General features: G+C 44.9%; 5 protein-coding genes across 5 annotated transcripts; 3 read left to right on the top strand and 2 right to left on the bottom strand.

The window, feature by feature from the left end:
* The first annotated feature begins 19,402 nt into the window (after nt 1-19,402).
* Nucleotides 19,403-23,905, top strand: LOC128708455 (uncharacterized). The gene has a single exon (XM_053803433.1). It carries the CDS (start codon nt 19,403-19,405, stop codon nt 23,903-23,905), a length of 4,503 nt encoding a protein of 1,500 aa, XP_053659408.1.
* A 1,517-nt stretch (nt 23,906-25,422) lies between these two features.
* On the bottom strand, nt 25,423-26,123 carry LOC128707012 (coiled-coil domain-containing protein 124). Its single transcript, XM_053801955.1, has 2 exons — nt 25,968-26,123; nt 25,423-25,905 (listed from the first exon to the last, which is right to left on the bottom strand). Exons 1-2 carry the CDS (start codon nt 26,121-26,123, stop codon nt 25,423-25,425), a joined length of 639 nt encoding a protein of 212 aa, XP_053657930.1.
* A 993-nt stretch (nt 26,124-27,116) lies between these two features.
* LOC128706852 (xaa-Pro aminopeptidase 1) lies at nt 27,117-35,203 on the bottom strand. The gene is made up of 7 exons (XM_053801794.1): nt 35,155-35,203; nt 29,689-29,786; nt 28,543-29,604; nt 27,794-28,238; nt 27,653-27,721; nt 27,419-27,591; nt 27,117-27,347 (listed from the first exon to the last, which is right to left on the bottom strand). The coding sequence occupies exons 1-7, from the start codon at nt 35,201-35,203 to the stop codon at nt 27,117-27,119; spliced, it is 2,127 nt and encodes a 708-aa protein (XP_053657769.1).
* Nucleotides 35,204-41,464: 6,261 nt separating this feature from the next.
* On the top strand, nt 41,465-43,214 carry LOC128708901 (lachesin-like). The gene is made up of 4 exons (XM_053803881.1): nt 41,465-41,525; nt 41,713-41,969; nt 42,035-42,698; nt 43,087-43,214. The coding sequence occupies exons 1-4, from the start codon at nt 41,465-41,467 to the stop codon at nt 43,212-43,214; spliced, it is 1,110 nt and encodes a 369-aa protein (XP_053659856.1).
* Nucleotides 43,215-48,731: 5,517 nt separating this feature from the next.
* On the top strand, nt 48,732-49,532 carry LOC128709097 (uncharacterized). The gene has a single exon (XM_053804081.1). The coding sequence runs from the start codon at nt 48,732-48,734 to the stop codon at nt 49,530-49,532; it is 801 nt and encodes a 266-aa protein (XP_053660056.1).
* The last annotated feature ends 15,625 nt before the right edge of the window (nt 49,533-65,157 follow it).

Genomic DNA, 65,157 nt, shown 5'->3' with positions numbered 1-65,157 from the left:
GCGGCGTACGCGAACGGAAGTGAAGTGGGTCACGGGCAGGAAGCGTGTGTGCAAAAGGATAACGTCCCACCCGATTCGTGCCATTCTAGGCGTGCAGCCAGTGTGCGCGTCATGAATGTTTGAGAAAGTGGAAAACTCAACGCTATTCTTTCTCGATCCCGGGTGCGCAGTGGAGTGTGATCAGCAACGACCCTAGACGATTGTCCCGTGTTTTGGGATACGAGTGTAGCATAAGGAGCGGTACCATTCCGGCGGTTCCACTGTACCATCATCCATCGCGTTACAAGGTAGGTTCGTTTTCCTTCCGGCCGTTCCGGACAATGTGTGTGTGTGTGGACTGTCCACTGTCTCGCGCAAAGGTTGGAAAGCGGCCGACAAACGGCACGGCTGGTTGAATGTAGGTTAAAGCCGAAAATCGTCCAGCCGGCCGTATGTGTCGTGCCCTCTGCGCTCGTATGACCGATCGGCCGCGGTTCGTTGCGTACAGCGTGCCGTCTTGCCGTACTTCGCCGATACCCTTGCGCTGGCGCTGGTCACTTTCTCGGTCACCGGCTGGAGCCGAGCTTGAACAAGTGTGAGCACCTGCGAGCGGAGTGTGAGCCACGTTTGCCGATGTGAATGTTTGTGTGAGAAGGAGAGTCCGGTGTACGGTGGCACTTTCTCCCCATTCCAATCGGATGAATAACACAGGCACGGAATATGCATGCATGTGCAGTGACATTCAGTTCCAAGCTATCCTGAGTCCCAGAATATCGGGTGCCCCGAAGCCGAAGACACCCTTAATCGTGCATTAAAAAAGTGATCCCGTTCGTAGGAGGATAATGGTTACATAAATCGGACCAACCGTGGCCATTCGTGGTTGGTTTCCCCATTGGAAGCGTTGAGTCATAAGCCTCGCAGAGGTGTACGAATTTCCACCCGTCATTGCAAAACCACGCATTCGTTGACGGTTTGCTGGCCAAGCGTAAGCCGGACACGGATGTTTGTAACGGATATGCGTCACGGTTCGGTCGATGTGCAGAAAACAGGCGCAGGCTGCTCGCGCAAATGTGGGTCACACCTTCTGCGCAAGCGTCGATCGCACCGAAACGGGTTTGGCATGGTGCGGCATCGTCCACTGCGATACCGGGCACTACCCTGTGCGGTTGTACTACGCGCTCAAGCACGTGTGTGAGTGTACGCAGCCACACACACACGTTTGCCACAAATTCGACCAAAACCCGGGGCGGGATGCTGCTCTCCCGAACCTTGCGGTGAAGGTTTTTGATAACATAAACACATAATCTGCATCCCACTTCCATTTGGATGGGAGATGGGAAAGATAGCTTACAAAAATAAAAACTATGACCACGATGTGATCGCTGGTAGATTTAATTAACGCACAGTATCATCATATGCCACAGCTACCGACGCTGGTGTATCTAGTGGCAGAAAGGGGATGCTTGATGGTAGCACATCATATGTAATGTGCACCTTGGTGCGCATGTTAACCAATGGGTTTTGCGGTTCCAGAAAGCTGGATACCGATGGAAAGTCACACATACACACACACACACACGCGCACATACATACACAACTGATTAATGCTTATCTAGGCGGCTTTCTTTAGCGCTTGATGAAAGACGGTGGCAAATTGGCAAACCCCCTCCCAGGGAACGGTATATTTTGATATACGCCGATGGGATATGTGATTTTAGGCCTTATTTGTTAGTCTAATCATATGAAGCTATTTTGGACGTACGAGATAGTAATCCGGGGCAGTATCTTTTTGCGATAAAAAAAGGCAACTGCGACGTATGTGATATATGTGGATATAGCGAAAAAAATGCTTTAAAATGCACCTGTTCCTGTTAAGCAGCAGTTCAAGACAAGGATCATAAAGCATCGTTACGAAAAGATGGCCAACGGGCTTATAACCAAAAGATAACAAATGTCATTCACAGTGATTTAAGATCAGGTTCTATAAGGAGAAGGTATTAAATTGTGCCTAGTGCCTGATTATATTTATTTTATTGTTCTAAGTGAGCTAATTAAAGATATTAGCTTAACTTTGAACTCTTTTATTATACGATAAGAGCCTATTTAATATTTGGGATGCATGTTTTAAATACGTTTTTGTGTTTTTACATTGAAGACAATTTATTTTTAACATGAACTTTGAATATATCTGCCAATTAAGCTACATAAATAAACAACAAGAATACTACATTTATCTAAGCATTTATCTGAGATTAAACTGAAAACACCACAAGTTTTGCTAACATAATAGGAAAGGATCCGCTGAGCGTTAGAGGTTTAGCCGAGAAGGTGATGAAATCGGGTTTAGGATTCTGGTAGGGACTATAAAAGAATTCTCGAACGATGGATAAGATTGTCCATTTCCCGTAGGAGCGGTGCAACTTGCTTCTTATTCTTTATTGGCACAACCCCCGAAAGAGGTCTAGGCCTGCCATTTTTGGTTTTCTGTGTCTTTATTTACCCGTAGCTGAATAGTCCTGCGTATGGGGGATTGGTCCGGTTGGGATGTCATGTTCAAATGCTCGTGAAATAAAATCAATCGTAATATTATTAAAAACATCTTAAAATCAGTTTAAACATTGGAACAATTAGACCCTTATTTTAAGATATCGATTTACTGTAAACATACTTAATCATTATTTACTAAAATAACATTTGTTTGTTAAAATAGATGAACAAATTACAAATAAAACTGGAGGTATTAATCTTTTTCTTTAAAATTAAAGCCATTTATAAGCAGCTAGCTATTAATTGAGAATAAAACAATTCGAAGCATGCAACCCCTAATCAAATCTTAGTAATAATCAGTATCTTAGATAATTGAGCTTGGATCTTAAATCTGGCCGATCTACAGCTAGTGTATGAAACACAAGTAGTGATGTTAAATGGCTTGTCGACACAAATGTACGATCCTCAATTATAATAGATCATACGGAATCTCACCACACTTACCATTGCTAATCATACACAGCTTGACCCGATACATCCGGATTGTTCTTCGTCTTGACCACAGTACTCAACACCGTGCGTCATGGATTTGTCAATGCAGAAAGAAAGTAACGATAAGATAAGACGACTAGCAACAGACACACAAAAAACCCATACTTAATAACTTTCACCGGAAGAACAATAATACAGCGGTGGTAAAATAAATGACATCATCGAACGCTGCGGATACGAACGAATGCTTTGCGCGGCTTTCGTCCGCTTACGAGTGCAATGAATAATGACATCTCTTTGCGGGTCCTTGCAATGCAAACGCTACGCGGAAGTGATTGCGATGGGATAGAAGGGGTTTGCAATCGTGTGCGGATGGACACTTTATGATAGTGTTTAGGGTGGATAGGTGGAATTCCAAAACATTCGCTTCAGATAATGAGGTACTTCATTTATTTAAACAACTTCCTGGTTCCCGGCCGTAAACACGATACAAAACATTCACACTTGACAAAACGAGCATTGTTTATGGCTTGTTTTGGTTCTCAATTCCATCGGTTGTGAGTGAAGGAACGCCTGGAATTTACCAACAAGGGAATACAGATGCGATCGCTAGATCATCATTGATCGGTCCCATTTGCGATCCAGGGAGGATTGAGTGAGTCACTGAAAAATGGACAGTTTTGGGTAGGGGCGTACGAACGGCAACAATTGGTAAGGTGTGTTGAAAATGAATCAGCACCATTAACCCCAATTTCACCTCAACCACAGCTCGTTTTGGTTTGTGAAGGTGCGCGTCCGGTGTACCGTGCATTGGAGGGTACTGGGTACTGCCGAAGATCGAACAGCGTATCTGGCAACCGTACGCGTCCGATCGCTGTCCCCAACAGGGAAGCGGTATGTCCAACCCATGCGACACATGCCACGGCATTCCCCGGCACAGAAGCGTTTTCCATTCCGCACTGGCAAAACAAAATAAACCACCGAAATTGTCACTTTCGCTTCCGCTTCGAGGCGCTTCCTTTCGGTGTGGCGCTGGGGCCAACCAAGGCGCATAAGCGGTTGTACGACAACGGGCAGAAAGAAATGAACATTTTTGGACACGCGCGCCTCCGGGAGTGAGAGATGAATAATCAATTTTGCATTCCAATTCCCCCACCCCACCCCGTTCAACAGAGGAGACCGTCTTGGGGTGGTGGTGCTTTTGCAAATCCGTTTCGAATTTCGAAACCCATAAACGACCGGGCACCATGGTACAGGGTGGAAGTTACGCTCGCACAAAAGGGGGATGGGTAGGCCCACACGAAAGTACCACTTTCACGCCCGGAACGAGGGCCAACTGTCAAACTTTCGCCAAGGTGTCCGCACCCCCTTGGCACTCCACCGAGCCCCCAGTGAACCGTGGACGGAAAATTGTCTTCCAAAGCTCGGGAAGTTTGTTTCCCGCGGAAGCTGCCGTCCGTGTTGGTGTCGTTTCTCAGCTTCGACCTTTTGCCTTGGCGTGGGTTGAAACAAAAGGTGCATTTTTTTTCTTCTCCACGAACCACACACCAGCCCCCGAACGCGACTAACCTTTTGTTTTCATCTAGCCGTGTTCTGCAGCATCATCGTTGACGCGATCGTTCGCGTACCCTTGGCAGCCAAAAAATGGCAGCCCGCCTTGTCGGTGACGGGCATGCGGAAAAACGGCTTCCTTTGCATCACCCGCCGCTCATCGTTGCGCCGTCCCGGAACCCATGCTGCCCGTCCATGTTGTCACGTTGGAGGGAAAACTTTCATTTATTTTAATCAGTGTTCACCATTGTCTTGACAGTGGTGGTATTTATCTCTCTCTCACTCTCTTACTCGGTGTCTTACATGCTCGGCTTCTAATAGAGACACGATCATCTTCTATGCCGATCTTGAAAGATCATACTGCGGGACCCTGGGAACAGTTTCCCTTTCCGTTGCAGAGATCGCGTTTTTTCCTTCTTCTCCATCATCTCTCTTGCGGTACAATTTTTCTCATACACTAGCAGATGGTGGTACTCCTCCGTTGCTTTCATCTCGCCTCATGGCGCACCACCAGAACGGAAGGTGAAGGTCGGTGCAATTTAATCGATTTTCCGTCTCCGCTGTGCAAATCCGGGTGAGAGTGATGAGCGTGAAGGCGGGAAAAGCTCAATTAGTGGCTTTCAACGGCGGAGCGATAACGACATGGCCACAGAGAATGGGATGAAACGAGCTGTATTGGGCTGCATGGGTTTTGGCAATGAGTGAATTCCCAGCTGTCGGTCCGGTATAGTTGGCAGGCAGATTTGTTTTCCTCATTGGAAGTAATCATTAGTGGTGATAAATAATAGCCTTGAAGTTTTCTTCGGATAAATAAAAATAATCGTTTAGTTAGCGTAATGATTAATTGGTTCTTTCTACTTTTTTTTATTGTTTTTATGACCTTCTATGGTATTCTTTTTTGGGGATTTTTTATATATGTTTATATTTTCGAACAATATTTATCCAAAAAATTTATTTTAAAATTATTTTTAATATTCTAATTTGATTATCTGCCGACATAGATTTTATTTCACGAGGTTAAACTTGCAATAATAACATTTTGGAATATTGAACATTGCTCATTATATTTTTATACATTATACTTTATTTATTTACAATCTACTACACCATAATCTAATCAAGTAACCCAATTAAATTATTCTGATTTTGTTTGAAAATGTTATTGAAATATACCTAATTCTTAATAACATCATGTGTTAAAATGATTTAAATAAATTTAATTTTAATTTGATTGGTTTTTACTATGACAAATTAACCATAAGAAGAAATACTCCACAAGTATGTCTTAATATAACTTGGAACCATTTATCCATCATATGCAATTGTCACTGGTTGAACACATTGTTCGTCTGATTAGTGCTGATGGAATCCGTTCTGCTCTCATAATTTCGGCGCCTTACGCTTCACAGTCCACATCGGTACAGTGTCACATACTTTTGACACAAATCTTCCTCCACACACACGCACACCATCCAACCTCACCCATCGGCACACCACATACACGTGCTTTCCTTTCCGAAAAGCAATTAAAGTTCCCCGTCTGCCGGCGCATCGATGTCACCTGGGACGCGGTGGAATTGATTGTTCGCATAAGTGGCCAGTGCGCGATGTTTACCGTTAATGCGAAATGAATAATCAATGAGAGTGGGCCGCTGAATGGTTATGAATAAGCGAAATCGGTTAGGTCGCTCGATACCGCACCACAGCGATCGCAGACGATAGTGGTTCGTCAACCTGCCTGCGGTAGTAGTGCGGTGCCAGTGTCCGGGTCATCATCTTCAGTCCTGGTCCTGGTTTTCCAGCGTTCAAAAACAACAAATAACAGCAAGAGAAAAAAAAAACACAAACCCAGAAGAATGGTGCAGTGAGGGACGGAGAATAGGGTAGAGGTGTTCCGGGGAAATCAAACGATAAAACATCATGGCCACATCAATCAGCTTCGGGGAAGGAAGATTTGCTTTGCGTGCGGTCATCGCTCAGTCGCGTGCTTTCGACTGGTATTAGAAAGTTAAATGTGAGGAATGTGATTCAAAACTGAACGTCCCTTTCATAGTGCAGCGCCTGGGAGGCATCCTAGCGAGGATAATCCCGTCCAGTATTGGATGCGCATAGTTTTGGCAGCTTGCGAGATGAAAGCATTTTATTGTCCTTTTCAACGTACCGCACACTTTTACTTGCAGTTTGGTATTATATTGCATTGTATTGGATTGTTACCACTCATACAAACGGATGTCATTGAGATTGCAATTTGTACGAAAAGCATGCAAAAGATGATGCACCATGATGCGATTAATTCTTCAACCCAACTGCTCCGTCCCGTTCGGTGCAACGGATTAAAAGGTGAAAATGAAAGCTGGCCAGTGTGATGTTTTTTTTTTGTTTTGTTCACCCACTCTAGATGGATTATTAATTGGCCGCTTCTAATTGGCAAACACCTTGACCACCAGCCTGCGTGTATACACCGGCTCCGTTGATGGGGTGTGAAAAATAGCTCTCACTATCATCCCACAATCGCCATGGAAAAACCAACGTCAACCTGGCGGAGACAACGCAAAATGGTCCGGCGGAAGGTCTTGCGCGGTGCCCCCGTTTTGGGGGCCGGACTCGGTTGATTGATTAATGGCTTGACTGATTTTGCCAACAATAGACGACACCGATCCGATCGTATCGGGAATGATCGGGATGGAGTGACGGTTTTATTTTTCCCACGCGGCCACCGATTCCGGCATCCCGGGAAAGCCGCGTGTGCCGGGTGTGAGATTTGGGTCGCCACTGTCGCTTCCGGGGGCGGCAAACCATTAATCATCCAGGTTGGTTAGGTGATTCGGTTATTTATACTCGGGCAATAAGGAAATCGGTAGTTTGGGGGAAATAAACTGGCTTTGGGCAACTAGGCGGCCGGTGAAATCGTTCCGCTAAACGTCCGAATGCCACTGGATCGATTTCAACAAAACCGTGTAGAATGAAGAAACATGATCTTTAACATGGGAGTCTTACATTCCGAATCGCATTTCAATGGCATGTAAATGGCATGTCATAAAATAAAATTCCAAGACTATTGCACCGTTTTGTTAAAACTCAGAAAGCCCATGTTACAGAACGCTGTCAAAACTGTCTGTTGGATCCTTTACGAAGCTATGACATTTTCTAGCATGAGAAATCAACTCTGATTTACTCTCTCAAAGAATTACTCAGTAATGTCTAATTACTTAATACTGGGGGTTTGAGATGACAGAACAACGCATGCGCCTATCACAACAAACACAACACATAACATTTCAACGGCCTTGGAAGACACCACAACCAAATTAGTCATAGTTCAATGCAAGCACATGATATCACAATGGCAGCGTAGCTTACCACAAAACGTGCGTCGATATCAGTCACGTTCGATCCGACCAGTATAAACGCGCTCTGAGAAGGATTTTGACTACCAAACGATGTTTGCTTTAATCCAAAACATTATTTACTGCATTTATCAAACTAAAGATGCATTATTTGATGAAAAATACAAAATGTTACTAACAATCACTTCTACTTCACTTGTACCATCGTACTGCCATTGTGATATCATTTGCTTACATTGAACTATGCCTGCTGGGATTATGGTATTTTCTAAGGCCGTTGAAATGTCATGTACTGCGCTTGTTGTGACACTTGCGTTGTTCTGTCATCCAAAAAACCCTGTATTAAGAACACAAAGAATGTAGTTTTTAAGTGGATAACAGCACTGATGTACTAATAGTTAATAGCTAGAAAGAATATATTCACACGGTACAAGCACGAGATAACGGGTATTGCTAAACAACAGTGTAGTTCATCTTAGAACACAAAATCCGGATCATATTTCTACTGGGAAAGAACGGATTTGTTGATCTTAATGATCATTTATAATTTACTAACGATTGGTAGAAAAGATTTGTGATGCATTAAATTAATTTAGCGATGAGTATCTTAGACTAAATCTTTAGACAAATAAACAACTTTCATTAACTTCCTATCGCTGTTTGCGAAATATTTATGAGCCCAGTCTTCCACCTGATTATGACATAAATCACTCTATCATTTTCCGGCAAATAAAGCAACAAAACTAATTTGACAGCTGCCGCTAAGCATTGGCTCATCATGTCGCACAAAAATTTCAACCCGGTAAAAGCTTTATTGCTAGTGTCGTTTCACCAATGTTCGCAAAGGAAGGGGATCATTTTCATGTTTCTGTGATTGTGTGTCGTTATAAAATTGTACGCCCCCAAACGCTCACTCATTAACCCGGTGCGGTGTGTCGCATCCTCCCACAGAGCCAACGACTTAAAGAAAAATGCAAAAGAAAAACCCACCCCAAAAAAAAACTACACTTTAATTATGCCATTATTATGCACCGCAAACGACATCTTGGCGGAACATCATAAACGTGCGGAAAAGCAACACCCCCTCCTGATCCCCCCACGAAAAGTGGTCCGGACACTGGACAGATGGGGAAAGAAAGGGGAGAGTAGGGTTGATGGGGGAGTGGGATATACATCTTTTCCACTCTCATCTTTCGCCACGATCTGTGTCGCTTTCCGCCTTCGGGGTATCATCTCCGCCAGCTCCGGTGTGCGAACGATCCCGGTACGATCGGTCGGTATAATTTACGTACTTTCAATTCCACTGCACAGGTTCGCTCTGTGTGTTGTAGTGGCAAATCGTAAAAGAAAAACCACACACAATTTAATTGCCCACGGGTACGGACTGGCATTAAGCACACAAAATAGAGCTATCGAGTGTTGGGGACGATGGTTGGTAAACACGTCATTTTGTCTCATCGTTTGACCGGGGACATCATCGTTCCCGTCCAATGACCTTCCACGACTGCGGCCAGTCAGTGAAGAATGCGCGGTAAGGTTAAGCTTACTTTCCTTTATGTAAAGGGAAATGCAATAAGCATCACAATTGCTTGCCAAACCCGGAGGACTCGAACCACCAAAAAAATAAGGCAGCTCAACAAGTTTGTCACTGTTTTCACCGGCTGGTCGGTTTATTTTTTGACAGAATGACGAATGGTGCAACGTTCATGTTTGTTGGGGCTTTCGAAATGGCCGATTGTTTTGAACGAAAGCGTGCACTTTACCGTTTTTCTTTTCTTCTGCACGTGGCCGCTCGGTGTGTGTGTGTTTTTTTTTGTCAAGAGCAGTAATGTACCTTTGGATGAACTCCGATGTAAGAACGGGTGCATATTTTTTGAGTATTTATCCATTCAATGTTTCTATTGGGGCTGGCTTTTGCTGTACTACGGTATCGATCGATACCGAATCCCATCTGGGTAGATTCTCCAAACCAAAGATGCAACCATATTTGGATTCCATTCAAATTGAAGTGGGATGAAGATAGAAATAGAATCCTTATTTAAAATGTGATAGATTTTACATTTTGACAAACCCATCTGTCATGTCGGAAAGCTTTCCAAGTGCGCGAATGAGGAAAGCTGTGAAGAGTATGAAGAGTAAGAGTAGTAAAATGTTGGAAAATAATAATAAAATAAAAATTTGGAGTAAATATTCTTCGTCTACATCCGCATATTTCTATTCGACAAAAACGACCAGGCCGTATTGCTTACAACTAAAGGTAGCTTAATTTAAGATACAATTCATTTTCGTTTGAAGACATTTCCTTCTCCAAACATTGAAAAGTCACCATATCCCGGGTGTACTCGGCCGGTCTACATCCATATATTCTACATCAACTTGATAATAAAAACCCAGAAATGAAGGAAGGAAGGTAAAGGAAAGTTAGATATGTAAGACCTTAAAAGCAGCAGTTGTAGTCACATTAAAATGAGAGAATGTGTGGCTAATGATTCCAGTTATTTCCCTGGGTCTGTAAATATAACTACAATAAAAACCCTTATCTACATTTCCTTGCTTTGTTCCTTAAAATTCCTTATTTAGTACTACACTTAGTACTACATCTCCCTAGTGCGAAAGGCCATGAGATTTAGCTATCTGTCAATTTGACGTTTGGTTTAGGTCAATAATAAATTTGTTAACACATAAAACATACCTTCGTGTTCTTAATCAGTTGGCATCTTCCCATAATGGGCAGCATGATAATTCATTGGTATTCATATTCATGGCCCAACTAATGTCTCCTTTTAAGCATTCCGAGTATTGCTTTAATGGCGTGACAATCAAACCACACCATCCAACACCCCGATGACGCACAGTTTCGCTTTCACAGCAATATCTCGCTTGAGCGAGGAATGTTTCGGCCAAAAATGAAGTTCTCGTTCCGGTGTTTGACTTCCCCGCGAAGGGAGTTACTAATTTTTTGGGGTCGATTGTCACATTTTCACCCATCCGGATGATTTCCGCGACATTGTCAGTTCCGCTGTTCCCGATTACAGGAAGCAACGAGGTATGACCGTAAACCATCGGGCCTATGCGCACCCGTAGATGGTCTTCCGGTACGGGTTATTGTATTTGGTGATGGGCCAGATGGACAGATTTGGTGACGGGACGTTGAAAGTTCAAACCACCGGTCCATTCTTTCCCTTCCCGGAGCTTGTGGATAAGTCGAGCTCGACGAGGAAAGGATTTTTCCCCGAAGTGGCTCACCTGATGCTGGCAAAATTCGCAACAAGGTTTAGTATGCAGACCAAAGCACCGAGTCTGAAGCTTTACAGTGGATAGCACCGTTCCAGAACACCGTTTATTGTTGCGTACCTACCCGATCCCGTGGGCTCAGTCGTCCGTAAGTCTCACGCGCGAGTTACAACGAACCGTCCAGAAAACGGTACTTGACCGGTTAGCTGGTGAGCATAGTGCTTTATGTGTGTTTGGTTGTTTTTTTTCTTCCACGTTTGCCACCATGTTTCCCTTTCATTCCATTCCGCTTCGGCCCGTCCCGTTCATTTGAGAACCGTTCCTTATCGTTTGGCATCACACAACCACTTGCTGAGCGGACATCGCGCTCAAACTTTACGGACGGACAGTGTCCCACCGGTCGAGCAAAATGAGATCATTTTTTTTTTGAGTGGGAATAAACTAAAGCTGCACTAATGCACGCTGGTGCAGTTTCATCATGATGCAATTGCTTGCTGCCTAACAAGGAGGAAGGGCCGATTGTTTTGATAAGCTGTGAAGCAGTATCATTTCTTCATTACCGTGGCATGTTTTTGGTTGCAGCCACTTAGGGCAAAAGAATGGGGAAAAAATGGCAACACAATCGCCGGTAACATGAGGAAGAATTGTGAGAAAAACCGACAGGTAGCTGACACTACAATCGCAAAAATTGCATTAAAAACAGTTGGACGGCGGACGAAATTGGGCACACATTACACAGCGCAAAACTGTGCTGCACGGTGAGACAGATATTGAGCGGTTGCCTGTGTGACGCGAACAAAAATGTGTGTTGGTTTATAAATATGTATGTATAAATCTTGGCCCCGAAGCTGTAGTACCGTGTGGCATAATACGTAGACCGATCAATGCAAAGCGCAACGCTTTGTTTTGCATTATTAATTAATTAACGGGTTTCGGCAACCATTTGCAATGGTTTGGCATCCAAGGGAGAGTGGGGGGGAAAAGATGGATTTCTTTAAACGAAAACTTAACTGTAGCCCTAATTGTTGAGTACCGGGCGCGTACCCACCGGCTCAGCTCTCCATATACCGTAAAAGGAAGAATTCCGTCATGCACAAAGTGCGCGAGCACCCGGAACCGATCGCATGACCCAATTTTCGCCTGCACCCAACTCATCTCCCGAGAACGTGCACATCAACCGAAACCCAACCGAAAAGGGATTATGATCGATCGATCGAGCTTTGAGCGGGGAACCAGCGTGTAGCGCTGGGTGGGGCGTGTTGAATTTGATACACTTTTTTAACGAATTTCTCATGCTCGTTTTATGTATAGATTGGTGATGCTACTTCACGGTGCCATCAGAAAGAAAACCAAACCGAAACACTACACCGGAACGTTCTTAGCTTGAAGCACCGTCGGCTGAAAAGTCGACAAGATTCGAAACGGTTTCCGCGCGGAAATTATAACCATCACAGCTGAACAACGCTTCTACAGGACGCTTCCAGCGTGAACGTGAAATTATGAACTAGTTTACCTAGTTGCCCACCAAGTAGGCATTGCAAAACGAAAGGCAAACAACAACCGATCATCTCGGGGGCGATTTCGTTCCGTTGCTTTAGATTCGCTATTGCACAGCGCCGCCCTGCACTGCACCGCAACTGCAAACGGTGCTGATTTGATTTGCTCGTGCGCGAGAGACAGAGAGCACTGAGCGGAGTCACTGAAAATTGTTTTCCGCCAGGAAATCTCTAGCAAAACCTTTTCGGAAAAAGTGTTCTCAGCGCATAGCGCACTTGTGTGATACCATATTTGGGCGCACCGGCAAACTCCAGTTGCAAGCGCTTTCGGTTCCGGGTTCGTCGCTTGAACCATTGAAGTCTTTCGTTTTCATTCAACGATTCTGTGCCGGGGGATGGTTGCTTTTACAGACATTTCATCTCGCAAAGCCTATCCACGCACGTGGGATGATCGGTCAGAGGCAGGCATGAGCGGTGCGGGAAGGAGTTTGCCTTCTTTTAACCAGCGCGGCTCGATAAAACAGTGCCACATTCCGCGATAGAAAACGAAACGGAATCTCTCCCCGGAGATGGTGTGCAGAATGTGCAGTACTAGTGAATGCGCACGGTGGCGCATCATGTGTTTGCAGTCGTTGCAGTCTGTTGGTGAAGGATTTCTGTGACGGAAGAAGAAAGTACCTTTTGAACCGGTTTGATTCGTTTGCTTCTATACGTGCAGTGAGCAAGCTGGCTATTCTTGTAGGATGTTTGTTTTGTGCTCCGCTCCGGTGAATGCGAAACAGGAAAAGAGAGTCACCTATAAATAGCTTGAGATGCATACAATAAGGTTTTTATTTTAAGGAAACCAATATGATCGTTTGGATATCTTTGGAAATAGTTGTTTTAAAAATGACGAGACTAAAAAAGACGAGTTAAAAAACAAGATTTAAAAGTATTCTATCCCTGTTTTCTAGACACATTTACGGAGAAATTATACAGTAAATTCCAATGTCCAATTGATAAAAATAACGAGCGATAATCAGATGTAGCATACAAGGAAATTGCATACTAAATCAACGAAACAGCCCACAGTTTCCAAATCAGACGATGAGCTTTTCACACTCATCAGCATGATGACCGTGAGTGAGCTCGATCTTCATCCTGTGTCATTGAACCGTCGACAAAACCCCGAATTTTGAACGATTGATGATCGGAGATGGAACTGAAGCGCTGAAAGCAAACAACAAACAACAGCACCACAACAAACAATGCGAACCACCACCTCCCAATGGGTAACGAGACGAACACGGTGGAATGAACAAGCGTAGCCAAGAAATGCGCCCCGATGCGAGATAACGAAAAATGGGCTCCTCCAAAATGGCTTACAAACGAATGCGGAAATTGCTTCCACTCACGCACCATGACCGTACTTGAAAGCGATTCCCATCATCTCGGTGCCGGGCACTCGAGTGCGCGAACGAAAACTTTCACCCAAGCGAGAAGAAACCCGAGAAGCGCATGCGAGTGTGTGCGGGTGATGGTTTTCTTGTGCTGTTGGGGCTGTAGTTGCCCACAACTAACAGTGTGTTCGCCATACAACACCCAACCGAGAGGAACGACCTCGAACGCCGAGAAGGGGTTAAAAGTGAAAACCGTTCTGAGTGGATGGAACTGGCCGGTACGGCAACAGAACACAATGGTTGCGTTCTTTTGCCAGCCGTATCCTACATAATTAGGCCACCTTCGGGAGAATGAAGAAACAAGAAAAAAAAACTACTTTCTCTTTGGGATCTTTCATGTTCCAGAGGGTTTTTTCCTTCCAAGGTGCTAGAACGATTTAGAGAACCGGTTCTTGAGAAGGAAGGGAATGAAAAGTATTATATTTGGAACATTGATGTGATCAGGATGGGCCACAACCTTGTGTTGAATGTCATTGTTGAATTGGGAGTACATTCGTGGTAAGATACAGACATTCAAAAATATTCGATTATCTTCATTTTGATGAACCAATCTAAAATTCAGTATAAAAAATTAAACCTCAACCTATTCTTAAGTACAAGTAAATAGCGTCAAGAAAAACACATATTCAAACAATTCAAAGACAAATGGTCCTCAAGTTCTCGAGGAGTTCTGGGTTCTTTGAAATACTTTACTTCCAGAAATATAAGTTTGAAGGTTAAAAAATGATTCTCGATTCAAACGATTATTATTGAGGATATAATCACGTTATTTGTCAGTGGCATATCGACTTGTAATTTTATCGGATATTCTAGATATCTTGAGATGACGATTTTGAGATTCTTGATATTGCGAGAATATAAAACCGATAGCTAGTGTTGGGTTAATCTGATTCAGATTCATGAAGCTGAATGAATCTTTAGATAGAAAGAATAAATCTGAATCTTTATTTCAAAGATTACTGAACGCTTGAGGATTCATGAATCATCCAAGATTTCTAAAAGTTAAAATTAGGCCTTTATAACCAGCCACTGCTCTGAGAGTTCATGAATCTTTTGAGAGTCGATTTCCTTATTTGAATGGCTCCTCTCGAGAGATTTATTAAGTACAACACCGATACAAACTGTACATTTCGCCAAATTCTTGTTGATTTTATAGTTACAAAAACTGATCTTAACTATGAATCTTTTTAGATTTCTCTTTATGATCTGTATCGCTTCATTTACATTTCATGATCCAAGAAAACCTTAAATGTGGCTTGTTTTCAAAGACTGCCAATGAGAAAAAAAACTATACAAGCTGATTGAATGGTAAACTTGATTTCATCGTCTTACAATAAAACCCCTCGAAATGCGTTGCTCACTAATCATTGCTTTGTGCGTTGAACGCACACCAGCACGATCGGTTTGGATCAACCGCTCAAATTTGTATCTTTCGCTTCTCTCTTCCGTCACGACCGCTGCCGATTGGAATATGATCAGGTTTTGAAGCGCTTGAGCGATTGAAGAAGCTAGACCCGGGGCCGAGGCTCACCTTGACCCATTTCATGCTTTCACGCAGCACTGGCTGTGCCGGGAAAGCGCGGTGCGTGTGCCCGCCCGCCCCAGCGGAAACCCTACAAAACCCTCCACGAATCGAAAGTCGACTCCGGTTGGGCTGATCACCGATCCGGTTCACAGTGGAACGCGATGCCACGGCGGATGTTGACAACTGATCACCATCATCATCGTCATCATCATGATCATGATCACGATCCCCGGTTCCGTCGCCTTACGTGTTCACCAGTGCCAAGTGCCCCGTGCCGACGCGGAACGACGACGATGATGATGGTCAGTCAACTTTCGATTCTGCGCATCCGCAAAACTCGATCCAAACCCGCCGCGCGTCGATCGGCAAAACGCACAACAGCAGGTTCTTTCGTACACCTTGTCTTCTAATCATCTCGTCAGCGCAAGATAGTAACCCTAAGCATTCACGTTAAGCACGGCGGAAACCGGGCGTAGAAAGAGCATTAAAGATCACCCCTTCCCAGGGGCAAATGGGAGCCCTTGTGCGGTGGACAGCCGGCGTGTTGAGCGTTTTGTACGGAGGGCTATCGTTCCGATACCAAGTTTTGACCCAGTTGACGTGCTGGGCTGAGGTTTTCGAGGAAGTGACCGATGAAATCGAGACGGAAGCAACAAACAAACAGCTCCGACACGCAGCATCGGCATCGGAATGTGAAACGGGTCTGGGATGCGATCGTCGAACGATCGTTCGGGCTCTTTGCGAGAGGAAATCTCATTCATGTCTAGATATTCTGGTGACGAAACAGATAGTGGGCTTCCGGTTTTTTTTTTTTGTTTTGTTTTGGGAGAAGTTAATACGTTAATTTGCTTTTCTAATTAGGCGTTTCTTTTATGAACCAAAACGGTGCTGACGGTTCGATTTCCGCTGCATGGCAGTGATCGCTTTTGTTATACTGTGAGTAGAAACTCACCGGCTTACGAATGGTGTAATCTAGGATGAAAGTCCCAATCTTAACCGGTAGAAAATTCCAAATCTGCTTCATCCGCTTTTGTGATACACCCGGGTCCAGAAAACCGGGCACTCGAATGATCGAAAACTCGCCGAATTAGAAAACGATCAGCCTGCGGTCGAAATTATCTTATCGCGCAGCCGTACGAAAACACAGCCACCGTGTTTATAATGATAATTAATGCTCAATTCACCGCTTTTACCGTACGCGACAAATGGTCCATTCTGATTCCGCCGGCAGCACGGCAAATCAGGCCACTTTAATTTGCACCCCACTTTCAAACAAACCGTCGACAAATGGAAAGTGAATCGAAGTGCTGCACGACATCTGCTGCCCGTTCTCGATCGTCGAACCGTCGATTGGCGTGGGCAGGCAGGGATTTTTTTTTTTCGGGTGGCGAGAGCTTTCACTCACGGCATAGCTCACGCGGAAGACAATTTTTATTACAATTTTGCTGGGGGTTTGAACTAGTGTAAGCCCTGCCCTATACACGGTGGGGGAGAGTCATACACAACGGAAAAGATACTTCCATTACCACCTAAAATCTCCGCGAAACCTCCATTCGTAGAAAAAGGGGTCAACTTCTAGACATTGCGTAGGGTGTATGTGTGCGCTTGTGCGCTGTCTGTAGGCAAATATTGAGTAGGAGAAATTGACAAAAGCACAATCGAGCACAAGCAGAAAGATCGATTTCATATTTACCGCTAGTGCCCTCCAATGTTCCAATGCTAACCGCAAGCTTGAGCTCGGAAAGTCCCAATTTGTACCTACGGTGCGCATTCGAGAGTGTCCGAAAGTCTTCAAAGGCACAACAACGTTCTCTCCGACCAGGTTGGATAATGGGCGGGGGTGGACACCCCCAAACGAAAGCAATCCGTTGGAAGTTGGTTGTCAAGGTGCTAATTTACATTTTTATCATGTTTAGAATTCCTTTCGGCGTACGCAGCAGACGCACGATCGGGTAACAGGGTGACACCTGGACACCTTGATACTGACGAAGAATCTTTAAACATCGCCTGAATTAAGTGACTTGTTCTTATGCACCGTTGCATAACGCAGGGCGTTCCAGGAGGGACATGGGAGGGAAATCTGTCGACCAGCGTACAAATCCGGTCACCTGTCGAATTGGCCTGGAATTGGATATTCCTTCAACGATTAATATGCCCACCTCGTACAGCAGCCGGACTGTTCCGCCCGGTTCGGTTTTGAGCCTCGAATTTCGGTTAGCAGGTCGCTGGTGGTGGCAATGGGTTGACATGCCTAACGGGAAACTTTCAACCCTTTTTGCTGTCAGATTTTTGACCAATTCAATCGATCGAGAAATAGCTACGCTGGAATGTTGGATGTCTAAATAGGCAGTCCAACCTACCTTGAATGGCGGAAAACTGGAAGTTTGCTGGGTGTTCCCGCCAAACAAGGATTTCCTGTTTCTTCAGGCTATAAACAAAAGCAATCATCCCGAAGTGGAAAGGAAAACACAACGAATAGAAAACAAAACAATCCTCATGCGCAGATACACTTCCACTTTAGTGTGGGAGCACATGGCCCACAGCCCTGGGTTTAAGACAAAAGCCTTGCGTTTGGCGGGAGTGTCTTTCACTTTTTATTTCCTCCGCCACGCGCTGCCTTCCCAGTTGCGCAGAAGCAGCAGCCAATCTAATTTGTACTGACAGTGGTACGAAAAGATAAAACTAAAAAAATCAACAACAATGCTGTGTGCACCGCGAAGCAGACCAGAAGACACGGGGTTTGGTGAAAAAAAACCATGCAAACCAAAACATTAAATAAAATAATAGCACCCGGGTGCGCGCGCTTCTCTGTGGCACTTTCTGTATGGGTGGGTGCGAAAATACCGGCACGAAACACCGATGGAAGAGAAATCCGGTCCGGGTTCAACGGAACGCGGCAGTACACCGGAAACATCACGACACGCGTATGGGCCACGGTACGGGTCACCGTTTCCTACCTCACCACCAGCACCAGCAGCCAGCAAAAGCGCTTTGATTAAGGCCTCCATTATGATCGGCCACGATCGCGGGAAAACGTCGATATTGATCCGGTCGATCATTCCTTCCGAGATGGCCCGACACGCCCGATTCGATGTGCAGCTTATGCATTTGATTTCGCTTTCGATTGGTCGAAATTTTCCGCTGCCAGACTTTAGTATACTTAACTTCCTATGCTACGGTCGCTGATGGTGGAAATTTTTGGGGGGTATTTTTTGGTGGTGTTTTTCTCTGGTTGGTATTGTTGCTGCTGCCGCTACTAATTTTCTATCCATTGGCTGGTAGAAAGTGAAATCGCATAACGTAATGTGTGCTGTGTTGCTGATTGGATGTAAATTTGTCTGATTTGTGGCTGATGAGATCGGATTTTAGTCAGAAGAGAAGGACAAAAAAGGCGTGAGTAACAAAGAGAGTGAGGGAGGCCGAGCAAGAAAGAATTATAAGCGTGAAAATGCGCAAAGTTGACGGAAGCCAGGAGGCTACGATTTCCCGATATCTCTTATTCGCTAAACTATGGCGTTAGCTTTGCTGAACATGTGAAAACATTAAATGTTAGGTTTTTCTTCGATTTTCTTAGTTATGCAGAGAAAATGGGAAAATACGTACAAATGGAATGATCAGAAAAACAGCCATGGAAGAAGCTTTCACAACGATATGATTATAATAACCAATGTGATTTAGATATGGATCGCAAGAGTTGATTGGATATCAGCTCTACGCGATCATTTTAGAAACACTATAGTAATGACTAAGCTTTAAAGCTTTTGATTTGTAACAATTTACGATTAGTTAGTGTATAATGATTTTTTTTCTTCTCTCCATTTTACTCTCGTTTTCAGTCCGCAAACCTGAAGGATGGGAAAACGAACCCAAATGCTCCCGCTGGGAGTGACACTGGTTACGGCATTGCTGCTACTGTCCACCACCATCGGTTACGCCCGCGCGTATACCTTCGACGATGACTTCGAGGATCTGATCGCCGAGGAATCAAATGTGGACGAGGACCTACTGCCCGGATCGGTGCTGTTACCATCGGACGTGTTTAACGATGGCAAACCGTTCCTGGTCGATCGTGACCCGTCGACGGGAGCGATTGACTTTCTGCACAAGAAAACGGGCAACCAGATCGATCTCGGTGACAGCAAACCGTACGAACCGAACAAGGATAGCTACGTGAGCGACAAGAAGGATGTGGTCATACACCAGTCGACGCCAAACTTTCACGACTTTCTTAACCTGCCCAAGATGTACTCGCCGGAGAACTTTGTCTCGATATCGAGCTCGTACGCGAACCTGAAGTATCAGGGCATTAACAAGGGTTCGAACCATCGTGAACATGGTAATACACACATTGTGGCTGCGACTTCGGCAACCACTGCACCCACCACGACAAGCACGACAACGACAGTGAGTCCAGCGACGTCGACCAAGTATTTCTACAATCGACCACAGTACACGGTGGGCAACTACAACCGACCGGGGGCCAGCTCGAACACATACTATAGCTTCCCGGCAACGTCGGGACGGCCGATCACGACACCGACTACAACGACGACCACGACTACCACAACTACACCGACACCGACTACGACTACGACGGAGGCACCAAAAACTACAGTCAATTCCCAAAAACAGCTTTTCACACGCTACCCATACAAGAGCACGATCAAGAACAAGTATCTCGAGACATCCGAACAGACGCGCAAGAAATTCTTCCTGCCATCGACACTCGCTCTACCCGGTCCGACAACTACAACGACCGAACGTGCTCCTTCCACGCCGATGCGATCCTCTACTTACTACTCTCCTTCCGTAAGACCACACTGGCCCTCGACCTACCATACCACGACGACAACTCAAAGCACCGTTCCCGTGTCGGCTTCGACGGCTCCGGCCAACCCAGTTCGCTTTGTAGACGATGCGGTGGAACCATCCAAGATCAAATTTACGATGCCGGCCCTCAAGTATGAAGGCTCCAGACCAGCACCATTCCGACCAATGCCATCACAGTCGGAAGGTGCAGTGCCGGACCGGGAACCGTCGTCTAGCACCTCCAACACGAAGATCGATCTACCTAAGAACCCAGCCGTCATGTCACTTTCGGATATCTTTAGCACACTCGAACAGAAAAAGCGTCTCGAATCGCAACAGGCCGAAAGCAACCGCGTGGAGGAGGTGGAAGCACCGGAACTGGAACAAGATTTGCCAACGACACCTCCCGCGATTGTGTTGCTAAACGATGGTTCGGCTGGATCGGTGACCATCGGGTCTAGTGGTCCCCGTATCGAACAGTCGATCGATCTGTCGGATCAGTACGTGCGATACGAAGTGCATCCACAGGCTCAAGCCCCACCGAGTAGACCACCCTTGGTGCAAACGCAACACCAACAGCAACAACAGTACCAACAGCAGCAATACAACCAGTACCAAGTGCATCAATCAAATGGACATCGGCCCCAACCACCAGCGATGGACGTGATGGGGGGACAGTACGTGAAGTACGAGGTGCAGCAACCGCAACTGAACGTGGTAAAGTACGGAGCCGTCCCGAGCATGAATAATGTCGTCATCAGTCCTAACCAAAACTCGGCTACCTTTGTCCTGGGATCGCAACAGTCCGTAGGCAGCAGCATTGGATCGTCGAGCCGTCCCGATGGTACGGGCCATTTTGTGGGATCTGTGTCACAAGATTCCGTCACGGCAGCGGCCCTAAGCGCGGGTCGTCCCTCCTACCAGATGGGCCAGGTGCTAGATGAGCCACACGATCAAACCAACGTTGGTGCGTCAGTGCAGGTCCAGGTAAAACCGCAAGATATCATCAAGACAACCAGCGTTCGGTTCCCTAGCGAGTCGGACGACAAGTACGATAACGCACCCATCATCAGTGGCACACACAAGTCGGAAGTGTTGCCCCCGAACGGTCACTCGGCACCGGTACGCAACGATCAGATGGTTGTGTTTCCTCCAAATCAAGATATCGCAAGCACGTTGCACGAGGTTTCGAACCGTATCGTGTTTGACTCGCCTGCGCCACCGAGCGAAACGCTCAATCGGAATGAACTATCGATCGCACCTAATCCAAACTATCCGGCGGACTTACCTGAGCAATTGACGCCTCCTACAGCGCCTGAGCGACCTGATCTGATTAAACAACGACCACGGCCACCGATCCCCGCACAAGGACCACCATTCCGGTACAGTGAAATACAGCGACGTCCCTCCACCTTCCCAAGCGATCGCCCATCGCGGCCAACACTTACCCTACCCAACATTCTGCCCCAGTTCCGGCCGAACGCGAAGATCTCTCAAGGTCATCCGCCGTACATGAAGGAACCGGGCACCTATCGTGTTCCACCTTCAGCGTTGCTCGTTAAGGCAGGTCCTCCACTACGCAAACCAGCCGGCTATAACGTCCCCAACAATCTGCCACCGACGACAGCAGTCCGACGGACGCCTCTTCCGACACGCCTAATGACACGGCTTAGTCCTGCTCCTAGCCGTCCACAGCTACATCCAGCATCGGCTGAGTTGGAGAATCGCCGCTACTATCGACTACCACCACCACCACCGCCGGTAATGATTAAGGATCGCGTTTACAACATTCAACCGCCACGTCTACAGCCACCACCGCTTCCGCCCCAACCGTCCGGCAGTCCGACCAACATCATACCACCCGCAGTTACTTCGTCGGAGAAACCAAACGAACCGTTGGAGGATAGCGAGTTCCATCGTAACCCGCCACAGATTCTGCGCAACATACTGAAGGACGATCAACAGCAGCGACCCAAGCTCGAACCCGTCGTAACACTTCAGATGCTGCAGTCGAAGAAGCAGGCATCGTCCAACAATTCGCCAGTCGCACAGGATTCGCTGGGTGAAGAGAGCAATAACGTTGTGGCTGGATCTTCACAGTCCCAGCAGCCGGATGTCGTCAGCAAAGATCGGCCAGTTTATGTCGTATATCCGGTTAAGAGTACCCCCGTACGATTGGACAACAAACCACCACACGGTGATGGAATAGTGGTTGGACACCGTGGCGAGCAACTGCCATCGAAACCGATCAGTCCTGGTACGGAGTATCAGAACACACCCTTCTCGATTGCGTCGCACTTTGAGCAGGAACCAATTCTAACTGCCAAACACAGGAAACCCAACCTCAACGGCAAACCCAACTTCCCCTACAGTCTTGAGAAGCCGGACCCGCTTGCATTGGTCCATCAGTTGGACAAAGAGCAATCTGCTGGACAACCAGTGCAGGACCTGTCGGAATCGGACTCCGAGTATAATCTCGGTGAAGAACCAACGAATGTGCGTGATCAGGATCAGGATCTGATCTCGAGCAAATTGCAACGTTTCCAGACGGACAGCACACCAATAGCGATCGCTTACACACCGACGGAATCCAGTCCGCTGGGGTCGAACAATATGCGATACAGCAAGCCGGTGGGTGGATATGGATCGGCAGCCAACAATTACTACTACTCGCCCTACGGTGAAACACAGACGGAGGTGTCCTATTTGAAGATTGACGATGTAGACGAGTTCGGGAATCCATCGCGACGCTACGAACAAAGCTTCCAGGCACCGTTCCAAGCAAGCATGAGCCTCGATCCGGTCAAGGTGACCAATCCCTACGAAGGATGGGCCGTAGTAACGTCTTCCCCGCAGGCGCTCAAGCTCCAACAGCAGCAAACGGTGAGCAAACCCGAACCTGCTCCTGTCCGTCAGTACAACAGTCCAAACACGATCGATCGTTCGGATGTTGGTGACACTACCTCGACCGGTACTGGCGATGATAGTGCCGATCGTACCGCATCCGCACCGGTAACTGCTTCATCCGCATCTACCACCACCTTCGATCCGAACAGCTTCCAGCCGGAACTGCAGGGCGGCTTCCGACCGATTTACGGAGCGGACGTGAAGTTGAGCGAACAGCTCAACCCTGATCCGCAGCGATCGAGCGTAGCCGATCTGTTTGCTGAGGAGAACGAAGCCGAAAAAGTCAAAGCTCCGCAGATGAATGTTACAACGAAACTTCAACCGGTAGAATCGAAGCCGAAAATAGTGAAAAAGGAGGAACCGGATAGTGGAATGGATCTCGATCTGGAGGCATTCTTTGATCAGTTCACGAAAGACTATGACGATGGCGAGAACGGTCTGGACGACGTGACCATGAGCGAAGAAACAACGAACGAAGCATTGCCGAGCAGTGACGAAAGCCAGTACCGTAGCGCTAGCGAAGGACGCAGCAGTAAGGGTACGGTAGGGGAGTCTAGTGTGAGTGCCTCGCCGGAAAGTGCCGCTGTTGCCACTACTGCAGCTGAAACGGTGGAAGAACCAGTCACGAAAGCAACGTGAGCACCGCAAAAGAGCAGATCTTTGATGACTCGTATCCTTAGGGTGAACCCTTTTGTGCCGCGAATGAACGAGACAATGTTTGTGTGGTAAAGTTAGAGCGTACGCGATGCATGGATGAATGCGATGTCCTGGGAATGTAGAAATGGTACGCAATCAGGTAGGGTTGCGGGAGTTGGGTACGAAGAACAGGATCGAAGAGAGCCAAACAGCAGGAGAGCATAACCGTTGACAAACCTTAACTCCTCCAAAACCAATAGGATCGCACAGATGATGATGATGATGATGATGATGTGGGGCAAACAGTGTGCCGACAGGCCACAACTCGTCCGGACGGTACCGAATTCTTGAGTATCTAATGTTAAGCAACACCGGCCACCATCTTACAAGGCTGCCATCGCAAACAAAAAAACCGGAAAAATAGGCCAATGCCGTTGTACGATGGTGCAAACGCTAGTCAATAAAACGGCTGCCACAATCCAAAACCCTGCACCAGAAAGCAACGAAACAACGAAATTCATACGCTAAAAAAAACATGGCCATCAATGCGTGTTGGTGGCTGCTATTTGTCTGTAGTGTAAGAAAGAAGGAACACAAAGCTAGCTCGATGAATCGATGGTACGAGCTTAATATTGGATACTTGATACTAGAGAGACAGGCCAATTCCTAACCGATCGTGGTGGTACATACCGCGGCGCGTTGGAATTGGGATATTCTTTAACAACTCGAGCGTCAATGTAGTAAAATTTGATTGATTCCCAACAAAACAAAACAAAAAATCTTCCCTTTGTCCAAAACCACAGGTTGATAGACATGTAAGATACAAATTCCATTCCGACCGATATGCTAACGATGAACTGTTACACCGGGTCATAGCAGCTCCTGGAAGAGCAAGCGAAAATATTCATTTACATTAAATTATTTATTTATTTATTAAACAAAACAAACAAACCGAACGACTTCAATCGAGCTCTGTAAAAGATGTAACGCGGTGGATGCAACTGAATTTGTCCCTTTGTGCAAATTATTCAAATTAGAAGCATGTCTTCGCGAACTGCGTCATGTTGAGCGGAAGCTAGATTAAAATACAGCTTAAATAACACTTCTGCAAATGCTTGAGATCCTTAAGGTGGACCGCAAGTGGGAAGCAGGCAAGTGTAAGGAGGTAGAAAATGCGATGCGAGTACAGTAAAACCTTCACTAGCCAGTAAGTTACTGATCGGTAACCGCGTAGAGAGAACGGTTCTGTACTGTGTAAGAAGTAAAATAATGAGACAATAAAGCGAATTACGAAACTAAAATCCCGCACTAGGTCAATCGACATCACAGGTTATAAAGCGTATTGCAACGTGTCATCACCGATTAATTGAAAATGTCTAACACGAGATTCCGTTTGTAATCGATTGCTCTAACTTAACACAAGGACACACCTGCATTTCATCAGCATTTTAAACGCTCTCACAGGGCGTTTCATCACCACCGCACCATCTCGGCCGGCATATGGTTCTACAGGCTCAGACTCAAATTTGGTTCATTGGATTCTCCGGGGCCTTTTGCCAGTTTTTGAAAATCATCTGTTTCAATTGCGACAGTTTCAGCGATGGATGCTCTTGCTTTAGACGTTTCAGTTCTTCCTCTTCGTACGCTCTGTAGGCTGCCTTCATACGCTTTTCCGGATGTCGATCGGCGGCCGACGCATCACCCACACTGAGCACCGCAATGGCCTGATCGATCGTTTGTGCTACTTCCGTGTCCGCCATCACACGGTTCAGATTCTCTTCGAGCGGGATTTCCTTCGGAACGAGTTTCGGTTTGACCGTGCCCGCTGTCGACGCTTCCACGGCACGATTACGCTTTTCTATTTCGGACTCAATTTGTGATCGTGTTACCTTTGCGGCCGGTACCTTTGCCGTCGTCTTGATGGAGTTCATTTCTTCCTCGAGCAGAGCTTTGGTTTCAGCCTTCTTGCGTGCCGCTTCCGCTTTGCGTCGTTCCTCTTCCTCCTGAAATGGATGTGGCGGAAAATGATATTAAAACTACCCCGGGAACGGGCCGAATTGCATACCTTTTGCTTCTTTTTCTTCGCCAACTGCTTGTCGTCGTCTACCCATAGTGCATCCTCTGCCGCTTTCGCCGCCTTATCATTGGCGACCTTTTTGGCTTCCGCTTTGCGTTCCCGAGCCTCGACGGCTTTCGAGTTGGTTCCCATCTTTTTCGGCATTGTGGAAAGAGTGAATTTTTATTCCCGGCGATTTGTTGCTCACGGTGAAGTCTCCCCTTCCGCTGTGTTACTACACCACATGCAAAATATCAGTCACAACTGCATGTAATTCACTTAAGTGTGCACGCGAACAGCGTTTGATTAATGATCACTCATAGTAGAAAACTAGTTTATAGATCTTTCTTCAAAATACACGCTATAGCAAAGCGGAATTTTACTAAGTACAATCATTTGCTGAATAACCTCGGTGGCAATATTTTGGTAAACAAATGCCGTATTGAGTTTGACAGGACGGTTGGCCGGTAAGTTTATAATAGGGTGCTGAATACTGTATGAAGTTAGTACGGTACAGGGTGGCTCCATCGATAGCATCACGCATTCGGTGTCCATTCACACACGCGATCATTCATTACAAACCCATTTGATTTTATGTAAGTAATAACTTAACTTTACTTAACTCAGTGAAAAGTAGACAATAACACTGTTTGTGTAGACTAGTTTATTGTTGTATTACTTCGTTAAACATACAATTCTTAGTGCTTATTTCGTTCGCGATGAAACAGAATAAATAAAAAATATCACTCTTTTTCGCTAGAAGCTTCATACCTCCCTTCAGCCATTCATCGTTCGTTATGATCAACAGCGATGAGGTATAAATAATTTGCTTACTTTTGTTTAAACACTTCCGTAACCTTTTGCCGCATTACATCGCGTGGCGTAAGTGCGAATGTGAGCAGTGTGCTTATGAATTCGGCAGCTAATTGTTTGTACGGAATCAACACGAGGCAGTAAAAAAAAAAGGGAAACAAACTTTAACAAATCAATTCCACACGATGCCGATGTCGAGTAGATTCTGATTTGCGATGGATTAGAATGGGTTTCAATTTTGATCTTGCTGAACGCAATTGAACTTACAATTACAGCCGACATACACGAAACATCGAATTGTGCCTTGTTTTACGGAATTGGGAGGCTCTTTATGCCAAAACAGTATCAGTAGAAAACGAATCGTCCGAGTAGAAATATGATTGTTAAAGCAACCGTGATCGACAAATGATCTCGATGAATGTTCGCAGCTCCATTATACTCCGCTTCGGTCACATATTCTGGCACATGGCGTGTTTTGTTCATCATCCAGTAGAATGCATCCATTTTATGCTTCCGTTTCAGTTCACTTCCAACGTGCTGACGGATGCGAGAGTTATAGTCGTTTAACCATTTTTTCTGCAAGAGGAAATCGAGGATCACTGGTTAAGATTTTCTACTAATGAGGGAATTATCGCAATCGTTCTAACCTCTGGCACACTCAGTAAAGTACGATCGATAAGCTTCCATTCGAATGGCACCAGTGTCACGTCCTGGAAGGAGAGAAATTTGTGTCCCGTTGGATGCATCTTGCCAGTATCCATCACTTCTAGCACGTTCTCCAGTCGTATACCAAAAGCACCATTTTTATAATAACCCGGTTCTGGAAGAATAATTTGGCGATGAAGTCATTCTTTCTTTTAACTGTTTAGCAATATACATACCATTAGAGAAAAAGTATCCCTCTTTGAAGGTGAACCGCTGCTTCGCCGTATATGAAATACTGATAGGAGCTAGAAGAAAAGTACAAACTTCTGGTAAAGTCGCAGTCCATTTTAAGTAAGCCGCACAGGACCGTTACTTACATTCACGAACAGACGAGTAAGACCCAATACCATGACCAGTGCCGTGCGGATAGTCGTTCATCGAACCCCAGACAGGACCACGGGCCAGCGCATCGAGTTCGGCGGGTTTGAGATTCTCCGGGAACGTCAGCATCGACAATCGGATCATACCGATCAGCACGTTCGTATAGGCACGGATCTGATCCGCCGTAGGTTCACCGAGATGTAGCGTACGGGATACCTCCGTCGTGCCGTCCTCATACTGGCCACCGGAATCGATCAGTACCATTCCCTCGGAGAGCTCAACGTTGGTACGGTTGGAAGGCGTATAGTTGGGCCGACTGGAGTGTACTCCGTAGGCGACACTTGTCGGGAAAGCGACTCCTTCCGAGTTGTTTTGCGTCTTTCGGGCTTGGTCGATTTCACGCGCCAGTGACAACTCGGTGATGTGATCACCGGCAATAAACTAAGATGAATAGTAAATGTAAAGGGGTTGTCAAGATATTTATCAAGATCTGCATCACATTCTCAGAATTAAAATCACTTTAAAAATTGTTCACATTGCTACTATTTACATCTTGTTCATCAGGTGTAATCAACAGACATAATAGAAAATTTTAGCTGGACAACAGCATGCAATAGATGAGGCCACTCGTTAAGAACTGAGGCTACTGAGGTTTACTTTTGAAAGTTGTGCTGATCTTTAGATCTAATATTTTGCCCTCACAATGTCTCTTTAGTCATCCAAATAGAAACATTCGCTCACTTACCCGCTCCTCCAACCGACTGAGCACCTCGCACATGGCCACTCCATCTCGTATGTGGGCTTGCCGCATTCCCTGTCGTTCCACCTGGTTCTTCTGCGCCCGCAGGAATATGATAGGAGACGGTCGCTCGAACACGATGTTTCGCGGCAGCGTAACGTGTACGGCTTCCGATGCGCCGGTATCGAAGACCACAGCTGACGGCACCAGCAAACGGTGCCAGTGCTGTGCTAAGGTGCGCAGATCGCGCCACACATCACCGTAATCCCGCAGCTGCACGCAGTGCTCGTTGTGGCAGGAGTGTGCCTTCAGGTGGTTCTTCAGCCCGAGCGTTTCGCGGCTTGTGTTGGTGTACAGTATCAGCTCCCGGTGCGTCACCAACAGGTACGCCTTGAACACGGGCACATGCGGGATATCGCTGCCGCGCAAGTTCAACAAGTACGCCACCTCCGTTAGCGAGGTCACGATCATACCGTCACACCGAAGGGCCGTAAGATTGGCCCGTAGTCTGGCCACCTTACTGTCCCAGCGTTCACCAGCGAAGCGCACCGGATGCACTTTAATCGCTCCGGACCGTGGGGCAGGCCTACGACCACCCCAAACCATATCGACCAGGTTACGATTGATGTGGACCAATCGGATGTAGTCGGCAGTTAGGTCCGTCTCGAGCGCTTTCCACAGCGGATGCGGTACGAGCTGTGGGTCGGCACCAACACGCGCTTCCGGTGTTAGCTCCGACAGCAGATACTCGGCAACGGACGGACGCTCACCGGTACGAAACAGTCGCCAGGCACAGTTAAGCTCCTGGTCCGCCTGCTCCAGAAAGCGTTCATCGGTCCAGAAGGCGGCCGATCGCATTAGCACAACTGCCTCGCCGCTCGTACCACTAAACCCGGTCAGAAAGCGTATGCGCTGGTCCGATTCCATCAGATACTGTGACTGATGCTCGTCGTACATCGGTACTAGATACGCGTCCAGTTCGGCACTCTGCGTTGAGGTTCTGGTGCGCATCTCCGTACGCAGCGCTTGCAGACGTTTCATCAGCACATTGTCGACTCCTTCATAGATCTGAAAGAAAGCGACACCACGTGGTATGTGAGAGACTGAGCAGCTCTAGACATGATTGACTCAGCAGCGCCTGAGATGACTCACCTGTGTACGATCACGGCTCTGCTGGCATTTTGATCGTCGTATCCCTTGAAATTCGTTGGCAATCGTTTGACCAACCACTGCCAAGAGGATGCCCAGCGCTGCAGAATGGTAAACAGAAACGTACAAAGGATGAGGTTTACTTTAACTACTGGGGAGTCCGGTCACTCCGGACGTCGATCGAACGGTGCCGAGCATTATGCAACCGTTCGCCAACTACAAACACACACACACACAAAAACCCTCCCAAATGGCGCTTGTTCTAAGCCGCGAACGAGTTTGTTTGGTTTATAGCCGGTACGGTAACGGCAGCGAAAGTGGTAAGTCCCAAACGGATATGCTGCGGAACGTGGTTTCGCTTTTCCTTACAACCATTGCCAGGAACAAAACAAAGACCGTGCAACGAGTTGATGTGCTGGGAAAATTGATATGGGATCGCGGAAATGTTTCCATCTTGCCTGCATCGGGGAAAAGCGTGTTTAGACGAAGGCGGAACAGCCGTTATTGCACCATCACCGATGGCTGATGGATTTGGTTGAGCAGTCGGTATCGAATAACATGACCGCGGTGTGCCGAAGAACGAACGCCTTGCCTTTTATCGATATCTGGGAGTGTTCGGGATAGCGTCATATACGGGGCCCAGGAAAACCCCAAAACAACCACACGGAATTGCAACGTACGGGCGATGATTTACGCCAAAGATGACGGTGGCGGAATGGTTTATGTTTCTTGCGGTCGCCTTGCTGGTAATGGTCGCGAGCGCGCGCTTTCCGTGCACTTTTGCGCTGCTGCTCGTATGGTCATGATGGATGGATGGATTGCCGGGGGGAGGAAGGAAAGTTGGATTGTAAACTAATTTCGTTATTAACGACCCTAATGATAGCTTACGAGCTGCACGCGTTTAGCACATTCGTCATGTTTTGCGATGGATGGCCGAAAGAAAGGTGCTGACTGTAGCGCCAATATGCTTAGCATAACACACGATTTGTATGCTGCTCATGTGTGTGAGCGTGTGTGTGGTGTTTCTGATTCGTGAGACGTGAGGTGTTCAATAAATTTTATCCGCACCCAGTTCCGATCGATAGTGAGTTGTTTTGAGTCTATGATGATCGTTGTAGTGACGAGTAAAAAGATTCAGAATGAATGATTTATATATTTCTAGGGTGTGAGTTAAATCAAATCTCCAAGAATAGTATTTATAACTCCTTGCGATTTAACTCATTCAAGAATTACATGCTTCAAAATAATAAAGATTTAACTCTTCACGGTGACCTTTAACTCACGATTTAGATCATCACGGCGACCTGTAACTCACGCGAGTTAACGATTGAACTCACGATTTAATTAGTGAGATGAAGGCCGCAACACCCCTCGCTTTTCCTTTTAAGAGGTAAACTTTTATTCTAACTAACTTCGATTTAAATCCTTGAAAAGAGTTAAATTTCACCATCTCCTGATCTAGATCGTTGCATACCCAAGCTCGTTGCAAACATGACCATGTGCTTTAAGAGTAAAAGAAAACAGTCTCGGAAATATGAATCTCAGCATAAAAGTCTAAACATCTAAGACTTTGAGAAGCGATGACTAATGTGAAATGACTCCAAACAAAGGCAATACTTCAATCACCAGTGTATGGGATTAGTTTTAATTGCAGCTCGGCGAGAAGAAAACGTCGTCGCCAGCTTAAACAACTTATCTATTCTCAACGATACTAACACCGCATTAACATGTGCGTTGAATTAAAGATGATTCACTGACAGTCGTCCGGGGTCGGGTGGCATATTTGCTGCAACCTTCGGCCTGTTTCTGCCTCAGCTGCGAGTTACTCACTGCAAAACAATTTGATTCGCATTCGCATGCAAAGCTATTAAACATCGACCCCGTCACTTGTTGCCGCAATGCAGCGCACACTGTGCCACGCTTGGTAATTGGTTTAAGATGTAATTCATCATAAAGGTTCCTCCTTTTTCGTAATGCAATATTAATCAAACCACCACGGGTCCGGGAATGGGTTTGCCCCGTCGACGAACGCTGTTGGAGCACATCTCATCCATCTGCATTCGGACCTCGGTCGATCGTTTGACCCTGTTGCGGATACAGCTCGCTGACCGGAACTGGGTGTACCGTGCCGACGAGGGATGAAAGATTTGACATTTAATTGAATTTGCGCCCTTAATAGCGTTGATGATGTGCCCGTCGTATAGCTGTGTGTGTTCATCGCTAACGGGCGCGAAATGGGTGTTTTTTGTTGGTGTTGTGGTTGCAAATGGTCCCCGAAACTATCGGAAGACAACCGCGTCGTTTTCATCTGTGGCGTCTTGTGCTCCAACAACCGTCAGATACACCGACGCGCGGACGCTGGCATGGCGCCAGTTATTCTACCCGGTATAAAGAACATCCTCCCGGGTGGGTGGGTGCGAGGGAATAGCGACAGTGGCAACAGTGGCCGAGGACAAAAAGAAAACTCGTCACACAGAAAACATGAAGGAAGAAAAATGCTCCCAAACTTCGAATGAAAAACGGATACAGATTTTTTTTTTTGGTGAGTGGGAGCGTTCCGCCATTCGGGTTTTCCATTTTCCATCTGCCATTTATCTCTCGCTCTATCTCATTCCATTACTCTCGCGGATAAGCGACTAGCTCCTGGTTCTTATCACACACACACACACCCTGTACATCTTCCCATCCCACAACGGGACAGAATGCACATGTTGGATGTTCGTAACATTTTGTTTGTTGTCGGAACCGCACGGCGCGACAGCCGTCGTGTCGTGAATGTTTGTCTGTGTGCTTTTCCCGGGTTTAATTTATTGATCTTGGAAACGAGCGAACGGTGTACGCGGGAATGTGGAGGAACTTTTTTGCGTGGCTTGCTTGCTACAGCGTGGACATGTGAACTTACAGCATCTTGTGTTACAGGGTGAAGATGTCCGAGCAACATAACCCCCGCCCTCCGAGTCTTGTTACTAGGGTCTTACGCAATGCCTGTGTCCTTCACAATCGTTCTTCACCTCGCTATCAAGGACAAATGCAGTAAAGTCAGATGGTCGTTACGTTGGACGGGATGCTGTAACGCCCAATCCCAATCCGAGTGCCGAAAGGCGTGGGCATGAAGTTGTTCTAATGCACCAGCTTGACTTACTATCCATTGCAGCACATTGATCACTTCCGTTCGTGGAGATCGATTGGGCCGGAAGATTTGATGCTGATTGCGTGGACCTCGAACAGTGGTGCGGAGGATTGATGCTCGTTTGTTTGTCTCCATTCTTGGCCGGTCTGGGTCATAAGTAGGTAGCCCTTTCAATAACACTAGCGAGCTCACTAGCGCTAGTCTGGAGGTGTTGCTACCCCTTGAGGTATGTTGATGCCGCCGCACCGATGCCGCTGTGTGGCAGTATAGGAATTCAAGTTCAAGATCTAACGATCGCTTGCTGTGAAGGGTGGGTTTTTTTGCTGCCACTGCTTACGTCGGCTTCAAGTGATACAACACTTAGCGCTTCCAGAGTGGAGAAGTAAACACAGACCGTAGTGGTTCTGGTATGTGCTTTGCGAGTATTTTTAAACGTTAAAATTGGTCGAGTTCCGTTCACCAGCAGAGAAGATCCCGTAGCGTACCGCTTTGTGTGCGCGCTAATCTAGCAGCTAAGTGTCGGTAATCTACACTAAAACGAAACCGAATTTGGTGTTTTCTAATGCGATATTCGAAGCAAGCGTCCACTCGAATTGGTATCGTGAGGGCACTTAAGCAACCAGCTCGGTTTCCTTTGGCATTAAGGCGACTAAGATCGCAAACGTGATACAAATATATTACTGGAGAAGCGAAAACAAAAATCGCCACGAAATACAACAGATTAACCCCGCGCGGTAGTAGGAGACCAATTAATGATCGATGATGAACGAATGCTTTAGACATCCGCTCCATATCTAATGGGCGAATGTTTGAACATTCCGGCTAACATTGTTCTCAAGACACCTACGCCAACCTGAACGATCTGTTTAATCTTGCCCACTAAGTATCGGCGCTCCGTAGCCCTAGCCTACACGCCATGTGTGCCAGCGCAACTGTCAATCGTTTCCGCAGTCCGGATATGGTAACGTGCTTCAAACTGTTTGCCGCGTACGCGTGCTTCCCATCCGGGGTTTGGAACCCGAAACATGCGTTAAGCATCGAGCCGATCAAATCGTTCCAATTTGTTTTCCATTAGAATGCAGGGGTTTTCGATTTGAATAAAGTAAATAAATAATCAAACCTCTTAGGGAACATATTTGGGTGAAGCGTTGTTTGCATGAGTTATGTTTTAAGTTGCTTCGTCTAGCATGGGCTAGGCACGTAACAACACAACAGCAGTATGCTAATGTTATACATTTCTGCGATATTGTCAATACGGTTTGGTTTACCGTACATGAAATAAGGTCAGCCCCGATTGCGCGAAAACGCGTTTTGTCTTGTAATGGAATTCGCTGTTTTGCTCCGTAATCGAACCCGCTTTTTGTTGTAACCTTAAACGAACGGAAGAGTATGTTAAACCAAAATGGGGAAAAATGTACCAAAAGCCAATAAATTTTCATCATTAAATTTGTACACATGTGTTGCCAGCAGCAAAACACGACACGATCGCAAACGTTCACTTCCGATCCGTGTTCCGATTTCGTCAATAGCAGCCTTGAAGATAATGTTGGAATTTCTAAATTTATCTTCCAAACAGTTGTGAAGATGTACGGCTATGATTCATGCACGATGAGTACGATCCCCGTTTTTTCTTATTACCAGTTTTCGGACGCACTTGAACCCTTCCATGGACGCGAAAAAAGGGCATATGGCCCATCAAGTTACAGGGGGCTGGAGTCCGCCTGGTCACTTGGCCCCGGGAGTGGAAATCAGCGCCAACAAACTGGTCCATCAAGCAATCGCTGTGAGGAACAGAGCGCGAGAAAAAAAACGAACACTCCCCAGCATTTTTCCCCCCATCTCGGGCACTCAGATTTGGAATCAAAAGCCATAAAACATATACGCATAGGCCGGATAGACGGAACACACATAAGCTGAATGAAAATACATTAAACGCTACGTAAATGTGATCCGAAAATAGCTCCTAATCGTGTGACTGTTCTGGATCGGCACTGGAAAATTTATGTTCTCTACCAAAAAAACACACACACACACAGTCGATCCTCACATGAAGCTGATGGAGACGCGCAATTTATCGCGCTTCATCGACGGCGTGATTCGATCACCAGTCCGTGATCGATTCGTGTGGCACCAAAGGGTGCGGATGGTGCCAAGTGTGGAATGTGATCTTAATCGCAAACCCTTAAAAAAGGAAGATATAGCGCACTCGAAAAAGCGGCAGGAAATGGCGTCCAAAATATTTGGATTTGCGAAAAAAAAAACTGCACCACGGTTGTCGGCCTGGTTGTTATAGAGAAGCGAGTTTTAATTAAACAGCGAATCACCGCACTGATGCTTACCTAGCAGCGATCCTAATCCCGCCTGCAAGCCAACCTTTCGTCGTTGCATTTTTGCAATCGACCGTGAAGCTTCCGAGAGTGATGAATGATATTTCGGAAGAATTCGTCTAACTTTAGCGCTTTACACAACAATTTTCCCTTCACACACACACGCACACCTCACATTCAGACTATAAATTTTGCACGTAAAACCGATTAAACACATGACATCGTAAATTGTTCCGGCAAAAATTCAGCGATGTTTAGAAATAGCAAAGCAGCGGACGCGTTGCTGCACTTAACTGCACACGATCGCTCCCAAGCGCAAGTGTGCGAATGAGTAGGCGCGCCAACGTCCTGAATGCAACGGCACGAAAACAACGCACAATGTCAATGTCAGCTGCAATCTTCGCACGTCCACTATCTCTCAGGCGATCATGATCGACGACGCCCGCTGGGGTGGGGGATCTTTTTTGCACTCTCGGTTTTGCAAACGAAACGAAAAAAAAGAACTCTCTACAGAAACACCTCAGCAGCGGCAGTTGACCGAGCAACCGAGTGGCAGCGGCGGACACTCGAAACGGATCGTCCGTACGGGTTGAGTTCTGGATGTAGACTGAATTGCGCCAAAGTTCCCGATTCAAATTGACGCCGCGCCGTTCGACTGCCTTTGGACGTTCGGTTGTTCCGAGCGCGGCACGGCTAAACGCTGAATAAACGCATTACTGTTTTGTGCGATTGCTGACGTTCGATAGTTTCGTGGGCGGGTTTCGGTGGTGGTGGCGCTGGTGGGATAAAAGACGATGACGGTGGGTGTTGTGGGATGGGCGGTAGTGATATTACACTCGAAGGTGGCGAAGAGCATGAGCCCGGAATGGTTCGGATCGATTGTGTAACATCGGCGGCAGGGTACAGTGATGGTCATAAACATTGCACCCGTTAAAAGGTGAACATCAATATAAATGTTAATTGTTTTGTTACTCAGTTCAACCCGTGCGACATTAAGCTAAATGGAATTGTTGCTGCTTATTGGAGCTTGAAAAAGCTTTTTTTAATAAAGACAAAAAAAAACACGTTTCACTTTTAGTTGTTTGTCATTTTATCATTAGTTAAAAATTTGTATTTTTTTCTCAGCAAGTGCTAGTATCTTCTTACTATTTGTGTTATTTTTCATTGAGTTTCTGATAATATATTACGAAACGACAGTGGGTACCACAATTTCAGATGTACATCAATTGCAAGAAAATTTTGTACCATCTATTTTGAATTTCTCCTTTTATTTTAATTTAATCAATCAATTTAAATTAATTTTTCTGTGATTTTTTTACTTAAAAACATTACATTTTGCATATTAAATTTACGTATTGCATATGACAAACATTAAACTATTTTTTTCCATTTGGATAAAATTGCATTTAAATACTAAATAATCATTGCTCCTAAGCGTTTCTAACGAAGGATTCCAATTTTACAGAAACGCTTCAATTTCTATATTAAAATGTTTTGTTTATATTACACAATTGATTTCATTGTTTCATAAATAACACATTAATTGTTTAAAATAATGTAAAATATATATTACAAAAATGTGTTTCAATTTTACATTAAAAAAGGATGAATGATAACTCGCACCACAATCAAGACGAACCACTCATTCACAACCTTTCGATTCGAACAAGATATCATTAAGCACTAATTTTTATTGCATACTACAAAGTCCAGAACGTATTTACAACATTGTTTTACAACATGTTTTGCTGTGACACCGTTTTGACAACGACTGTAAATACACCCCCAAGAACGGAACGAGGCGAGAGAGTCAGCAGCGCGGCATCATCGTTGTGCTTTGCTGACTGTTGACCTGCTCGCTTTTCCCACCCAACTTGATGCTCTGCCGATGGTTATTGGGGTCTGGCAATGACGTCACGAATCACCCAAGCGACGCCGCTGAGCCGCGACCAGCTGCGGGGTTAGCGCGGCCTAGAACGCGGAAGTTAACCCAGAAACGAACGGTGCGGGAAGATGCGTTCTACCGGGTTTCGGTTTCCCGAACGCTGAAGAAAAGCGAAAACGGCCAGATGTGATGCGAGTGAAATGGGTTTCGTTCAGGGTGGGGAAAAAAAACGATGTGCCCTAGCATCGAACAGAACGGCTAACCAGGCGGACCGTCGTGTGGGTGACCACGATCTTCGGGAGATGATGGGCAGGGGTCTGCTGGATGAAAATGTTATTTTTGCGCCACCAAACGTCATCCATCAAACGATTGAATCGGGGGCCCGAGAGCACGCCCACACCTCCGCTATCTTGTGCCGGGTGTGCGAAAATGCGTTCTGGTGCTATTACCACCGATTAGATGGTGGGATAGTCTCGTCGGTCCATCTTGCCGAACGCGGAGGAAGGCCCAAGGTCGCACAGTGGGAAGGGACCGCCGTCGGAAAACGGAAAACCGTACTCGAGGCCTGCCGATGTGTATTAGCCGGCTAGTGTTAGCCAACACGGCTACAAGGCGATGATGCGGCAACAGGATTGAAATGTGAGTAAAAATGGAAAACACGACATAACTGCTGACAGCATGACGGGGTGGCAAAAAACTGGGACGACTGTTTAAGAGTGAATTATCTTTTTTAAACGCGCCTTGAATATCTCCACATCCCATGGGTGGCATCGTTAGGAGTATGTCAAGCTAATTGTTGTGAAAATGATACAACGCGTGTTTGAAAGGGGAAATGTATCACTACTTATAACAAGTGCTGCCACGGTTTTGTAAATTATGGTTGAGGAAAATAGCTTCATTAGTGTAATATAAACAGCAGCGCTATAATTTATTATCTTCGATTCCGAGACGGGTAGATCGAACACTAACCATTCCTCAACATCGTACAACAAATAGTTCGTTATCCATTCGTGTTGTATTTTCTGCAAATTACGCCTGTGGTAGCCACTAGTGACCTATTTCTTCCACTTTATTCCTCGAGTGTACTCAAAGCTCCATTGTAGGATGAGCCAGCGTGGAACATATTTTATTTTATACCATCCTTTAGTTTATTGCTTTTCCACACTAAACGCCCATCAATCGACACTACACAGACTGCACAAGGACAAACAGTTGCGGTGTGGTGGATTCGGTTGATAACATTTAGCGATGGTTATAAACACTTGTACGCTGCTTGGAAACATACGGAACGAGCTGCGGAAAATCAGCTGCCGTACAAAGCGCAACTCGCTGGCGCCAGTGAAACTGGAACGGTGGAATTGCACTAAGAATCCTTTTTATTATGTTCCACTCTTATCAATGGAATGAGCGCATGGGGGTGCGAAAATTCTAAGCTGAACTCTTCGTTTGCCGCCGATGATAGTGATAGTTTTGATGGTGTTATGAGCACCACGTACAGTGCGTAGCGTAACTATATGATTGTTCGTTTTTGTTGGGGAGGATAAAGTTAATGAAAAAATTAAAGTGGGGTATAATAACAAATCTCTCTCTCTCTCTCTCTCTCTCTCTCTCTCTCGTTTTCTTTCTGTTTGGCACGACTGATCATGGTCATCATGATCGATACTTGGTATATTTAAGTATTTTTTTATGTATCATGTTATGAATTTATAAACTTACTATTTTATTTTCTTTTTCATCAAATTTTACTCACACCTTATGCTTTCTAGAGTACCTTCGCTCAGTTCTACTTCATTACAGATTGTGTAAACTACACTTCTCCTTTCGAGATTGTAGTACTAACAAGAATAAGTTTTTTTTAACCTTGATTTAACACTCGTTATGCTCATGTCACTAATTTGCATTCCACAATTACTTTTGCCACGTAGTAGGAGAATCGTGATTCACTCCTATGGGGCTGTTCTATATGAGATTTGTATTAAAAGTTTATAAAAAAATTACAAACAAAAGATAATTAATTGCCTACTCATTATTCACATTTAAACCTTCTTACAAGACTCATACTAAAGCAAATTAAGAAAAAGAGGGTTTTTTCAATTAACGAAATCCCTCACTTCGCTCATTGATGTTGCTTCAACACTTGCAAAAAATAGTTTAGAACTGTTTACCATACCACTTTCGAACTTTAAAATTGATGTAAAGAGATGATATTTATATTTTTAAATAAATTATAAAATGTTTGTATCTTTTGTACGTTAGATTTTATGTTAAACCTAAAACAAATATACTTATAATTATTCTACGCACTGTAGTGGTGAGCAATTGCCTTAAATATGTATTAAATTACACATACTCAACAAATTTGAGCGTAATTTATAACTATTTTAAAAAATAAAAAAGTGACATATTTCAACCCCTCCAAAATATTCAGTTTGGTTGTGAATTGAATTCAGTTCTATTTTATCGACTTTAACTCATTTAGAACTATTATGTAAATAATTAGTAATAAATATTAGTAATCTAAATACAGAAGAGAGATTATTACAAACCCACCAGTTATAAACTTGTAAACAGTAAGATTATCAATTATATGATTATACCTTTTATAAGGGCAGAATATTACATCAATAGACGCAAAATGGCAAAGTGAGAAATGTTAAACAGGAATTTCCCTGTTATCAGTTTGACGGGTGTAGTCAGTATAATTATCCTTACTATTTATCTCAATTCATTAACAAAAATGTTTGCTATTAAAACACATACGCGTGATACCAACTGAACCGATTAACTCGCGCATTGCATGTCTGCATTTGAATTAAGGGGAAACATTATGCCACAAAGCACGTTCCGCACCATTCTGAGTGTTAGTAAAGAATTGTTCTTTCACTTCTGGACAAGCTACGTACGCTAGACTAGACTTTGTATTCTTGGCCGCTCGGCATAAGTCACAACAAATCATTTTGAGTCTCGTTTGGAGTGGTGGACGAGATGACACGGGGAGTTCCCATTTCACAAGCGCCGTATCTGCTTCCATGCACCCCTTTCTAACTGAAGCGTAGAATCTCTGGCGGCGTCACCGTAAAGGGAGAGAATGAGAGATCGTTTAGGTTTGGCCTTTCGTTTGTATGGCTTCGCCGAAGCATGGTCGAGCCTTCGAAGCGGGCGAAATCTACCTGTCTGTCCGTATGATGTACCCGCTAGTTCGGTAGATTAAAAGGACGAGCGGGTGTGCACTTATATCACCAGTACGGCCAGTAATGGCGTCAACACCAAATCCCACCACCTCTAGGGCAGTGGAGGGAAAGGGTGTGAGTACAATGCATCGAGAAGAGAATAGCGGGTGACATTCTAAAGTAGGATAAGCTGCATCGTTTCATGCATCGTTTGGAACCCCGTTTGCCGCCTGAAGAGTGTACGTGTGTGCTAGTGTGAGTGTATGGAAAACAGGTTTTTCACTTTCCTTCAGCACACCACCGTACAACCGAGACGTTAGGGCTACAGAGAAGCACGAAAAGAGAAGAAGGGTTGTAACTGGTCCAGCAGGTACGGCCAATACCAAGCGTTACTGCACGTGTGTATGTGAGTGGAATTTAAAAATCGAAAGCAACGACTACAACAAAAAAGCCATTTAAAAACCAAGCTTGAAGAGTTAGAACTACACGCGCTAACGGTGTCGGTTTGGAATTCCTCCCGCAGGAAAAACAGGTACCGTTTCCATAGCAACCGGTACCATCGTTCACATTCTTTACCCACACGGTGTAGCAGTGTGCGTACAATCGTTACCACGCACAGCATCCTTCGAGCAAGTGTGTGTGTGGGTTGGTTTGGTAGCTGGCTTTCATCTCAAAAAGCGACCACCCTTCTCACTCATGCTGTACAATCAGAAATCAGATATGTGACGCACTCTCTCACTCTTTCTCTCTCCGTCGGCCGGTTTATGCGCTATTGGTATTGGTGAGGATGCCGTGCGTTTTTTCGTGGAATTGTTTGTACCTCTCTTGGCGAAGAATTTCATTTTCTATTGTGCCGTTTGCGTGTACAGGTGCCCCGTTTGCTCCGTGGTTGCGAGATTGTGAACTGTGAAATTAAACAGTGTGAACGAGCCAAGATTCACTACGCATTAGTGTAAACAGAAGTTTGCCGTGAACTTTCGTTCCTGTTTGTGAGATTTTTTCGGTACAGTTTTACAACCTTTCACAAACAGCATTGGTGCGTAAAGATGACCTTATCTCTAATCTCTGGTTCTTCTCTTGTAGTGAGCACTTTTTGAAGTACGTTAAAAACAATCGTGCAGAATCGTCGCCTCAAGCATCCGTTTCCTGCAACCGAGGTAGTTAATAAAGCCCGAGCCAAGAGAAGGATAACGCACGCATAAATTACACACTTTTCCCCCGTGTGCGCAGTGTATCTGCAGTTCTGCTGCACTCTTCCCTACGCAGGATGTGGCTGTTACGGGTGAATTTGCTTCTCATTACGCTTCTTAGCGTAGGATTGTCGCTGTGTAAGTGTTTCCCTTTGTTTCTTCCCTTCTGAATCAGTGGTCTATCAGCACGGAAGACACCACAGCGTGTGCTTATCAATTGTGTGCCGAAATAATACTTGGCGATTGAGCAGGGGCCGTTGAATGAATTTTGTTTTCTTCTATCACTTCTTGCTCTCTCTCACTCGCTCGTCCATACAACCTCCAGCAAGCGCACAACAGGCGTCGTCCAGCCCGAGCATCGTTTTTATCAGCCCGGAGCAGATCAAAGACATTGGCGAGCAAGTGACGCTTAACTGTTCGATCGCGAACGTGAAGAACTACATCGTCGGCTGGCAGAAGAGCAACCGGGATCGGACGAAGGAAAGTAACATCATCTCGCTCGGTGTACAGCTGGCCGTTACGGAGGATCGGTTCCGGCTGAACTTTACCAAGGAAAACAATGCCGCCAACTATGTGCTGGAGGTAAGAACGGAGCATCTCTTCCATTCCTTGGATCGCACAAGTAGTAATGTTCCGTTTCGCCGTAGATTCACGATATCGTCAACACCGATGCCGGTTTGTACGAGTGCCAGATTCAGGTGAACAGTACGAGCAAGATCACGAAGACGGTCGAGCTGCAGGTACGGCATCCACCGATGCTGCTCGAGAACCAGCACACGAACACGCTCACCAAGGCGGAAGGTGAAGACGCACAGCTGGTGTGCCGTGCCGAAGGATACCCACGCCCTTCCATTACCTGGCGCCGCGAGTACAATGCTATCCTGCCGATCGGTGGACAAACATACACCGGCAATGAGCTACGCCTGAACGGGCTTCGTCGGGAGGACCGTGGTACGTACCACTGCACGGCAGATAACGGTGTCGGTCGGACCGATACGAAGACAATCACACTCGAGGTCGAGTTTGCACCGGTCATTCGTGTGCCCCGGCCAAAGGTAGCTCAAGCAATCGATTACGACATAGACGTGGAGTGTGTGGTACAGGCATTTCCGGCTCCGGCCATCGCCTGGTACCGCGATGGCAAACAAATCCACAACGGTGGTTCGTACAGTATCTCGCAGATCGGATCACCGGATGATGTAACGACGTCGGTGGTGAAGATATATTCCGTTGCGTCCGAACATTATGGCGATTACGTGTGCAAGGCCACCAATAAGGTCGGACAAGCTGAAGCTCGGTTGAATCTGTTCGGTAGGTGACACAGGAGAACGATGCATTCCATACGATACGCTTAACTTTTGATTTCATTTTATTGCTTACTTTATCCTGTTTTTATCCCATTTTAGAATCTGTAATTCCCGTTACCCTTTGAGTCGTTTTATTTTGGGTAGGATATATGCATCGCGGAAAGAAAGAAAGAAACCATCTCCTTAATCATCTCCCTTAATCAACTCATGTTCCAGTTTTGTGTGTTTTTCCTGCTTCAACTACATGCGTTAGATGTTCTTTTTTTGCGTGTTTTTTGTGTGAGTAGTCGTATTAGTTACAAGACGTAAGATTCTTATTGAAATGCTTGTGAGATTACGTTTTATATTAAATTGTACTTAAATAATCATGCATGTTTTTTCTTCTCTTGTAGAGCAAAACGTTCCCAACATTAATTATTCCGGTTTGAAATGGGCTAACGGAGGCACCTCGATGCGGAAAGTAGTGCTCGGACATATTCTTATTGTTGTAACAACGTTACTGTTAGCAACGCTGTTGTGAATAGGTCGCTGGAAAACGGATGGCCCACAGGGTAACACTTGGTGCCATGCGTGCTTTATTCGCTTCCTGGCAAGAACTGGACGATGATTCAATTTTCCTAGCGGAAATCAACAATTCATCAGCAAAACGGACAGTGAAAAGCATCTCATAATTCTTCAAAGATAATCAGGAACAACTGCTATCTCTATCCTTCCTTCTCTCTACTCTGGAGACTGACAGTTCAAAATACATTACAGCATTTTCTTTTAAAAAGCCCATCATATCCTTCCTCATTGGGCTCCTTCTGGTGAAAGGGGCTGTAGTTTTAACCTAGAGTGCAAAAGCGAAGTACATTCCCAAACCGGCGGCTGTAGGCTGTTTGAAGCGATGGTACAATTTTACTCAGACAAAAACAAAACAAACAAAAGCGACCAAACGAGTAGAACGTAGGTAGTATTGCGGTATAGAATGGCGATATATTTTGTGTGAGCCTATTCGTACATTGGCGTATCTTAGAGACGGGCAGCAATTTCGAGCTAGAAAACAATTTTAATATAACGTCTTCACCTTTCGTCACTAGGTAAATGGTAGAACAAAATGCGACAAAACAAAACAAAAGATAATAGACTGCAGGGACGATTCGATGGCTTGAACTATGAAGCCATTCCTTTCATTTCTGATTAATCTCTTACTGTCTCTGATTAGGCTAAGAATTTATGCAATAGTTAAACGAACAACACCGAAGAAAGCGTACATTTGGAATAAAATCGAAACATTGCTGTGCAGCGCAAAATGGACTCTTGTGTTTTGTTATGAACTGTGGTACAAAACTGACGTGCTAATTCGGATATGTTTCATGAATGTTGTAAGAACTTATCGACAACAAACCATGCACACGGTACAAAACTAACACCCGTTGACCATTGTTTGGATTGAGTGAAACAACTGGAGCAATCAGAGTTTTTGAGCAACCGTTGGTGATATATTAAAGTACAAAACACATATGAACAATACTTTAGTCGAAGATTAAAACTGGTCGATGTCATGGAATTGAATAACAGACCCATAAACAGAACCAGATAATTCCGAGATTAAACAAAACATAATATACATCCGACGGCTGAAGGTGACTTTAGTTCCTTGGTGCATCGTATTTAAGCAGCTTCATGCAACACCAACAATGATAATTCAAAGCATAATCAGCTACTTACACCATCTCATTAAAAACGGTTTCCAAGGCAACAAGTGAGAAAATTAAACATTTAACGGTTCAAATGCTTAGAACCTTGGAATTTCTTGATGGTTAATGTCTAATCGAATGAATAACTTCTTCGTGTTTTCAACCTAAGACAAGTTATGAAAGAATTATCATGGTTCGTTATTTTTGTTGTTGATCGCACCATAGTTGGCAAAAAAGAAATGTTGAAAAGGTAATATAAATTTTCATGATTCTTCAAGGAATTTTGATGAATCTTCAAAGACATCAGAAAACACACATTCTCTTTTTTTCTCTCTGTTCCTCTCTCTCTCTCTCTCTCTCTCTCTTTCTTTCTCTCTCTCTCTCTCTCTCTCTCTCTCTCTCTCTTTCAATTCAATTTTTGTTTCGGGACGTAATATCCTATTGGTCGATCAAACCACCGGGCGCCCCCATATAACTAAATAAAACACCCATTAACTTAAGGACATAACTCCATATGAAATGCCTTTAGTTGCCTTTTCTCGAACTATAAATTATTTTCAAACAAACAGTTCAGTTAACGCAACAGTTTTTAATCAAATTTCTCTGCATTTACATTAAATTCCAATGGTTTGGGTAAAATATTTCAGTTGTATTGCAACTTCAATACCAATAATTAGTCGTATAACATTCAATTAATGCCTTTCCACGTGCTTGTATTGCTCTTGGGAGTATTAATTACAGTAGGGTCCACATTTTTCTAATCAAGTTAAATAATTTAGCTCGGTAATTAACAAAACTTTATCTCCAATCGTGTTTAATTTATGCCGATAATTGAACCACCAATCAAAATGTACAGATTTGGTTTCGCTATTGAATAGGACCGAAACATCATCGGTGACATTTATGGCTCCAATAGGATGGATGAGTGGTTGAGCAATTGATAGACGGTACATGAAAAAGTGCTTCCATACACTACATACGGAGTTTTTTTTTCAAATAAAAATATCCATCACCAACAACAACAAGCAGTGAATTGATGCTGTAGCAGTGCAAATGCAAAACACTCCCCCAATACATGGCTGCAAAAAAAGGGTGAAAAGACACACAATCATTCGGCGTTGCGTCTTCCGGGCAACATGTTTTGGATGGCACATTTCGACAACCGTTTTTTTTTTCGTTCACATTCATTTCCAGAAACAGGAACAAAAGCGACGCTTGACACCGGTAAACGAATTATGCTGCACACCGAGCTTACGTTTCACCGCGAAAAAGATGGCACGAGAATGGTGGAGAGTGTCTTTTTTGCGCATAAAACATTCCTTTTCATCACCTGTGTACCAGCGGCCATCGAAGTTACGCGGGGCATAGCAGTGTGTAATGAGTATTGAGTGATTAAAAAACGGATGTATTAAAACCCTGCTTCTGTGCCGGGTCTCTTAATGTTCGCGTGACCTCGCCGCCCATGTGCGATCGGGTTGAAAATGATGATGAGAGATTAATTACCGCTTGGCCGCACGAACTGGCCGGCTAGTTATAGCCATCATTATACCTTATTATCGACATGATAACTATTTTTATTTGAAATTTGTTACCGACCGGCACTTCCACGCGTGGATGGGCCATCGTCCCGACGTGGCCGTGAAGTTATGCAACGCAGAAAAGTTGCAGTGACCGTTTTTCATCTATTTATTTTTAATTAAATTAATACCCCCCACTTTTTGTTGTGTGTTTTTTTTTTGCATTTTGTTCTCTCTTTAGCATGTTTTCGATTCATGCTTGTATTTCTTCCTGCCCGGTTCGCTCTCAATTATTTTTAAGCCGTCCCGATCGGTTATCGATATGGTGTATCCTTTCGTGACGGCTTTATCCCGCATCCGTATCGTCGACACCAACAGATCCGCTTGCCACCGTTGCTGGCGGGATTGGTTCCGGGATTGATTACCGTCGGTTTAGTCACCGGAAAACTGGGAACTGCACTGTTGCGGTATTGTGGCTGTGGCAGGCCTTCGGAACATTTCACGATTGACCGATTATCGGTTGATCGACAGGCCGTAGGTGGCAGCTCCATGTGTGACGAGTGTGCATTGAGCCTTTTTGATACATCGCTCCATCGGGACGGCTCTACTCTCCTCTCTTCAACCCGCTGCACCCGTACACCTGGCCGGTGCATATCCTGTACAACGGAGACACCAAGTGCGGGATGCCGGAGAAATGCCGGTAAACGATTCATTTTTCATTATTTGTGCGTGTTGTCCACAGTTGGATTTTGGCAACATAATTAATTATCCAACTGGGTCCGCACGTTGGCAGAAGATGGTGGCAATGGTGGCAACCGGGGGTGTGGGAAATACGAAACCGACGGTGCAATATTATAATTAAAGAATAAAGCGGTCGAAAGAACCAAAAAAAAAAAACATCGAAGCATATTGAAAATCAATGGAGCGTAATTGCCGCGACACCGGTTGCAGTGCGGAAAATGGTGACAGCAGCAATATGTGTTGGTTGAATGGGGATGAATATAACACTCGAGCGGGAAAAGTACGGCGGGATCTCGTGAGTAACGTACTTAAATTAATTGAAAACCGTTTTGAACAGTTGCCCGCCGGTGTGTTGTAAGGTTATTTTTCGAAATGCACTTTTGTTTCTCATTTTTATTAAGCGATCGAACGTTGAACTGCAAAGGGAAGCGCAACGTATGTTTAAAGTAATACACAAATGTACTAAAAAGCTCTGAACGTTATGAATTTTACCGCCATTTTAACTCACCGGTATGTATATCGAGTTACAAGAATAATTACATTGGGCATTGGGCGGAAGATTGCTATTCACAAACAGTGAAATGAATTATATCGGGTGCTTTTGGTACAATATATTCATTTATTTAAGTTGTAAGTTGCCAGTTTAGACGTCATGAGTCAGAAGATCATATTGGGTAAGGATTGCCTGAGGTTTAGCGATCGGTGATCTAGAGTCATTTCCGAGTTCTTTAACCAAGCTTTACATTCGCAAAACCTCTGATAGTATTGCACATGTGTCGTATTCTGTTCTGATAACAATTAACTTGACTTACAGACAACAGTTTGGTTGTTTTGCACAATTCCCTTTTATCATTCCACTTCTTCAAAATTTTGAAGGAGCTATGTTCTTTCCTTACCTCTGTTGTATTCCATGATCTTGTACTGTGTACTGCAAGAATCTTAATTTTTTTCTTTTTTCCATTTTGAAGATCACTTCTTATTAACCTTGTTTTCTTTCTATCTGTCATTAAGTACGTATTAGTCTTGACAGATTTCGATGGGATAGCTATGTCATTATATTGATACCGGATACCCCAGTCCGTAAAGTCTTTTCAGGTCAGCTAGCTGGACAAAACTGTAGTAGTAGGTTCCGATTAATGACGAAGGGATGACGTTGATGACTACTCCAGAAAGTGCTGAATACCAGAAAAAGTCCAGATACTTCTAAAGCAGGCAGCTTTATCAATAGTTTGTGCTGTCAACAATGTCAGTTCAAATTTTCTGTAAAGATTTGTCGTCGGATAGACTCGAAAAATGCTAATTGAAACTAATATTCTTCTACGAAAAGCATCGAACGCTTTGAAAAATTGAAGAAATAGGGAAATTGATCACTTTCGTGCATGCGAAAGCTTTCAATCACTCTTCTACGCATGGACAGTTCGCATTGAGAAAATTTTCTTGTGAAACAATGAACGTGTTCCGCCTGTTCCTGCTCGTGATATTGACACATACAGAAATGCATCACAAAGATAGATCACAAAAAGGTTGCATTGGGCTTTGGACCATTTATCAGTGCGCCAAGATAAACGGCTATGCTCGAAATCATTGCTTTTGACGAGGACAATTCCACAAACGGTGCACCGTTAGGGTCGTTGTTCGGTGACGTACGAAGAAGCAACCGTTCACCTTTATCTGGAGGAAAGTGGACGTGCTCATTCGCATGGAAAGCAAATGAGCGATTTTCCCTTCGCGAGATGGGGAAGCTTTCCCGGCCCCCGGGGAACTGCACCGCGGCCGTCGCCGTTAACGTGTCTTGTTGTCGCGCAATTTGACACAATCATGCCTTAAGCTGGCGCTGACATTTGAGGGTGTCAATTTAACGGTCCAGTGATGCGGTCCATACAGTTCGCACGGGGTAGGTGTTTTTTGGGGAAAGGGCATTAGAGCATTCCGAGGCTGAACTTCACCGAACCTTGACCGTGTGTCGCGTTGAGAAATGGGTAGAAATTTCATTACGAGCTCGTGTTGGGTAAAATGCACCAAGCGCGTACTGGGACCCGTTAGTACAGTGACGCAGGTCGCATCGGACGGGTCTTCGTCTTTGACTGGAATTCGTCTACGATGGCCGAGGGTTTGTTGCAGCGATTCAGCACGATCGGTAGTGTGATCGGCAGTAGCAGCACTAGCATGCCACCGATTGATACGACCAGTATCACTCAGCGCATTCATCACGAACCTCCGCCATTACTTACCGGCGGAAAGTATCCCGTGTACGGACCGGGCACTGGACCAGAGCTGTACGAGGACGAAACCGGTGAATATTGGCATGGTCCGGAGGGCAACGGAGCGGGTGGATTTTTCCCCAGCTTTCTGCCCTGGGGCCAGGGACCACAAGGAGCACATCCGGTTCCGCCACCACCCCCACCACCACCACCTCCACCGGGCTATCCACTGTACCGTGGACCGTACGGAGGACCGTTTAACAAGGGACTACGTTTTAAGGGCGCTTCCGTGGCGGTGCTGACACTGTTGGCTTTTCTGTTCTTTTTGAGCATTCTGCAGAACTACATCCGCGACTATTCGACGACATCGCAACCAACCGTAATATTGCTGTCGGCCGGAGCGACGAAGGAAAACTTACCGATCTATCCGTACCGCATCCGGCAGAAGGTAGGCCAGCGTGGTGATGAACCACCGTCCCGTTTCGACGATGATGACGATGCGGATCCGATCGATGAGACTTCTGACCAGGGCGAAGGGACCTCGACCGCGGGTGGATATCGGGCACGGATCAGGAAGGGATCGACACATCATCGGCCCCATCATAAAGGCAGCAACGGCAAGCCAGTGCCCTCGGGGAATGTATCGCCCGTACCGTCCAGTGCACCGTTCGGGGATATTTTCAAGGTAAACGGATTGTGAATTCAACAGCCGTGAACCGTTTGCGTAGTGGCTTTTTAGGTGGACTAATGTCTAACACTGGTGAACACTGGCCAATTGAGCCAGTACGTAGGATGGCGTAGTGATTTTGTTTATTTATTATCCCGCTCTGATACAATAAAGGTAGCTTTTTAGTCTTGAAAGTGTTTGCATTGGTGACATCTTGCATCGGAAAAAGGCACTGGCACAAAACAACAACCCCGTTTGGTGACTTTCGTATGTGTTTTGGTGATGGTTTCGGCAAACCAATGCTTCGTTTGCACAGCGGTTTGGTAGTGCGTGTTTGTTTAGTTGTTGCGTGGGAAGCGTGTTTGTGTATTTGTTGGGTTTTTGGAAAGAAAAGGCAAGCCCCAAACAAATGATCGTGTTCGGTGCACCGTTTGCTGCTGAATTGTAGTTTAAGTCAAACAAGATGCAAAGAATTTTTTGATTATGATAGAGATTTTATCCTTTACTGTTACTGCGGTTGATAAATGTCGTTAATAATCAAAAGTATTTAAATAATATGCTATTATTGTTTTTAATGAAGAAGAGCTAGGAAAATTAATAGATAATAATCTGAAGCATTTAACAGATAAGCAGTTGTAAAAAGTGTGGAATATTCATAGCTAACTCAAATTACTAAATCACTAAACTGAGCTTAACATTATGAATATGTCGCGGGAAATACCTGTCTCGACATAGAATATTTGATTTCTGATATTGCTTAGATAGAAGTGCCAGTGTTAGGGCCTGGTGGTGTATTGGTAGCGTTGCCGATTCTCACACGACAGGAGCTTTCAAAAATCCCAGCCGGACCATTCCCTCATACGCAGGACTGACCATCTTGCTATAGGTATATAAAGTCAGAAAAATTCGGCCTCTAGACCTCTTCAGGTTGTTGTGCCGATAAAGAACAAGGAACCTATCATCAGAAACCCTCTCTCAATACCTTTTAATTCTCTGGCATAACAGCAGTTACAGGATATTTTTCATAACAAGCAATTTCATAGGCATTTAAAAAACCTCTTTTATGGAGACTTTATGGAGATTGGAGATAAAAGTATTCCAATCCAGCCTCCTGAAAAACATAATACTTCAGGTCTCTCATTACTGTGGCATTACAATTCATTTCATAATCTTGCACTAGAATGTACATCGTAGTATAATGAAGCCCAATAAAACAGCATTTGAAATACGTTAGCATAATCTTCCACAGAAATTATCAATCCAGAGAAGACATGCGCCGCCGCCAATAAACGAACAGCCGCTAGAAGCGGCAAAAAACCGTCCACCAATAATTGTGCATATAGTTTGCAAAAAAAAAAAAAACTATAAATCGATTGCTGCAAAATCACGCATCCATACATTGTTTCGTTCTCGGTTTCGTTGCGCTTCCGATTGTTATACACCACGGCCGCATCACCGACCAGCACCGTTCTACTTCGCGATGTACATGGACAAGGAGGATGCGATGTATGCAGATTTATAGTGGCGTTACGTTGTATCCGACACATTTCTACTGGCACTATTACTAATGGTGGTACTGTTGCCATACCCATCGCTACCATCGCTGCCACACAGCTTCTTCAGGCAGCGGTACAATCCGTGTCGTTCCGCAGAGTAGTATCTTGCTGCTGCTAGGTTCCGTAGTGTGGTTGCGCAAAATAGACAGAGCGTGTGTGGGGGTTGAAACGCAAAAAAGATCAGTTCCTAACACACACACACACACATACACTGCGAGCAAAAGTCCTTGCGCTCGTGATGGGGTACGCCGGAAAAGGGATCATTGCCGGGCGATAATGGAAGGGTGAGGGTGAATTATGGCACTTGAGGCAGTAAAAATATCGGTAATAAATTTCAATCCCCATCGTCGTAATTCAATTTTGGATTCCTCAGATCCCCCGGTAAGGCGGAGTCCACCGGTTCCGCATTGCGAATCAGTCGCTGGTGGGATTGTTCATCTGATCATCTTGATTGTGCTGTAGTTGGGGATGCGCAAAGAGTAGACACACTCTTTATAGTGTTGTTACACTTACATATGACATTCTGTTAGTGGATGGCATGGGAAAATATTGAAAATCGAGCATTAAATGTTAATGAACGACAGTACGGGACGGTGTGCAAATTGGGAATCGTTGAATATCACGTATTGTTTTATCAGTATGGTTTAAAGATACAAGAAAAAAAGAAACATCACATAATCATTTATAAAATTACTGTCATTTAGTTTCTGTGATTTACTGGGCGGAACCATTCTCATATATAGAGCGAAAAGGAATGGGGCAGCGTAGTGGTATATTGGTACCGGCGCCGGTCTTCACACGACAGGATCGGTCCAAAATCTCATCCGGACCAGCTTCCCCAAGGACTGGCTATCTAGCTAAGTATCAAATTATTTATCTGTTTGATGTTATTTAAATTTACTATTTTTATATAACAATATTTAGAAAAAATAAATATTTTAATTAAGTAATAATTCATCCATCCTCAAGATTCTTCGGTGTACATATTATGTACTGTACAGTAAATCACTAAACATTTTAATTATATATCAAGTCTAAGAAAGCAGTACAATTATTCATGCATTGTCTAGACGTCGTTCTGATAAAACATCATGTCACTTGGGCAAATTTGTTGACTTCTATTGGTGCTTCTGCGCTAGAGTCTTCAACCACATATTGTAACTCTATTTTATGCATTCTCCAACTCATACGATACCAACCCAACAGTCGAGGGCAGCAGTTTCGGGTGGAATTCGTTGGCAGTTTTTGGCCACCAGTACGATTTGCCGGCGTGAGAAGAAGCTGATACATGAGTCGCACAAAACGCTACCAACACACTAATTGCATTCCTCTCGCAGCACACAAGAGTCTAATTACAGTCTCCCTTTAGCATTTCCCGCCCGGGTGCAAAGATCTGCCAATGCCTGTGTGTTATGGCACGACGAAACGAAACGAAAGCACGTTGCAACCACTGCCGACAGTACCAGGCGTCTCCATGCGTGTTGTTTTGGGATGAAAAAGCACTTTCCTTGTTGGCTCGGGGAGGTGGATGGAGTAGCCGGAGCGGATGGAAATAAAATTTGAAGAAGTGGTTTCTTCACCGCTCACCGGCCTGGAAAGTGATGAAACTTTCACCTGAATCGAAAGCGCACCCGAAAGAACGGCGGCAGATGCATCTGCTGGTCTAGTTTGCAATGGTATCGCATCATGCAGCCGGCTGATAACGATAAAAACCATACAACCGTGCAGAAGTTGATGGTCTTTCGCTGATGATGGTGGTAGTGGTGATGATGATGATGATGATGATAAAATAAATTGTAACCGACGGGAGTCGAATTCGAAGGAACACAGGCTGCTGCAGGACGATTGCCTGGATGGAACGACTCCGTCTCCGAGGTCCATCTACGGCAGTAGGTGTTTCCGTTGAGTCATTTCCATCGAACATGGTCACGATGATGCAGCTGCTGGAGCGCTCGTTGATGAAAGGAAACCGTCATCCCATGAAACCGGCACTGCAAAAGGCCAAAAAACCGAAGCTGCTCTTTGCTCTGCTGCGCCCCACGCTGACCTGCGTGGTGTAGTGAAGTAGCTTTTCTCGGGCCATTACCGTCGGCACGGCAGTCACGTTGTGGGTTGTGGTTGGGCGTGGGAAATGGCTTCATTAAAATTGTTGCACTTTTCGGCAGCCTTGCCACTTGGCGCCAGGTTTGTAAGGCGATGCCTGGTGTTCTTTTGCGAGGTGTGTGAAAGTGAAGATTTTTTCTTCCCTTCAGCCCCATTTCGTGGCAGACGTCTGGCAAAAAGGCCCGAAATGGAACACGCGAGCAAAGGGTACACACAACATTGGCCAGCGGACCGATCCACGAGACCGTACACACATGGGACCGATGGGAAGATTGGCTGGAACAAATGAACATCCGTGCCGGGAGGAAAGGGTGCCAATGGCCACCGGACGGGCGGTGTGTCGAGTCATTAAATGTTTCTTTTAATTTTCACCCGAAAAGCTCGTTCGCCATGGTGCAGCATTAATTTGCAGCTAATTTACAACGTGTTCTATCGCACACGGGCACTTGCCGACGACAGCGGTGCCGAAAAAAGGAAAAACTGGGCGAAGGTTTCCGAAAAGGTTCTTAAAATGCACGTAGCAAATGGGGAAAATAACTTACGTACTAACAATCGATGGTGGATGCTGCCAACATTTTCGTTCGCAGTAGCGTGAGTAGGTGTTCCCGTGCCGTCGTTTATTGTGTTGAGTAACGACATTAGATAAAGTGGCAGCTTGTTTCATATCAACTGACACTTGCATAAAGAATTTAAAAATTAATTTTATTAGCAATTTCACTCACAAAAAGTATTGGAACTAAAGCGGTGCATTGGGAACCGTTTCAGAATTATTGGGAATAAGAGTGGAATAAATACACCAAGCTCTTGAGATCAGAACGATATTGATGCTGTAACGTCATTCAATCGTCATTTCGGAAAGCTTAAAAAGCTTATGAATTGGGAACGCTTGCATAAAACGGCATTTCACTTAAAAAGAAAGCTCACCAAAAGGTTAAAATTCCTCCTCTGTCGCAAAATAAAAATCCACTTCAACTTAAAAAGGTTGAAAAATAGGTTCGAACTATTTCGTCTAAAAACCCTGTAAGCTTAACGACAGGGTTTTCCTGTTCACGTTGAAGTCATTTCTGGATGCTTTTCAAGTTGAACTAGAATGTGTCAAGGAGAATCTGGATTCCATCACACTTTTTGGGGCTAAAGCAAAGCCTCAAATATTTCAGTTGTAGAAGCTTTGTGAAAACCGGTTTCATTCTGTAACAGTTCCAGATAGTGGGAAGAATTCCAGATCGATCTGGGCTCATTCCAGTTCAACTTGAATTTTAAACCAAAAATAATTTACAATTAAAAGGAATCCCATTATTCGACATAAAATGCTAACAAAGCACCAATTCATGATAAAAAAATGCTTTTTTTCGAACAACACATTCTAAACCTTACGAACAGTGTTGCAACTGTGGAATCAATACACGTAAGTTACAAAGGTTACGATCCGAGAAACTGTGAATGGCATTAAACACATTTTCCGGAGTAATTGAAATTCGTTCATCATGTTTGAAGATGTTTGCTTTAAATAAAACTCCTTTCTGTACACTTCCAATGCTGCTGATTGGACTGTTTGCTTGCAAGACATAACACCCATTTGCAACTTGCAAACTCCATACCACCGACCGCCCATTTACTCGCGTTCTTCCTTCTCCACCCGGCCGTGGGTATTTGCATTTGGACTAAAACTTCGCCCCCCGGTCGGGCTGCAATCCATTGCAAAACTTACAGCAGACGTACGAAAGTTTTTCCAAGATACATATAACAACTTTGACCGTTCAAAGTGAAACGAATGCAGCACACTCCACAACCCATCGCGCACAAGTTCAGTGAACGTAACAGAATTCCTAGTGCACTGCATCGTGTGCCGCCGGGCGGAGAAGTTATTTATTTAAATTTATAATTAGTTTTAAGGGAAGCTAATTTATTGGCCTTTGTTTTTCGGTTTCGCTGAGAGGCCGGGTTGGGTGTGGAAAGCGCGCTCGTAGTAGCTTCGTTTTCTCCGCCATGAGCTGCATCCAACCAAAAACGCATCGGCCCCCGTCAATTACCGACCGCGCGCCTGAACCAAACCTCCACCGGGTGGACTGATGGATCGTTGGGCTGCGTGAAATCCGACGTTTCGGGACGACGTTGATTGATGTTCCGGTGAAGCCACTCGTCCGTGCGGCGTGATGCAATCCGAACCAGACGCCTCCGCGCAACGTAGCCGAAAAACTCTCGCACGATGTACGTGTCAATCGAATTGGCACCGGGGTTTGGCAATTGGTGCCGGCTCGTGTCTTCGGGACACGGTCGTACGTCTCTGGGACCGGATCGATGTGTATGTGTTTTTTTTAACTCTCTTTTCGAACAGCTTGGCGGGGCCACCGGTCCCGGGTTTTGCAATCATTTCTTTGCGAGCCAAAAGGATGACTGACCCGTCCCGTGATCGCCGCACAGTCTATCGTATGGAGCGAAAATGGTTTGCATTGTCATTGGGAGCCTTTTTTGGAGCTTTCCTTTTCTGGTTGGGTTTGGCAGGGCTTGGGTGCAAATCGAGCACGGGATGTGTCTGTGGTTTTTCAACGCTTCTGTCTAAACTGTCGGGGTTTTCTTGTTTCTTGTTTTTGCGCTAGCTCTTCCCAAAGTGCAACCGATTAGAAACGGTACGAAAAGTGCAATTCAATTGGTTTCCGTGCCAAAATCGCAACGAGTTCGCAAGGGTAAATAAAATACAACTCATCGGCCCCAAAATTGATCGTTTCGTCCGCACCTTGGTACGCAATTCATTGGATTTCGAGATCGAATGGGTTTGTTTAGGAAAAAAAACACAAGTCAACACACGGCTTGTAGAAGCACAATATTTTTCGTTAAATGGAGTTATAGGTAGTTAGAAGCATAACCCTTCGCGCCGGATATAGTTATTAGGACGATTAACACCACGTGTAGGGTTTTGAATTTTTTTCTATCTGAGGAGAGGAAATTGAACTGAGGAACTGAAGGAATTGAAAACTTTTCTTTAAATACAATAATTAACGATACTTTGCTTAAATCCAACCTTTTGAAATGTTGAAATGAGGAGGCCCTTTCAAAATGGGCGGCAAGAGAATTTGTACTTTCTGATGGGCAATATATTGTAAAAAAGCTCTAGTTTCACAACAATTTCTGAAAATTAATGGATATAGTGTTGTTAACTTACTTGTACATCCAAAAGCTGTTGCTTGCTATACAATTTCTTTATAGCAACAGAGAAATTTGTTTTCTGATAGCACTCAGGTTCACTTTTTTATCGTTTCACGTTTTGTATTAGCAATAATTAAATCCAACCACAACAACAAATTTAGTTATGTTTACGTTTCTATCGTTAAACAATGTCCTTCCCTTACTTTTGGGAAAGTTCCTTCTGTTTGGCACGTGAGACTGAAACTTTTACTTTGATTCCTTCACCCTTTTCAAACTTCACCATAGCCGTCCGTGGAGTTTGATTATTCTCCTTGGAACTCTGTTCAATGCTTGGGCGTAAAACTTGCGCCTGACTATAGAAATTACCCAGCTCGGTGATTGATTTCTTTAATCTACGTTGAATTCCACGCTGATTGCTCGTTTACCTGCACCGGTCCTCGACCCTTTTTCATGGTTTTAGCTCGAATCGGAACGTTCAAAACTTTCCCATCGGTCCTACCGTACAGCCAGGCTGGCCGGTGAAACATCTCACCGGCATACCGGCCAGGTGGAAAAAGGAACCAATGCGTTTACCGTAAAACTTCTTCATTTACAATCAATCCCGCGCAACAACATACACTTCATCTTAATCAAACACAACCCCCGCACCCGCCGAGCAGCCGGCCAGTTCGAAGCCGCAGGGAATGGCATTTTTAAGCGAAAACTAATTTCGACTTTTCCACCCTTGGTGGGTGTTTGCCCCCGGTACCGTGGGAGAGCGAACGGAACTGGGGCAAACAGATGGAATCGGTTTTTGGGTCGCTGTTTTCCATCGGATTACCCCGAATGCTAAGCTTTCATCTCGAAACCGTACATGTTATGATGGTTTGGTGTGTCGGTCGGAACGGTCTGTTAGCGAAGACACGTGCAAACCAAACCCCCACGGTTACGAAGATGTGCCCCTTTCAGCACATGTCGCTTGATCTTACGGATGAAAAGTTGCTTCGTCCCAGTAGCGTAGCACAAATTCTTCCTCAACAATTGTTTAATTTAATTATTCAACCATAATACACCGCAATCGTACCCGGTTAGTACGATCCAACTGCCCGATCCAGCAGTTCCCCCACGGGATGGGGATGATGATGGTTGCAGTTGGATGGTTCTTCTGCTTCTCTTCGCTTTCGTCGTTTGCGGCTACCTTCACCAGTATATCGCACTGGAAGGAAATCAGTTGTTGCTTACACCTCCAGCAAACCGAAGCTTGTGCCGGCATTTCGTGGCAAACCATTTCGCAAGACAAACTTTTCCCAAGAACGCACCCAAAACTGGCACCCGCAGAAGCTAAAAGGAAGACTCGGCTCTGGTGCGCACACCGCCAGATAAAGCAAGAGAAGCGTAACAGCAGATACGTACAGCTTTTGAATGACGCATTCAACTCCGGGGAGAGATTTTTATCATCCAACAGATTTTTTTCCCTCTCGCTTATCTACACAAATAACAGTAAGTACATTCTCCTTCCAGCGCTGGATGCCATTGTCAGGGATTAAAATTCAATTACAATGAGCAGGTTTGAGATAAACACGACGTAAAACGAGCAAAAAACAATCAAAACGGATGAAGATTTAAATTAATCACCAAATTTGGTGCAATATATCGTAAGCGTTATGTTATTTAACTACTTTTCTAGAAAATTGATTTATATCATATCGATTAATAACGCTCTCGATAAAACATATCACACATTCATGTGAGAGGTATTTCTTTTCTTAACTCGCTGGTCAACGACACACTACACAACGACATTGTGGGCCAATTATGAAGAAGAAAATGGGGCATTTCTGGGTGATCCCGATCTCTTTTTGGTGAAATCGAACAGAATTCGCGAGTATTCTGATTCCTTTTGGCTGAAAATATCGTGCATCGGCACAGCAGCTGAGAGATATCTGAGTCTTGCCTAATTTAATTTCACAAAGATTCATCTATATCACAGGATGTTTTCGATTTTAAGAAATTCGTTGTTACAACCACAACGTAGGAATAGGACATGTCATGTCAAGGCACACAAGAACTACCGAGTGTCCGAGATACTAGAGATTAGTAGAAATATCTCTGGTGGGATGGAATACATGCACCTGCAGAAGTAATCCTCATCCTACATCCAGGTCAAGCTTATCTGTTGTAGATTCGAAGGAACTTGTGAGAATTGTCCTCTCAAGGTAGTTGCCTTTAGAAACACCTCGTTTGGTCAAGAGATCTGCCTCTCCATTGAGGATATCGAAATGAGCGGAAAGCTAAATAAGCGATACACGAAATGTTTTATTAAACAAAGTGCTTAGAACGTGCAAGATTAGACGAATGTAACAATCAGAGATCTTTATAGTTTGGGATGTATTTGTTTGAATAAGTGTTTAAATAACCTTTTTTCCACACCCCCGGAGAACTGAGATCCATTTTTTGTCGAAAAAATTTCTTATCTCACATACAATTCACACATTCAAGAGTAGTATATACAATAAACGTTCTCTTGTGGGCAATTGCTAAAAACTGTCATAACAATAGTATTTATTGAACAAAGTTCCAACTTTAATGTATTATCGCATATTAAATAAGAATAAAGATATCGAAAAGAAAGATGTTATACTCTCATAATGGATGGTAATAACAGTTAATGAGTACTAAGTTATAAACCATTTCGGTTTATAAATTACGAAGTCGTTCACCGCTGTGCTCCACATTTATTATCCTCTGATGGTTAACTGTAAAACATCAGTACCGCACGGCGAGTGCCCAAAAATCCACCCCACTTTATGCTGATGTTGAACAAATTTACTACGCTCGTGACCGATGGCCATAGTTCATCTCGGGCAAGTGAGCTCACATCAATGTTCATTAACATCATCGCCCAACATCCACCCATCGCTGGCTGGCCATCCCAGACACTTGTGCTGCAGCTTTAGCAAAACTTTGCAACATCGCTCCGCTTAATCCATGTGCCGTGTCGTGTCGTACGGGGCTGCACTTATTTGTTGCATCGCTAGCGATTAAATCGCCACCTAGCGCATGGTGTACCGACCCGTTTACGCCCCCGAGTTCGGTCGCACAGCTGGCACGTTCTTTAATCAAGTGGAAAATGAAAATAAAGACACAAAACTGCTAATGCTTTTCCTTCTCCTAACGCCCGGGGGAGCGAACCCGAGTGCCATTTGCTGGTAGAATACTGAAAGCTCAGCTATCTCCGATCGATGCTTCGGTTCCCTGGCGTCCTTCACCGCGTTTGCCAGCGAGTGCCATTGGGGTTGTGTGTTACTGCTGCTGTTTCCATTTGCTGTGGATTACGATACACGTAACCGACGTCCAAAAGCCGACGTCGAAGAAGATTATGTTGAAAATCATTTAATTTGTCTAGGGTCGCTTAGTTCCACCGGGGGACCATACGGTACTGACGGTTAGTGTACCATGAACCCCGGGTTCAGGCCGGGTTCGTGCACAAGATGGCACGGAAAAAGGGAAGGGGATCTAAATTTTGTTTCTCTTTCTCCAGCAAAAATGTCCGGCAGCAAGGAAGGGAGTTGGGAATTTACAAAACATACACACATCCAGGTAGGATACACATCCGGAATGCATGGGCCCGGATTGGTACGTTCCGTAATGGAATGCACACGTGTGCTGCCACACCGTGTGCAGCGAGTGATGTGCAACCGGGAATCTGAGCCAGTGAGCATACGGATACGGAGTGGCAGCATTATCTCCATAAAAAAAGAAGTTTGAATAGCTTTCCGAGCCATTCTTTATGATTATCGGGCCCTTCCGACGATGCCATGAATCTGAGATGGAAACGAACCGAACCCGTTTGCTGATGGTACTGGCATATTACTGCATGGAGTTCCTTCCATCCGTACCGCTCGTAAGTCTCCATCCATACCCGTAAGACGGTTGAAGAGATGAATGCACCGCTGTTCAACGTCTTCGGATGGCACCCGGTGTTGAGGTAGGCGGACCGACGGAACGGTGCAATTTCGTTTCGATGTCCAGTGTCGATGACTTTCAACGTCCATGGCATCGACCACATAGTGACGTCCCGTATACGCTGTGGTGATTTTTAGGGGCCACAATCCGTTGGCTGGGCAAAGCAAATCGAATTTACGTGCTCACTCACGTCTTACGGGAGGGGCGGACGATGCAGTTTGATTTACCACCTGGGAATAATGGACTCATGTTTCTTGAAAGATACCGAGATTCCGACCGATGAGATCGTATGGCATTGCACCGGAAGGAGGGATTCGAAGCTGTTCGCTGCATCGTTGTTGGAAAGGAATATCTTCACCGGTAGAGATTTGTGACCGTAGCTTTGCATTGCAGTTGGATTTGTCCTTGCAGTCATTAGGCGGGGCAATTGAATTGGTTAACACACGTGTATGATTGTGTTACGAATTTTTAAAGAGATGGTTTACGAACTGAAACACTTGGGACAATGCATTATTTGGTTTGATGGGTACACATACCTGCTGCATAATTCAATGTCTCCATAGCCAACTCCATGGCAAAGTGGTTTAAAATTGTTTCTTAGGCTTTCATAAACTTTCCTTCAGAGGACTGTATGTACTGTTGCCTACTGGCGTAATGTCAGCAATCGTTGGACTCGCAGAAGGTTGAAATATTTGTAGATTTCATTATTAGGCCCGCAAGTAAAAAACGGCCGATTTGAAATTGATGGGGTAAGCGTAACTGCGTGGCACGATTTTGACGTTTTCAAAACGTCATAAATAAAGTTTGGCAACGACATAATCACATTGTGTAAACAGATGAATGATTATTGCGTGCGAGTAAAAGTTCTTACTGCTTGAAAATGTTTGTGTTGCGGTTTCTGTTTCAATCGAAGAAAACGGCAGCCAGAGCGCATCGAGAACTTGTCAATGTGTACGGCGATGCTGGTCTAAAAAACTACCTCAATACCCTCAAACGAGATGTTCTACCGCACTCGCTGTACTCGCCGGATCTTACACCTTCGGATTTTCATCTATTCCGATCCATGGCACATGGGTTGGCTGACCAGGAGTCCAGAAATGGTTGGATACCTGGATTGGGTCAAAGGACGTGGGACGTCGTCATAGGAATTCACGTTTTTCCCGAAAGGTGGAACAAAGCAGTGCAGAATAATGGGCAATACTTGTTTTGACCCAGGTTTTACAAATAAAAATGACACAAGAAAAAAACACTTATGAAAACACTCCTAGTCTGTACACCGAAACGTAAATTCCTTAAAAATTAGGATATGACATTTTCACATGGGAAAGATTTCCGGCGTTAAGTTCTATTTTTATAATTTACAAGGCTATTGGTATTTGGAGTTCCTGATAACTTTAGTTTGGAATAAAATCATTTAAAAAGAATCATTAGATTTTGCTTACCAGATATATCCTCTCCAAACATCTTCGACTTAGCTATTTTAATTTCATTTAGTTCCAAATTTGTTTTTAATTCGGGTTTTAAACTTCAAGTGACAATTTACTGCAAGAATAGCCAGCTCTGGCAATTAAGAACGTTTACCGTCCTTAATTTATTAAAGAACCGTAGATCACATAGATACACTCAACTCCAATTGCGAGTACACTCGAATCGAAAAAAAACCCTCCGAATAATTTACACTGCTGAAATTCACTAAAAAAAATACACGAGTGCTTCTAGTGGCATGTCGCTACGCAAAGGATTCAAATGTAATTTTCCTTCCCTTCAAGCGTACCAACCTTGTTCGATCGCTGTCCCGGGCACTCGTAAAAGCTTTCTGTCCGACATTATGCTAATGTGCATCCCGGTAGTTACCGGTGTTGTTTCGCACAAGTTTACGATGACGAGCAGCACAGAAGCATCCTTTCCGAAACCCAAGCGGTAGTCCCAGCGAATGGTTGGCCAGCGACAGTTACAGTAGCTTAGTGGCGTGATGCTGTAATTACAAAATTTATCCTCCAATTCCATCGTGCAGCGATGGTGAAGACAAATCGATGCCCTCCCCACCACGCGCAAAGGTCACTGCTATTGTACGCGGTCCATTGCAAGGATTGCAGCAGATTCCGGGGTTCGTGCGTAATGCTGCTGTAGCGTACCACATCCGTGCAACGGTGCTATCAGCGCTAGCGAACGCATCGTATTTTGCTGGTTAGGACGCGTTGAGGCAGATGGATAGGGGCGGCAGTAGATGGAGCAAAGGGCAGAGTAATGTGTGGTTTTCTTTGCCATCAATTGTGCATTCGCCTGTGCAGCGAACCGTAGTGAAGTGAACCACCACCGATACACGAAGGCGTCGCGAACTCTCGGCGTATGATGCGCACCGTCGATACGATCGGTTCCGGGCGGGGCAAAATGTGTTCACGGTGCCCATCATGGCGTACTCAATCCTTGTTATTTGCCACATCGGAACGAAAGTGGCCCACCACAAGCCACCGTTCCCCGTGCGTGTGGATGGGTGGGTGTGTGTGTGCGGGGACGGCTTCATTATGGCACTTTGCCGTGACGCTAGCAGTGCTGTGGTCGATCTTGTTGGAGTTTGTTTTTTGATTATCGTTTCGCTATGGTTTTCTTTTTTTCGTCACCTCATCATCAATCCTCCAATGCCCACATATGCGCATTGCACACTGCGAACGATGAAAATCAGTGATCCATTAATTGTGTCATGTTTATTCCGAGATTTGTGGCCGGTCGGTGAATTGTTAAATAAACGCCCTAGAACCAACAACGGGGATGACCAGCTGCGGGAAAAACCACATCAGTATGCCGCTTTTCCAGCGGGGTTTCCACCAGGCTGGAGCATTTCCATTTTTCGTTTACTCCCGGTGAGAACATCCCCAATATCATTACTGGTATTAGGGTAGGTTATGGATGGACCGTACCGGCACTGTGCGCGCACTATTATGGTTGGCCGAAATTGATGCACTGCGCGTCGATTTGTAGTCCCATCACACACTGCGAAGCGCGCACCGGGGGAATGGCATGGTGTCCGTGTGAAAATGCAGGTGATTGTAATCCAAAACAGCGTAAGTTTATCCCCACACATGGTCATGAGGGTTTGTTTGCTTTACCGAACACTCACGACTTGGTGGACGCATTGGTGGACAGGTGGCGAGTCAATAAACACCCCCACGCCCCAATGCACTATTTGAATGTTGGGTAAAATGGGAACATATTTAAGCTATGTTTTATCAACATCCTTCCACAATGGATGAAACACTTCAAAACGTTAAATATGTGTAAAATTCTGAAGTTATGAACATTTGAGTGCTGAAAACTTTAACGTGATTAAAAAAAAATACCGAGATTCTTCACCATGAATCATTTTCCCTTTTTTTGTTGTTGTTTGAAAAAATATCAGTGAAGGAACGTTTATTCGTCCGTACACAGAAGCAAGTTTATTTTTCCACCTGAAGCACTCGACGCCAGCATGCCACCCCAACAGTGCATTGTTGACGTGCGTTTGGTACATTGCAACGAAAGCATTCAACCGGAAATGCGTGATCGGTTCGGAAAAGATGCCACAAATTTATTGTCTCCACCAGGAGTACGCACCCGCACGAGTGCCGGGCATATTGGTGTACGTGGTGGTGTGGACATCATCCGCCCGTATATCGGTCCAAGACTGACGTGACCGTACGTGAGATACCGGGCGAATCTGCTGTCAGCAGCCGAACGCGAGTGCAGATTTTCCAGCAATGAACTGACCACGATAAAGCCAATGGTGGCAAGGTGGAATGCTTTTTTGCTCACCCTCCATAGCGTCTCCCCAACTACCCCTATCTTACCTTCCGTTCATCAGCAAACCTCCATTGTTTTGGGTGGAAATTTGAACAAAATATTTGTTTTTCGGTTGCGCCACACTTGGGAGGGATGTGGCTTTTTTTTTGGTTTTGGGCATAAGCTTTTTTCCTGCCACAATGGCGGGGAAAAAATTGGAACCATTTGTTTTTTTTTTCTTTTCGTTTCCACCACGAACGATTCACTGCAACCCCAAAAAGCGGGATGCAAAAGCGTTTGATGTGTTGTGGTTAAGGGCGGAACAGAGAAAAAAATAGGCACACGATCGCTCTTGAGCGGTGGGTATATTTTGTGTTTGCTACACACACACACACACATATATTCAGCCTGATGACGACACGGTTCCGTTGCTTGGACCCACAAAACAAATATAGCCTTTACGGATTAAGATTCAAATCCGTACGGTTGCAGCCGGGTTGTGGCTGTCGCTTTGGTTCGGAATCCGTTACGCAATCGAACCGGGCGGCTCGGGAAAGGATTTATTTTGCAAGAATAATTTCCCACCATCAGTTGGAAACTAGTAGCATAAAGAGAGGGAGATTTTAAAGCTGTGGGTAAGGTGCGGTAAAGCCATCGCCATCGAGACAAAAATGGACGCATTGAATTGGAAGAATTTTATCGGCTTTTTTTCAACGTGGAAGCTACAGACAATGGTTTGGCTTAACATTGTAAAACATTATATTCTGTTTTGTAATCGGTTTATGGACTAACATGAACACACACATACACCACAGGCAAAAACTTCAAAACTAGATTAGAAGTTTAATGGAATGAATGAGGGATGAGCTTTTGTTAGGAAGTAATTCAATGAACAATTGTGAGATTCATTGTTTTTTCCATTGTTGACATAAACGAGTGTAGCTCATCGCCCGACAGCTTGTCGAAACAAAAAGAGCAAGATCCTGAAGGGTGAAGGGTGTTTCGGAATAAACGGATTTGTTTAGATGTTGTGTTTTTTCTTGCTTTGCTTCAAAATAGAGTTTAGGGAGTTCAGTTGTATCGTTCAATGGTTGCACATCAGCAGTGTACATCAAAACTAAAAAAAGGGTTAGTTAAAAGGTTACTTGTTCGAC

This window comes from Anopheles marshallii, chromosome 2, assembly GCF_943734725.1.
Source record: "Anopheles marshallii chromosome 2, idAnoMarsDA_429_01, whole genome shotgun sequence".
In the NCBI taxonomy this organism is placed as follows: Eukaryota; Metazoa; Arthropoda; class Insecta; order Diptera; family Culicidae; genus Anopheles; species Anopheles marshallii.
This window is presented reverse-complemented; position numbering and strand designations above follow the sequence as displayed.

Bases quoted from the DNA above. Each gene is read 5' to 3' on its own strand.
- LOC128708455 (XM_053803433.1), top strand. From the start codon at position 19,403: ATGGGAAAACGAACCCAAATGCTCCCGCTGGGAGTGACACTGGTTACG.
- LOC128707012 (XM_053801955.1), bottom strand. From the start codon at position 26,123: ATGCCGAAAAAGATGGGAACCAACTCGAAAGCCGTCGAGGCTCGGGAA. The intron at 25,906-25,967 runs GTATGCAATTCG...CATCCATTTCAG, and splicing joins CGAAGAAAAAGAAGCAAAAG to GAGGAAGAGGAACGACGCAA.
- LOC128706852 (XM_053801794.1), bottom strand. From the start codon at position 35,203: ATGCAACGACGAAAGGTTGGCTTGCAGGCGGGATTAGGATCGCTGCTA. The intron at 28,239-28,542 runs GTAAGTGAGCGA...TATTCATCTTAG, and splicing joins TCAGTCGGTTGGAGGAGCGG to TTTATTGCCGGTGATCACAT. The intron at 27,348-27,418 runs GTTAGAACGATT...TTCCTCTTGCAG, and splicing joins CTTTACTGAGTGTGCCAGAG to AAAAAATGGTTAAACGACTA.
- LOC128708901 (XM_053803881.1), top strand. From the start codon at position 41,465: ATGTGGCTGTTACGGGTGAATTTGCTTCTCATTACGCTTCTTAGCGTA. The intron at 41,526-41,712 runs GTAAGTGTTTCC...TACAACCTCCAG, and splicing joins TAGCGTAGGATTGTCGCTGT to CAAGCGCACAACAGGCGTCG. The intron at 41,970-42,034 runs GTAAGAACGGAG...GTTTCGCCGTAG, and splicing joins CCGCCAACTATGTGCTGGAG to ATTCACGATATCGTCAACAC.
- LOC128709097 (XM_053804081.1), top strand. From the start codon at position 48,732: ATGGCCGAGGGTTTGTTGCAGCGATTCAGCACGATCGGTAGTGTGATC.